General features: G+C 37.0%; 1 protein-coding gene across 1 annotated transcript; it reads right to left on the bottom strand.

The window, feature by feature from the left end:
• Positions 1 to 9,918: 9,918 nt before the first annotated feature.
• Positions 9,919 to 13,106, bottom strand: LOC104109702 (patellin-3-like). Its single transcript, XM_009619049.4, has 4 exons — positions 11,603 to 13,106; positions 11,021 to 11,145; positions 10,743 to 10,884; positions 9,919 to 10,513 (listed from the first exon to the last, which is right to left on the bottom strand). The coding sequence occupies exons 1-4, from the start codon at positions 12,971 to 12,973 to the stop codon at positions 10,262 to 10,264; spliced, it is 1,890 nt and encodes a 629-aa protein (XP_009617344.1). The 5' UTR covers positions 12,974 to 13,106; the 3' UTR covers positions 9,919 to 10,261.
• Positions 13,107 to 65,710: the final 52,604 nt, after the last annotated feature.

Genomic DNA, 65,710 nt, shown 5'->3' on the forward strand with positions numbered 1-65,710 from the left:
ACAAATTAATCTGAAGTTACAAATTTCGGCGCGAGCCTATCACAGTGTAAGCTTCAAAAAAGCCGAGTCTAAAGTTAGCATGTCGAGTATAAACTTCAGACAATCAAGTCTGAAATTTTTCCGCCGTAATACGAACCTCAAACAAATCAGTATGAAATTTGCACTGCAGCAGACAAATTTCGCACAAATTAGTCTGAAGTATTTGTCTGAAATAATGCATACAGATACGAATAGAATATATGTTAAATTTCTTTTACAAAAGTCGGTTCATGTTAAACAACATAGGCCAAATAGGGTATGGTACGAAATTTTTACCAAATAGTCCATCCAATAATGTCTCCCCATTTTATAGCTCTCTACACCATTTAGTTCTCATGTGTTTGGTTCCCAGAAGTCATTTTATTTAAAATATTTGTCATGAAAAAATTATTTATGGTATTTTCTTGGAAATATTTTTCATCAGAAGAGGGAAAACGACTTTGTTCACTTATGGACGAATGACATTTTTCTTATAACTATCTTCAATTTTAACTTCATATTATTTTCTCCCACTAACACTTAGACATCAATAATAATATACTAATTATTATTAATATTAATTGTAATAATAATAATAGTAATATTTAAGACTTAGAAATTTCATCAAGATACTTATCGATTTACTATTACTATAATTATTATTGTTAATATTTAAATTATATTCTTTCAAAAAAGTATTTTCACTCACCAAAAAAAACACCGAAAAGCAATTTTCATAAAAATTACTTCTGTCGTGACACACACACACACACACTTAGTTACATAAAATAATCCTGTAGAATGTAGATGATGCTACAACATATATACATGCGTTGTTTGTATATAGGTAACAGACTAACAGTGATAGAACAAATAGTTCTTATTTTGTAATCTATATGAAACACGACATCTGCACAATCATGCACACCGCAGAGTAGAGATACATAAAATTATATTAAAAAAACTGTACCCATTAAGTCAAAGTTGTTGAAAGATAATAGTAAAGGAAATAGTTGATCTATACGTGTAGGTGCTGTTTCCTTTTTTTAAAATGAAGAGAATAACAAAAAGAAATAGAAAAAGTTACAATTATGTGCTTACTGCAAACGGATCTCAAGATGCTATCATTGATACGTAAAAGCCTTATATTCTTCAAATTTTAAATTTAATGCCTATCCAGAGGGGTAAATACTTATTCGCATGTGGCGTTTATATTAAAATAAAAAAAATCTAATATGGTTAAATAATTTAATAAATTAAAAATATGTATTGATTAATAATAATTAAGTGATAGAACTTTATGTGCAAACAAACGTCATACTTCTATTAATTTGGCGTAAACACTCGTGAGAGTAACTTTTGACCCACCTTGAGGTACATGAATATCCTTTAGATGTCGATATCTAAACTTTATACTCGGCCATTTGAAGTTGATTTAAAACGACTAAACTTATAAAACTTTAGGAACTTCAATTATGCCTTAAATTAGTGATTTTGAACTTATCCCGTTGTTGGAGAGCCAGGACCAATAGTATTTTTAAACCATATCTAAATCTAAAGATATTAAACCGATAGAATTTTTATATAAATAGTCACTTTTCATCCTCGTGTGATGGAAAAATGCTCATAATTTAGAGTTTCAAATTCTATAGGTAAAACTTTAGGTTACATGTGAAATTTGAAACGGCAGGACGTGGCTATTTTCAAAAACCAGCACCAAAAAGTGGCTGAGGGGGCCATTTCTACAAAAGCAATATTTTTGTAGAGCAACTTTCATAAAGCACCACAATTTAGAACCAAATTACCATATATATAACTATAGTTTATCTAATTATGGTTCGTATCTATATATCAATTTCGCTGCATGCAGACAGGGGCGGAACTAGAGTGTTCCGAGTGGGTTCGGCCGAACCCAGTAGCTTTGGTTCGAACCCTGTATTTGTCTTAAAAAATTCATTGAATATATATATAGATTATTAACTTAGAACCCAATAGCTTAAAACGACTAGAATTCCGAGCTCATAAACTTGAAATCCTGTCTTCACCTCTACATACAGATCTCGTTGTATCAATCCGTTATCGGGTTGTATCAACGAATACAGTCTTGATGGAAAAGATGTATCAAAACTGTATTTGTTTGCGCATAGTGGCTGAATCAATGAATAAAGTTTAGTTGAAAAAGTTATATCAACTGCATTTGTTCACATATAATGGTTGTAACCATGAATACAGATTTGATGAAAAAAGTTGTATCAACTGTATTCTCTCTCATACAACGAAATACAATGTAGATACATACAAAGAAGAAGAAAAAGACGACTCAAATATGTGAAGCCGTAAAAATAGTAACTTTCAATCTCGAATTGTAACGAAATAGCAACATTAATCCTTGATGAGTGAAACTTGTCTTGAATCAATTCAATCTCGAATTCCATCATTAATGAAAACTTGAACCTTCAAAGTTGAAACTTGAATTTGAGAAATTAAAATAATTTCGGATTGGGTATAATTCTAAAAGTTTGAGAATATATTTAGGAGCTTATATCTCAAATTTATGATGATTTGGTATAGATTTGATGTAGTTTTGGATTAAATTTCAGAATGTGAACTCCATCATTCATGAAGTTTTGAAGCTTCAAAGTTGAAACTTGAGTTTGGGAAATTAAAATAATTTTGGAATGGGTGTGGTTCCAAAAACTTGAAAACATCGTGGGGAGATTATATCTCAAATTTCGGATGATTTGGTGCAGATTTAATGTAGTTTTGGATAAAATTTCAGCATGAAATTAGAGTGTATGCAAAGTGTATGCCTTTTTTTTTTGTTCTTAACGGGTATTTGCTATAAAACCCAAAGTATAGCTATGTATTACAATTATTTTAAAGTGTATTTATTTAATGTAAATATAATATATAAGTTAGTTACACCATATAAATTTATCTATCTATATTTTTTATGTGGTTGTTTTAATTAAATGACAAAATAAAAAGAGTTTTACTTCAATAAGTATCATCGGAATATTGTGTTATTAGGCTAGTATAACCGATATTGCTTAATACAACTAGGAAACTAGGAAAATCCCCTAAAACTTAACAAATAGGGGGGAATTATACATATAAATACAACTCACACCCATATATTGCAACTAAGTAGCCTATAATTAACTTTGCAAAGCAGTAGCCTAAAAATAATAGGCTAAGATTCAACATTCAACTCTAAATAGTTTCTCGAAATTACTATTTATTTTTTAAAAAAAAAATGCTCAAGCTTTTAATCTAATTTTTGAATCTGTAATTGTGACTCAAATATTAGTTCAACAAACCAAATATATTTGGGTGGTGAAAAATTAAATTTTTAAGATAATTCACCATTGTTGAACACGCTTAAATAAGTGGGTATAAATTTCGAATATGGTTTTATTAGAAATTTGGAGTGGATGTTGTTTAGACTTGTTAGAAATATTATAAGGAGGTTGTATACAAAATTTGAAATCATTTAATAAAGATTTAAACTAGTCCACCATTGTTGAACAAGCTTAAATAAGATTATTTAAATTTCGAATTTGGTTTTGTGAGAAATTCTAAGTGGGTGTCTTTTAGACTTATTAGAAATAGTATAAGGAGGTTGTATACAAAATTTGAAGTCATTTAATGGAGATTTGGAATGGTTTTGAACAAAAATTATAACTGAAAATCGTGGAAGAAGTTCGCCTACATACGTTTGTATAAAGGTGTATAAATATGTATAATAGTGTATAAGAAGTATTTATACAAACATATACACTATTATATAATATTATACATCATTATACAAAAACTGAATTCGTCTTTTTCCTTGCGTCTTTTCTGAAGTTTAACTCAAATCTTGCTCAAATCTACTCCAAATCACTTCAAATTTTAATTTTAAACTCCTCTTGATATTTTTAATTAATTAGAACAACACCCAATACAAACAACTAACAAACTCAAAAAATCATATTTTCCAAAGCTTTGAATGACCTTCAATGGTGGACTTCTATTCTTCAATTTTTTATTCTTCAATTTTCTTATATCCACACACATACATTGCAACTAGGTGATACAGTTATAACTTTGTAAATCTGTAGCCTAAAAGATAATAAGCCAAGGTTTTAAAAAAATTAATTTTTTTTACACAATCAACTACTATTTTCACACAAAGATAATAGAAAATGCAAAGCAGAAGCTCCAAACAACTAAATCGGGTAGCTTCCAATAATTTCTTTTCAAATCATGTACCCATTGGGCTAAGCCGGTTAAAGATTTGAAATATAGGCCAATTTGCTTTGTGTGGTCCAGCGAAGTGATTCTAAGTGTAATTGTTCAATAGCTCATTACCGAAGATTTATATATTGCATTATGCCAAGGGATTTGCATATATACCCAGCTTTGGGTTCATCATTCAAAGTATATCAGTATTGCTCAAAAAATTATAATTTTATTTGTTTTAGGATGAACTTCATATTTAACGGGGATGTAGTTGAAAAAATTCGCGTATGAAGTTGCAAACTTAAGATGCACTTAAGACTGTTTTAGTTTGAAGTGCAGTTAAGACTTTTTTAGTCTGAAGTGCAAAAATTATATTTAAGATACACTTAAGACTTAGTAGGTGTGAAGTGCAGCTAATTTTTGCATACACTTTAAAGCTTTTTAGTCTGAAGTGTAAATTGCTCCGAAACACATACTTGTTATTCGAATTTCAACAATCCAAATGAGCTCAAATTTAAAATATAACTTTCAAATATCATAAAGAGCAAACACCAATCATCAATTTGTTAAAACAATAACAAATCTAACAAATATTTTTTCAACTAAAAGGAAGAAGAAAAAGAAACCATAAATGATAACAAAGAGAGAAGCGTCACAACAACTCACTACTGAAAAAAAAACATAAATCACCTTAAAACTTGCTCACAAATATCATATAAATCTTTCGTCGTCTTTATTTTCACAGTAACTAAGAAGAAGAAGAAGAAGAAGAAGTAGAAGAAGAAACTTTTAAATTTATTTGTACTTTGGGTACTAATTAATTTTTTTTTTAAAAATGATTACAAGTTAATTGGGGGCGACCAAATAGAACTCCCCATAAAAATTTGGGATTGTTATACAAATAGCCGGTCAGATTCAATGTTTACTTTTTCTAGCTAGTATACATAGATTATATATTGATTATACATAGTAAGACATATAAAATATATGAGTTATACATATATTATATATTCGTCGACTATTTTTAGTTGAACATGATGATTATTTGAATTAATTACCATTATGCGAGGTGCCACCATGACATTAAAGTTGACCATGTTCCCATCCCTCATGGGCCTTATTAATAACATGACCCGACGTCTTATCAACATCATTTCATTTAGAAGTTGGCCTGCCCGTCATCAATATAAGGTGTTTCATGGCAATGTCATCCTCTTCTTCTTTTGTTATTAAGTTATTTTAACTTTATCCTTTAAATAATTATCAACGTGTATGTAATCACGTCAAATAAAAAAAATAGTAGCTCTTACTCTCTCTCTCTCTCTCTCTCTCTCTCTCTCTCTCATATATATATATAATCTGAAACTCACCCGAGGCCCCCGAGACCTCAACCAAATATACCAACAAGTCCTAAAATATCATACAGTCTTAGTCGAGACCTCAAATCACATCAAATAAAAAAATACAAATTGCACATCGATTCAAGTCTAATGAAATTTAAAACTTCAAACTTCTACATTCGACGCCGAAACCTATCAAATCAAGTCTGGTTGACCGGGTGAAGTTCAAAATAGTCAGATTTTGAAAAATAGCCACTGTTTCAAAAGTAATCGAAATTTAGACACTTTTCATATAAAGTTAAATCTGAATTAAAACACTGTTCAAATCCGGAAAATATTCCAGCATAATATATTGGAGTTTAATTTTTTACATGTGAACTTCCAGCATAATATACTGGTCCAGCGTAATATGCTGGAAGTTCATACACATGTGCTCAAATCTTCAGTATATTATGCTGGAACATTTCGTGTTGCGGCAAAATAGTAGCTATTTTTTAATTATCAGTCCGAAAACTGACTAGCTTGTGCTATTTTTACATATATACGTATTTATGACATTTCATTTCACGTCGCATAATGCAAGTATTGTTACTTCATAATCGAAAATATAAAATTGAAATCAGTCTCGAGGCGATGCAACCTTTGATGCCCTGATGCGACCAAAGTGGGCTCTTTAACTATCAACCAAATATGCCTCAATAACGTATATAGAATATTCATGTAATGATAAAAAATATCTATCCGTTAATAGAAAAGAACTATTAAGATTGATGAGATACTACAGAATAATGTTATAGTTTACTAATATTTTACAAAAAATTATAAAAATATTTGCGATAATTGATACTGGATTTATCTACAATGCACCTATAATGAGACTACTTTTAAGGTATGGTACGAATGAGAAATGTAGAGAAATAAAATATTTGAAATGGTTCCTTTTTACAAATGAACTTTGACCATTATTGGAAAGGAAGAGGAAGATTATTATGCTTATATAGAGAAGCAATTCTTATAGCTCTTAAAGAGTTAAAGAAGAAAGCAAGCCTCTTGCTAGCTATCATTACTAGGCTCGGCTTCAACTTTGAATTTGAATTTGGTCAGTTGATTTGATTAGTTAATATATTTTTGGACCAACTTTTTTTATCCTTTCCGTTATTTTTCGCGGAAAATTTTAATAAAACATTTGCGTTTTTTTCCCGATGGTAACTTTTGAATTTGAAATTAGAGACCAAATAATACTGAACATAATTTTGAACATTTTTGCCGCCGAATAAACATTTTCCACGAACAAGCATCTCAACTCCAACTTGTTGGCTATAAGCTGAGAGGTTTGGCCTCATTTGTCACTACCCAAAATCTGCAAAACTATCCCTCTTTTTTTTCTTTTCTTTTTTTTTTAAAATCATTTTCAAAAGGAAAAATAAATGTCCATTGTGTCATGATTTGCTTTGCCATTTGAGTTCGTCGGAGTTTTATAATTTGCAGTGTCGCTATTATAGAATAATTTTTTATTCTATCGTGGGCGGAGTTAATCCAAATACTTTGTGCAACAATGAGAAAGTTAAATTCGATAAGGACAAAAAAAATAACTGTTGTTTTGAATATGACTCATATTTCTGGGCTATACTTTCAGAAGAAAAATACTCAATGCAAAATCTTTGGTACCATTTCGTGCCATTAGAATGTAAAGAAAGTTTTTTTTTTTTTGGGTAAGTATGAAAATTGTGCGAAATAGTCAAAAACTCTGTCAAGTAAACTAGTTCTCCAAATGAAGTCATTTAGAAAGTATAGACAATTTGAAGGAGAATAGTTATTTCTAATTTAAACTTACATTTTCCTTTTAAACAAATGCATGCATGAAACCGATCTTCATTTTCTTAACTCCTTGTAACTTTCTCAATCAGCACATTTTCCAACTGACTTTCTTGATTTCCAATTTTCCAAACAAAGATTAAAGTTTTTCAAACATAGCGGCTTTTGTTAAGTGGTTACGTTGTTCTTTTTAAATTCCTCCCCCCCCCCCCCCTTTTAAAGAAAGGTACAAGCGTATAGGCAGAATTAGAATTTAGAGAAAAAAGATTTTAACACCCACCACGAATCTTTGGGTTAGAGAAAAAAACTTGCACTATAATATTTCCAAATAAGTATAAGTTATACGTTTATTAGATAAACAAATATTTACATAATAAAGTTGCTTATTAGTAGGTAATTACAAATAATTTCTTGAAAAATATTAATTAGCAATTGGTAAAATGGTAACTAATTACATAGTATCGCATTATTAAAATTCATGGACAGTATAGAAACCTTTTTGGAACAACGATAAAGTTATCTTCGTTTGATCGGTAGGTCAAGGGTTCAAGTTGTAGAAGTAGTCACTAATGCTTGCATTAGGATAGACTGTCTACATCACATCCTTTGGGGTGAAGGCCTTTCCTGGATCTTGCGTGAATACGAGATATTTTACGTACCATACTGCTTTTTTTGGATAATATAGAAAAAGAGCTTAATATTAATAACGTACACAACTTAAATCCTTTTGTAATAACATTATTGGTGGGTTCTCTTTCACGTTCCTTTGAAAATTAGGGGCCATGACATCTAAAACCTGCTCATTGATAATGAGAGAAGAACTAATCATATAAAACTCTGTATTTATTCTCTTTCTAGTGTAAAGTTGGTGAGCAGAATGATTAGGAACCTAACTTTGATATTAATCTTCTGCAGATTCCACCATAAAATAAAGCAAATTAATTACATACAGCTAAGAATCTTAAAGTTTACTATGTTAAACTAAAGACAGAAAACCTCATACAGATATGGGCTTTCCCCTTTTCTTCTAACAAAGTGATTCGACAGTATTTCTCCAGCTTTTCATATTCTAAAGCATTTGTATTTTCACTTTTTTAAAAAGAAGATGTTTTTACGATCTCATTCTGAAGTGATTCTGATATTATCTTTTTTATTTTTTATTGTTTTCTTAAATTTCTATATCCCATCAAATCATGTTCGAGAGTGATACAAAGAATTATATAAGCTTGATAAAGTAGTTGTCTCATTAAAGTTGCAGCTTAATAGGTTTAATTCAACTATGTACTGGATTCAAATTTCACCCTAGATCTTATTCTTTTGGGCAAAGATCACTTTAAACCGCGACTGAAATTATTTATATTCGGTAGTCGTAAAAGTTTATAAAATTTATATATTTATGTATATAACATACATAAATGTTATATACACACAAAAAAATATTAAAATATAATATATATATATATATATATATATATATATATATATATATATATATATATATATATATATATATATTGACTATTATTTTGAAAGCGATTTAGAGTGTCATTTTCCGCATTCTTTTCTTGCTTCCCTTTCCTCATAAGCCCGCACCTCGAATTAACTTACTGATCTGGGCATTGTCTGGTAAATGCATACCAGATTTATTTCCAACTTAATAGATGATTGGTTATGGTGAAATTGGTTAATTATTATTTGCATCCGATGTTTACATCAAATTAATCAAATAATTGTGTAGGAAAAACGCATATCTTACCTTCATTGATTCAGTGTAAATCCACGTGAAGTTTTAACCTCGCAGATTTCACACGCTAAGGCTAAAGACGAGGATATAAAGGAGAAATGAAAAGAAAAAAAGAGAGGATACGGACGCAGAGGCAAGCCATCAATTATTTTTTACCCCAAGCCAAGAGCTTCCAAATTTTTTGAAAGGGACTTTGAAGCAACGATTTATCTCCATGTGACCTATACGTCACTGGTTCGAGCCGTGAAATTAGCCACTAATGCTTATATCAGGGTAGGCTGCCTATATCACACTCCTTTGAGGTGCGGCCCGTCCCCCGACCCTGCGTGAACGCGAGATATTCCGTCCACCGGACTGCCCTTTTCTTAGCTTCCAAGTTCTAACTTGTAACATCAGAATACATTTATAAAAATTTATGAAAACATCAATCATCAAGCGTTCTTACTGGGTGAATAGATGAAGAGATGAATATTGGATTTATTTTTGAGGAAAAGAACGAAACTAATTTAAAATATTAATTAGTAAAAAACAACTTCAAATGCAAGTGAAAATAACAATAGAAACTCGAACAGTTTAATGTTAAGAGGAGTTTCCAAGTTTGTATGATATTTCGAATACAATACTAGCATGCAAAATATCACACATTGGGATCATCTTAACATTATAGAGACTCAGAAAAAAGAACAAAATTCTTATGAGCAAAATGACAAAGGAATGTGGGCATTAATTAACACTAACATGCACAAAGAGAGAAAGAAAAGGACAACGACATAAGAATTACACAAATTTTACAGGAATGTATAAACAGCTAGTAACCAAAGTTTTTGTTTGTCCACATTCCAACAAACAAATATTACAACCAACAGTCTGTATAAATTTCCACATTGTTTTCCTCACCATCCATTTGCAAACCCCCCTAGTTGTTTCCTCCACATATATATAGCAGAAAACAATCCAAACCAAATCGTTCCATAAAAAAATTCCCAACAAATATTAAATAAATATCCCACACTCAAAATTAAATTTTAATATCAACATGAGAAAATGAATTTAAAATAAAAAACTATGAAAGAACAAAAGAACCCTCTTCATTTTCCAATGCAGTTTTTATATGTTTGTCTCAATCAGAGGGCTTGGTCTTGGACCTGTAGAGAAGCTTCTTCCTCTTAGATGTTTGGTTATCAAATGTAAGCACAACTTTGCCTGCTTCTACTGCTGTATAGGTGTTAGTAATCACTGTTTCATCTGCTGCTGCAACCTTTCTTGATTTCTCCACAATGATTGTGTATCCACCTTCAGCACTGGGCACAAATTCTGCTCCATAGGACACATCCCACCCTATTACTCTAGCTTCCCACACCAAACTAGTCTTCTGCAATTTCCAAAATTATTGTCAACCATAAATACACAGAATTGAAACAACATAAGTTACAAATAGTTGCAACTGGCATTCAGTCCCCATGTCCCAAAATATTGACTTGACAATCAACAAGTAATGTGTACGCAAAACTTGTGAAGGTATAGAGACTGTAATCTAATTGTACTTTACATAGTGACTAAGATATGGGATTGAGGGCATTTGTGAGGAACAGGTGGCTTACCTCAGTAACTGGGAATTCAATAGTGTGTTTGGAAGTAGGCTTAATGGTATCCTCAGTTGCAGCCTCAGCAGTGGTGAATTCCTGTTCACCCTCCCTACTAAGTCCACCATATTGAGCTGGCACTTGCTCAGGGACAATGTATCTGAAATTTTTCATCAAAACATCCAACACCCAAATCAATATTTGCAGAATTCAGTCAATAATGGCAGAAGATCGTCACTCAATAGGAGGAATATATATATATATATAGAAATAAAATCAGAAGTTAGTGTACTGACTTGAAGAGAGTCTCAGCAGATCTTGAAGGGCCAGCAAAGACAAACTTGCTCTTGGTCCTTGTAGTGAAAAGTGCATTAATCATCCTGTAGTAAGCTGGATACCACCATGGCACATTGATGAACACCTTCATCACCCATCAACACCAAATATCCAGTTAAATACCCAACCATTAAGAACTCTAAAAGGGAAAAAAAAAAAAAAAACTAAAGATTGTCCTTTTTTCCCCTTTTGGGGTTAGACAGGGGTGTCTACTAACCACCAACTACCAAATATTATCAGATATGTCATCAAAAACCATACTTTTGTCAGTATTTATACTAACAATCTACTAAACTAGAACCAAAAACCTCACCATAGTAATCACAAAATACACATTAAAACAAGGCATCTAGCGTTCACGCTGGGTCCAAGAAAGGGCCGCACCCCAAAAAGGGTTTTATGTAGATAGTATATTATTAGTGACTGCTTTCACGGCTCGAACCCGTGAACTAACTATACGTGAACTAGCTCCAAAGCAGCCCTTCGTAAAAGACACATTAAAACAAGTAAAAAACATGAACTTTGGAGAAAAGGAGCATTACCTGCTTGGCTACAAATTCAGGGTAATTGTCCTGGAGTAATTGAAGGGCACGGTTGGTAGCCTGTCGAAGCTCTTTCTTGAAAAAGTAAAGTCCAGGTGAATTCTTGAGATCAATAACCTGAACAAAAGTGCATATGCCATCAGGGCTGAAGTCAAGGTTCCTAATAGATTTTTCCATGAACTGAATTCTCCATCTAAGGAACTTGTTCATCTTCTCCTTATCAGCAAAAGTATTCTGGTATAATTCATTATCCTGAAATGCCCCAAATGCATTGTAACACACTGGATGTCCTTCCTTGTCAACACCATGATTGTACACAACTTTCTCTAGTCCTAATCTCGAGAGATCCTCTTCCAAAAGTTCATCAATTTTGAACTCCTTGCGCCATGCCACGACACTCTTTAACATGGCGAAAGCTTCCTTCACCTTGAAATCTCTGGCTCTGAGGAACTTGAGGAGGATGACATCACTCCTCTCGTCAGCCAATAAGGGAATTCCCCATATGGATACTTCTTCTGGTGGGATTTCTTCTTTTGGTTCTTCGGTTGGTTTCTCCTCCTCTGGGGCTGCCGGAACTGCTGGTTCCTCCGCCGGTGCTTGTGGTGCTGCGACGGCTGTGACTTCAACTATTGTCTCCTTGATTTCCTCCACGGTTTTAGCAGAGTCGTCTTCCACCACTGCTGCAACCTTTTCGGTCACTTTCTCCGATGGCTCTGCAGCCGCCGGTGCTGCTGGTTGTGGAATTTCTTTCTCCTCCTCTTTCTTCTCTTCCACCGCTGCCGGAGCTGGTGGTGGAGTTTCTTTCTTCTCTTCCACCACGGCCGTTGGAGCTGGTGGTGGAGTTTCTTTTTTCTCCTCTTCCTTCACTGGCTCCGCTATCGCTGGGGCCTCAGCCGGTACATCAGCGGCGGCGGTAGTTTCAGCAGCAGCAACAGCATGTTCTTCCTTTTCCTCCTCTGGGACAGCGGCAGCGGTAGGTTCAGCTGTTTCAGCATCTAGTTTTTTCTCCTCCTCCTTGGCCGGTGGGGGTGGCGGCGGAGCAGTGAATTCATGTTTGTTCAGAGCCTCTTGAACCAACTGTTTCAACTCGGCTAAAGCCTTTTGTTCAGGATTTGGGAGCTCTTCCACTTTGTTACTCTCTTCCTTAAACGAAGCAGATTCAGCAACAGCATCTTTTTCCTTATCAGTTTCAGCTTCAGTACTTTCCTCCGGCGCCGGAGCAGTAGATTTCTCCGGCGTCTCAGGGACAGGTACCGGTTCAGGTTGAGGGGTAGAGACTTCCTTTTCCGGCACGGGGACATCAGACACGACAACCTCTTGGGTTGTGTCCGGCGTAGTCTCAGATGCTGGTTTCTTGGTTTCTTCGGCCATTTTCTTGATTTTCCGGTGAGCACAAAAACGCAAAAATTCAAAAGGAGATTGAGAAGTGAAAATTCAGAAGGGCTAAAGAAGGGATTTTGAGAAGTGGGTATGAAGTTGTGGAGGAAGTGATGTTGTGGAAATGGTGATGGTGAGTGTATATGTATATGTTGTATGGAGGTGGTGGGGGTAGGGTGTTCCCAACGGGGGGTGGGGGTTAAAGAACAGACTGTCTATGACTTGGTTTGCCAGCTCGTTACCACTCTAATCATGGGGTCCACGACAACCTCAAACCGCTAATTAAGCTATAATAATTTATTTTTAAAATAATTTAGTTTTCATTTTTGAAAAATATTTGTAATGAAATGTAATCATTGTTGGCTAGAATCTTCTTGGTATTATTATCATAGTTGGCCTCCATGAACTTTCAAACTCCCTTTATGAATCCATCTAATTTTCCTTTTTAGTTATTTCATTTAATTTCTTGCCTCTGGCTCTTTTCATTGAAATTTATACTATAGTATGTTTTATTTACTTTCCCAATTTGATAACAATTTGTAGATTCATAGGGCGGCTGCCGGCTTGTCTTATAATGAAATTGAAGAGATCCCTAGAAAATGGTTGATGTATATTTGTAATACCAGTGAGAGTATCGACGGGATATGCCCCGGCCCAATAACTATTCCGTATTGTTGTTAACGTTATTTAGTGGTTTATATTGGCCTGATTGATTCGCTTTTTATTAAAATCAAATCAAACTGACTATATCGATTTGGATTGGTTCAGTTTTATTGAATTTTTTAAATTTTTTTGTTACATAAATATATTTTTAATATTACTTTGTTAAAATTATAGATAAATTTTTTATAAGTGAATATATGTTTAGTAAAAACTGAAAAATAATTAACAGAGATATGATCTATTAAAATATTCTTATGGGAGAATTATTTTTGATAATACATGATAGTTATTTTCTTAGTCGTCTAATAATAATTATTCGATGATGTACTCTTTCAAGGTTAACCGAGTTTAATAAGTAAACATAAAAATTAATATGATACCTAAATAATGATATGTTCTATTTAATTTTAAATTATCGAAATACCATTTCAAATTTGAAAAAGATATAAGAAATCTAGACATACGAATATGGAAGAACAAATAGATGATTGACGTATTTTAATAATGCTTGATAAGAAAGTGATACAACCCATTATTTAAAGTAAATAAAAATGAATGCACTTCGTTGTTTTATTAAATATTACATCAGATGAGAGGATCTCAAATATTTTTAGATATTTTTTTTAAAAAAAATCTATATAAAGTCTTAAAAGTATAAATAAAAATTATATATTTATATGTCAGTTTAGTTCAGATTTGTTTTTACTCAATACCAAAGCAGATCAAACTAAACCTAATTGGGCTTTTTAAACGGGTCGCTTTGACTTTTCAGTTTGGTGGGGGTTTTCGATTCGGTTTGAATAACCCTAACGTTTTTCTTAAATGTCACTCACTTCTGCATTTAAATTTGCCATGTTATTATTGTATATGGTAGTAGATGCCTTTAGGAGCTACTTATAACAATCGGGTTTTTTTAAATTTAAAATTAAATATGTGTATTTTTGGTTTTTCCTAAATGTTGAAGTGCAGTTTTAGTTTCATTATTAAAAGATACTCTTATGTAAGAGTTAATCTTCAGACGATCAGTAGTTATTTATAAATCACTTAAAATCATTAATAAGATAATTTACATAATGTATTTTGTTACTCTATTTATTGTATTTTTTAATAAAATCAATGACATTTGCTTATCTGTGTGCTGTATTTATGTCTTTCCATAATCTAGTGGCTGTGAAATTTGTTTCGCTTTTCAATCTTGTCATTCTGATTCTGCTCAGTGTAGATATTGAGCTAAGAAATTTTTTCTTTATGTGACAACTTAGTTTTATAATTTTTGGACCTCACCTTATTGGAAACTATTATTGTAGGGGTGGTAAACGGGCGGGTCAGGTAAGATATGAAAGGGTCGAAAATGGGTAATGCAGATAAAATATTTACCCTAATATGAATAGAAAATTGGTTAACTAACGGATAATATGGATATCCATATTATCTTTGGCTTCTTGAATATGATCACTCTGAAGAGAATTTTTAGTTTTTCAAACTTGAATAACCCCCAATTTTAGTCTTTATTGGTTATCTATTGGATAAAAGATATAGTTTGAGTCTTAAAAATCAGGAACATAAAACTTTTTGTACAATAAATAAAACTTCTTTATAAAACATTTCATGTGATCTCCATTATGAGGTTTATTTGTGATTTGAAATATAACAAGTGTGCCTCTAACTATGTAAATTTATATTAATTTGAAGTGACAGTAACAAAAATGACATGGAAAATGATAATTCGTCTATGTTAATGATTAATAATCAGACTCACCCGTTAAATTTCTACTTTGCATAAAGGTCAGTGTATGCCTTGTTTGATTTATCTGGTAAGATATTTCTCTTGCACAAGAAAAGCGAAACATGAAAAGTAGGCAAAATTTTCCACTTTTTTGTACACTATTGAAAGTAAATAGGAAGTTACACCTGTAAGTACCAAGTAATAAAAACTTGCTTTGTAAAAGACGTGACACTGTTTTTTGCTCCTATAGTTTAATCATTTGTTAAAGCACATTTCATTATTGTACTGGTTTATGTTCATTTGCCCCCATGTATTTTAATATTTTATTTTTTTTGCTTTAGATGAAATATTACAAAGATATAGTAAATATTTCAAGTATGATACAATTTATTTACAGTAGATACTAAAAAAAATCTTCTAATAATCTTAAGTTCTTTCATTGAAAAATATACAAAATTAAAATAGAGATAAATATTGATTTTAAACATATAAATTCACAATTCTTTGCATGATCAAGTTTCTAATTCTAGTAGGATTACAGTACTGGGTTGTTGTTGATCAAGTTTCTAATGATAAGTCTTAGAGTAAAAATAGTTAATAAAAATCTCAAAAAAGCAATGCAAGTAATTAAGATAAAGACGATTTATAAAGCTAATCACATAAGAACTTTCAAATTGCATAAAATGACGAATTGTTTTTAATTTTCTTTGTGTAAGATCTTAAAATAAAAATTTCATGTAATCATGTTAAGTATTTGCATGTAATTTTCAACCTTTAATTTACATCTACTGTACTTAAATTAAATCAAACAGTATCTCCAGTCAAATGATTTACTACGTGAATAAGAATACACCCAGTAAACATTTAAGTAACATTAGCCATATGGTAATTAAATGGGCCCGTGATTTTCAAAGAGTTGTACAATAGCTATCAGAAAATTCGTATTCTTTCTTTGGCAAAATGATAAATAAAGAGTCAGTTGGGACCCACGTCTTAGAAAAGCTTTTGGATAAAGCGGTGTTGTGTGCTGAGATAAGCAAGGGGCAATTTGGTCAAGTCACTCAAATATTTATATCGTAAGATGCCTTTTTATCCAATTAGATTGCTCCATTTCACGTGAAACTACCAGAATGCCCTTGAGGTGCCAAGCAGGCATGTTGACCTCCTTAGCTTATTCCCTATTATTTAAAAATAATAAATGAAATGAATAATTTACCATGATACTCATATTAATTGATGCATATTTTTAATAATTTGAAATGAGTAATTAATGTTATGGATATAACAGGAAAAAAGAAATTGTCTTCTCTTGATATGCTAAAAATGACAATTATAAATGAAAATCTATTTTTAGAATACTGGACAAGTAAAAGTGCACGGAGGGAGTAGTTTATTAGTTATTATTATATTAGAATTTAAATTATATATATCGTTAAGAAAATTATAGTATTAGTGTAATTTAATGCTTATAACAAGCTATACGTTATTTCATAAATTAACTGATTTAAGACTAACAATTACATAATATTGAAGACAATTTAATATAATAACAAGGAAAGATTCTAAATGATTTTTTTTTTCCTTTTTGCCCGTTTTGATTCCTTTTGTAATTTCTTTGGAGAATTTGCCTAGCCACACTTTTCGAAGTACAAATAATCTAATTTGCTAAAGAGTAAATTGCTAATTTCAGAAGAGAATATATTTTTGAAAAAGTGCACAATAAACAATTATTCTCAACTTCTTTTTCCCTACTCTCTTAATACATAATTATAAGAAAGAGTATATCCACGATAAGGTAATAATTATTTATATATACCTCCTAATTAAGGGTGCTCTTATACTTTCATTACCATCTTATTTATTTTTGTTATATATGAAGGAAATGATTATCACTAGTTAGATGCCATAAACAGTTTTTTGCATTTTATAGATATATTTCCAGTTGCAAGTAAGTTTACAAAGTTTCAGGTAGTATGTAGGAAATTCTCTCACGAACCATTAGTGGATTAAACGATAGGATACTTTTTATTCCTTATAATTACATCCTATGCCAAACCACAATTTCTTTAATATGGTGTTATCCAAAGTTTCTAACATGTCTTTGTCACCTTTGACCTTTGTCATAATTTCATTTAAGATGAATATTACAAAGAAAATTCATTCCCATCCTTAGCCAAAATATCAAGCGATAAGATTAGGTAAAAGTGTATGTAGTACAAGTCTACTTCATTAAACAAAATAAACCATCATCAAACTTCAAAACCATGGGCAACATTCAAAAAAAAAAAAAAGACCGAAAATTAAACCACAGTAGTCGAAGCTTCATGAGAAGTCATCGAAAAAAATACTCATATCTGATTTTTATATTAAATCAATAATAATAATAATATTATATGTGTCTTCTATAAATACTTATATAATTTGATCGTAAAGTTAATGCAGTGTAATTTATTTGTCACGGATTCGAACTGTAGAAGTAGCTACTAATGCTTATATTACGGTAAACTGTCTTTTGGAGAGCGATCCTTTCCCAGATCATGCATAAACGCAAAACGTTTTGTGTACCGGATATAATTTAATCGTAGTTAATTAATACTAATATTTTTATCTCAATTTATCGCATACCAAAAGCATAATGAGATTTGGTGCAAAACGTATAATTTTTATTTTTTTAAGGGTCATCCCAAAATGAAAGAAGAAATACAACTCCTTTGGCAATTGGCATTTTATCATCATCATGAGCTCACGCTCAATTTCAAATCCCAAGATTTTATTCCTCAAACTAATTCCAGCAGTAGACACGGTGACAGGCCTGTCATGATAGCATTAAAAATTTAATTCCAGTACGCCGTTTAGGTTCCGGACACGTGTAATTCGATGGCCTTCCTTGTCATCAGCCCCAGGTAACCAGTCTGTCAGAGAATCCTGAAACTTTTGTTTTGAAAATTCCCAACCAGGTCTTTGTCATCATTTTAAGCCTTCCTCAATTAAAGTAGTACTTAAAATCTGATTGATTACTCTTTGATCCCAAAAAACGGCTAACCCCTTTATGTAATTTTTAATTCTTTTATATTTACTTTTTTATAGAATGACAATATCCGAAAGCAAAATAAAAGCACTTTAATTTCAAATTTTCACAAATAGTTTCGATTTCAGCTTTAGCTAGCGCTTGACTCTAGATTTTTAAATTTATTTTAAAAAAATTAATTTAGGTGAAGTATGTTTTGAAAAATTATGAAGATAAAAATTTATTTGGACATAATTTTTCAAAACATACTTCACTTTTTAAAAAAAAATAAAAAACATGAAATGTGACTTATAACCATAAGTTTTAAAAACTATAAAAAACACCCAATAACTCTGAAGAAAATTCATACAAAACAAGCAAACAAATCTAAAGAAAATTCATACAAAACGAGCAAAACAAATCTGAAAAACAATTATGCAAACATTAGCATATTTTAGCAAATTACCTTCAAATTTTGTTTTTGCGGTGGATTGCCACAGATTGAAACAACAACTTTGGCGAAGATTTTCTTTTGTTTATAGAGAAGGGCAAAGCCGCGTGAGTTTAATGAGAAAAAAATGGGTAGATATGGATTAGTCGGGTCATAATAATAGAAAGTGGGACAAGAGTGTGTTACTCTAGTGGTAAGCTCCATCCACTTCTAACCAAGAGGTTGTGAGTTCGAGTCACCCCAAGAGCAAGGTGAGGAGTTTTTGGAGGGAAGGAGCCGAGTGTCTATCGGAAACAACCTCTCTACCCCAGAGTAGAGGTAAGGTCTGCGTACACAATACCCTCCCCAGACTCCACTAGTGGGATTATACTAGGTTGTTGTTATTTTTTTTATAATAATAGAAAGTGGGTTTTTTTTTTTTATAAAATACGAAAGTTTAGGGTAATTTTGAAATTTTTTTAAAAACCAAATAGAAATATTTTGCGCCAAAAACAGCTCTTGTGTTGGTTTTGGGATTTAAATTTTAGGATTTGAAAATTTGCCAAAATATGAATAAAATCTATAAACAAACTGGTATTTGCCAAAAAAATTGGAACATATTTGACAAAATCAATGGCCAAGCAGGGGCTAGAAGAAGTAGCCCGGTTATTTAACAAAGGGCACCTTCGGGAATTCTTGAGCGATAGGGCGAAGAACCATTTTAAAAACAGGGATTTCGTCAAGCAAAACGAACAAGAAGAACCACAACACGTCATTCACATGATCATCGGTAGCGCCGATACCCCTCAGGGACCAGTGCTTAAACGCACTAAAACATCGATTGTGAGAGAAAAGCGATCTCGAACTCAAGATTACACACCCATAGGAACTTTGTCTTTCAATGATGAAGACGCAGAAGGAGACATACAACCTCATAACGATGCACTGGTAATATCTGTACTCATGATTAAAACTAAAGTTAAGCGTGTGTTGATTGATCCAGGTAGCTCGGCCAACATCATCAGATTAAAGGTCGTAGAACAGCTCAGCCTGCAGGACCAGATCGTACCCGCAATCCTGGTTCTAAACGGATTCAATATGGCATGTGAAACCACCAAAGGCGAGATAATTCTACCAATAAACGTGGTCGGAACCATCTAGGAAATAAATTTTCACGTGATCGAAGGCGATATGAGATACAACGCCCTTTTCGGAAGGCTATGGATCCACAACATGAGAGCTGTACCTTCGACCATACACCAGGTCCTCAAATTCCCAACATCGAGAGGACTCAAAACAGTGTACGGAGAACAACCAGCCGCGAAAGAAATGTTCGCTGTTAAGGAAGCAAAACCAATATCCTCGCCTTCACCGGTAACAGGATCGGGCTCGGAAGGGAAACGAGATACCAAATAGCAATCACAGACATCGGCTTCGACCGAACCAGATAACCGGAAGATCGAAGAAAATGATGATCAGAGGACTCCAACATCGATCCTTCATGATTCCCGATGACTCCGACGCCACCAAATCAACAATTGAGGACTTGGAGCAAGTCATACTAATCGAGCACTGGCCCGAATGAAAGGTATACCTGGGAACGGGGTTGAGACCTGAACTCAGGAAGGAACTTATTCAATTTCTTATCGATAACATTGATTGCTTTGCCTGGTCCCATTTAGATATTACAGGAATCCCACCGGACATAACGACGCATCGGCTAAGCTTGGACCCTAAGTTCAGACCGGTGAAGCAAAAGAGAAGACCCCAGTCCGAGGTAAAACACGCATTCATAAAAGACGAGGTAACCAAACTTCTCAAGATAGGGTCCATTCGGGAGGTTAAATATCCCGAATGGTTAGCCAATATAGTGGTAGTGCCCAAAAAAGGGAACAAACTTAGAATGTGTGTGGATTATAAGGATCTGAATAAAGTATGCCCCAAAGATTCTTTTTCGCTCCCCAACATCGATCGCATGATCGATGCCACGGCCGGTCAGGAGATCCTCACTTTTCTCGACGCCTATTCCGGGTATAATCAAATCCAGATGAACCCGGAGGACCAGGAAAAGACTTCATTTGTCACCAGATATGGAACATATTGTTATAATGTGATGCCCTTCGGGCTAAAAAATGCAGGGGCTACTTACCAATGCTTAGTAAATAAAATATTCGAGGAACAAATTGGTAAATCGGTGGAAGTTTATATTGATGACATGCTAGTTAAGTCCCTGTGCGCAGAGGACCATCTGACCCATTTGCAGGAAACGTTCGAGATTTTGAGAAAATACAACATGAAGCTCAACCCCAAAAAATATGCTTTCGGGGTCGGTTCGGGCAAGTTCCTCGGCTTTATGGTGTCAAATCGGGGAATCGAGATTAACCCCGATAAAATCAAGGCCATCGAAGACATCCCATCGTGGACAGCGTGAAAGCTGTACAAAGGCTAACGGGCCGGATTGCGGCCTTAGGATGATTCATTTCGAGATCATCAGACCGAAGTCACAAATTTTTCTCCCTACTCAAAAAGAAGAACGATTTCGCTTGGACCCCGGAATGCCAACATGCATTAAAGGAACTAAAACAATATTTGTCGAGCCCACCACTACTTCACACTCCAAAAACAGACGAAAAACTTTGCTTATACTTGGCAGTATCAGAAATAGCAGTAAGCGATGTCCTAGTTCGGGAAGAGCAAGGTACGCAGTTTCCCATTTATTATATAAGTCGAACCTTAGGAGAAGCAGAAACTAGATATCCACACCTAAAAAAATTGACACTTGCACTGATAAGCGCCTCTAGAAAATTACGACCGTACTTTCAATGTCATCCCATATGCGTATTAACGATTTACCCACTTCATAATATTTTGCACAAGCCCGAACTATCAGGCCGACTGGCCAAATGGGCCATCGAACTCAGTGGGTACGACATCGAATATCAACCCCGTACGACCATCAAGTCTCAAATTTTAGCAGATTTCGTGGCCGATTTCTTGTCGACCCTAATACCCGAAGTCGAAAAAGAACTCCTTTTGAAATCGGGTACGTCATCGAGGGTATGGACCCTTTTTACGGACGGGGCTTCGAACGTGAAAGGGTCCGGGCTAGGCATAGTTTTAAAGCCACTCACGGGTAACACTATTATGCAATCTATTAAAACTACCAGGTTGACTAACAACGAGGCCGAGTATGAGGCCATGATTGCAGGTCTCAAGCTAGCTAAAAACTTGAGAGCAGAAGTTATTGAAGCCAAATGTGAGTCTTTGTTGGTGGTAAGTCAAGTAAACAAAACCTTCGAAGTTCGAGAAGATAGAATGCAAAGATATTTGGACAAACTACATGTCACTTTGCACCATTTCAAAGAATGGACTTTACAGCATATTCTACGAGAGCAAAACAGTGAGGCTGATGCACTTGAGAATTTGGGATCATCGGTTTTGGAAGGTGACTTGAGCTCGGGGACTGTTGTTCAACTCTCGAGATCCGTGATCGAAGAAGGTCACGCCGAGATAAATTCTACGAGCTTAACCTGGGATTGAAGAAATAAGTATATTGAATACTTAAAGAACGGCAAGCTCCCATCGGACCCTAAAGATTCAAGGGCCCTACGGACTAAAGTTGCTCGATTCACATTAGCTTCAGATGGAACGCTATACCGAAGGACATTTGATGGACCATTGGCGGTATGCTTGGGTCCAGGAGATACCGATTACATCTTACGTGAGGTGCACGAGGGCACTTATAGGAATCACTCCGGTGCTGATCCTTTAGTCCGAAAAATAATCAGGGCAGGGTATTATTGGGTCAATATGGGCAAAGATGCGAAGGAATTTGTTCGAAAATGTGACAAATGTCAAAGGTTTGCACCAATGATCCATCAACCCGGAGAACAACTTCACTCAGTCCTATCCCCATGGCCATTCATGAAATGGGGAATGGATATCGTCGGCCATCTGCCATCGACCCCAGGTAAAGCTAAATTCATTTTATTTATGACTGACTATTTCTCTAAATGGGTTGAAGTACATCCGTTCGAGAAAGTAAGAGAGAAAGAAGTTATAGACTTTATTTGGGATCATATCGTGTGTCGATTCGGAATACCCGCCGAAATAGTATGTGACGATGGGAAACAATTTGTGGGCATCAAAGTGACGAAATTCTCCGAAGACCACAAAACAAGAAGGATATTATCAACACCGTATCACCCCAGTGGGAACGGACAGGACGAATCCACGAACAAAACTATCATTCAAAACCTAAAGAAGAGGCTGAACGACGCTAAAGGAAAGTGGAGAGAAATCCTACCCGAAGTCCTTTAGGCATATCAAACGACGTCAAAATCTAGTACGAGGGCAACACCGTTCTCCTTAGTATATGGGTCCGAAGCATTGATACCAGTCGAAGTCGGCGAACCGAGTAACAGATTTCGATACACGACAGAAGAATCAAATAAAGAGGCTATGAACACTAGCCTCGAATTATCGGACGAAAAACAAGAAGCTGCTCTCGTCCAATTGGCTGCCCAAAAGCAACGAATCAAAAGATATTATAATCGAAGAACCAAGCTCCGCCATTTCAAGCCCGGGGACTTAGTGCTGAGGAAAGTTACCCTCAGTACCTGAAATCCGAACGAAGGAAAACTAGGACTGATTTGGGAAGGACCATATTAGATTCTCGAGAACGTTGGAAAGGGTTCATACAAGCTCGGCATTATAAACGGCAAACAATTATCAAGCAATTGGAATGTGTCACTTCTAAAACGATACTACTGCTAAGGTACGACCCTCCCATATTCATTTACATTTCAAAACTGACCCCTGCAGAAGTCCGATCATGAGCTAAGGTGGATCCTTCAATACGAAGCCCTATGATCCGAAAGCACGCGTTGCACTCTTTTTTCCTTTGACCGGTTTTATCCCAAATGAGTTTTTTGGCAAGGTTTTTAATGAGGCAAACAATAATCATGCTACGCTTACAACAATATCTGAGGCTTCTTTACAATCGACCTCGAATACTGGGGAGGGGGGGCATTAGCCCTCAAATATATCAGTTCTGATGCAAGAAAGTTATTTCGCAACAATGGGTTTCCAATAGGAAAAGTTGTAAGAGCCAAATGGTCAAAACGAACCATGCTCATGTAGTTGGCCCGAACCCAGACGCGAAACATAAACACATATATAATGACCTGCAAAGAAAGTTTGCCAACATCTTATGTCCAAGAAAAATTCCTCTATTTGGAGATTATGCAAACAGAATTAAGATAAACTCGACCACTAAGCCTACGGGCTACTTTTATTTCAAGTTCGAGCAAACAACTCGCTCGACCATTACGCCTACGGGCTACATTACTTCAAGTTCGAATCATTCACTCGACTACTAAGCCTACAAGCTACTTTTATTTAGAGTTTGAGCAAGCACTCACTCGACCATTACACCTACGGGCTACATTACTTCGTGTTCAAATCATTCACTCGACTACTAAGCCTACAGGCTACTTTTATTTTGAGTTCGAGCAAGCACTCACTCGACCATTATGCCTACGGGCTACATTACTTCGAGTTCGAATCATTCACTCGACTACTAAGCCTACAGGCTATTTCGAGTCCGAGCAAGTACTCACTCGACCATTACGCCTACGGGCTACATTACTTTGAGTTCGAATCATTCACTCAACTACTAAGCCTACGGGCTACTTTTATTTCGAGTTCGAGCAAGCACTCACTCGACCATTACGCCTACGGGCTACATTACTTCGAGTTCGAATCATTCACTCGACTACTAAGCCTACAGGCTACTTTTATTTCGAGTTCGAGCAAGCACTCACTCGACCATTATGCCTACGGGCTACATTACTTCGAGTTCGAATCATTCACTCGACTACTAAGCCTACGGGCTACTTTTATTTCGAGTTTGAGCAAGCACTCACTCGACCATTACGCCTACGGGCTATATTTCTTCGAGCTTGAATCATTGACTCAACTAATAAGCCTAAGGGCTACATCACTTCAAGTTTGAGTAAGCACTCGCTCGATTATAGAGGCTACGAAAGTCCAAATTTGATTAAGCTATTTAAATCATTCATAAGGCATGAATAAAGTCTTCACAAAACAGAAGCAAGTCGGCAAAATTATCTACATGGTTGATTACAATGTAAAAACTAAGGACTAAACTTCTTGGTTATCCTCAAGAGCGGTCTCTTCTTTATCGGGCTCCCCCCCGTTCTCGGATCCGCTCTTACTCCCATCATCATCATCGTCATCATCATCGTCATCGGAAACCAGAGCTTCAGCATCGGCTTCGAGCTCTTTGGCCCTTTTTATCTCTTCAGCGAGATCGAAACCACGAGCATGGATCTCCTCGAGAATTTTCCTTCGGGATCAGAACTTAGCAAGTTCGGCGACCCAATGTGCTCGAGTATCGGCGGACTCGGCTGCCTCTCTTACTTGGACCTGGGCAGCTTCAACATCGGCCCGATAGACAGCCACGAGTGCATCTGCATCGGCCTTTGCATTTTCAGCATCAGATTCGGCCTTGGCAAGTACAGAGGCCAACCGAGCCTCAAGCTCCTCTATTCTTCTTACTTGAACCAGGCTTTTTTCCTTCATTCTCTGAAGTTGGGTTTCGGCCGATGATAACTGAGCTCGAGCAGTTTCTTTCTCTGCAGCAAAGCGGTCCATACCTTCTTTTCACTGCAAAGACTCCGCTTTTATCACATCAACCTCCTCACGAAGCTTCACGATCATCTCGATTTTTTGCTGCAGCTGTGAGACCGAAAAGTTAGCCATCGTTCCGGTATCAAGCCCATAGGCTTTCAAAAGTATCATTACCTGCTCAGACAAATCGGTCTGATCTCGATTAGCCTTGGCCAACTCAGCTCGAATGTCTTTTATTTCCTCTTTTCTCTGCCCTAGGAGAAGTCTAAGAGAGTTCCTCTCATCAGTTTCCCGTTGTAGGTCGGCCTCATATCGATGCAGCTCGTTTTGGGACTGAGAAAGGGATCCTCTCCATCGCGAGGCCTGTCTAGATAGAGGGCCCCCAGAGCTTGGGCTCCCCGAATCACCCCTGCAGAAAAATCGGGAAAGGTAGGCGAATCCTCGATTGCTGCTGCCCCAAATGAATCACCTGGAGCATTCTCTTCGGTTTGAAGGGATTCGAAGGCCCATTCAGTCATATTCCCTGCCCGTTGGCTCCGATGAGATGCGTCTTCGATCTCCGATAATTCGGGGACTCTACCCAAATCTTTCTCCGGTATATCCTTAGTTCGAGGCGGAGCCTCATGAAGCATCATCGATCTAGCTGCCAATGGGCATCGGTGTTTCTCTTCGTTCGGGCCGCCAGCGCGGACCCATCATTTTCTTCTTATTTTTCATCTTCATCCCTTAGACGCAGAACTGATTTCACCGTCAAAGGAATGGCATTCTTGTTCGGCCTACGAGCCGTCCTCTTCTTCGGTTTTGGATCTTCGAGAACGGAGGCTCTTTTCCTTTTATTTTCCTTCACCGGCTTTGGGACAGAGGCGAAAATTTCTTCCTCGTTGGACAAGGGCCTCAAAACCGTATTTTTACCCAAACCTGCATATGGAAAATCTTAATATTTTGAAAACCACCTCGTTCGAATTATCAAAGAGTACGAGAAAGGGGGTTACCATAATTTTTGGCCTCCCACCGACCCTTTGAAAAATCACGCCATGAGCGCTCGGCGTATGTGGAGGTCGAAACAAGAGCTCGTACCCAGTTCTTGAGATCGAAAACTGCTCCGGGCATCCAGGGAACCGCTACATCACAAAAGGAGGAGTGTCTATGATAGAAGAAATGAAAGAACAAAGTAGAAGTAACAGCAGGATCATACTTACATTTCATATTCCACTCCTCGGGAAAGGGCATCTTTTCAGTCGGAATCAGGCCCGAAGTCCTCACTCGAACGAACCTGCCCATCCAACCCCGATCCCTATCCTCGTCAATGCTCGAGAACATAGCCTTGGTAGCCCGATGCTAAAGTTTTAAACCCTCCTCGAAAAAGTCAAGGACGATATAATCAGATAAGATGGTCGAGGGTGAACGACATCCCCTCAATTTTGCTCAGAAAGTATCGGATCAGGATAACGATCCTCCAAAAAGAAGGATGGACCTGGCCCAGGGTTATCTAGTATTGACGACAGAAGTCAATAATAACGGAATCGAGGGGACCTAACGTGAAAAAGGGTAAGTATACACATTCAAAAACCCTTTCACGTAAGAAGTGATATCTTCGTCAGGAGTAGGAATTATTATTTCTTTTTCACCCAATTGCAATCCTTCTTTAGCTGTTTGAGGTTCTTCTTGGTTATCGAACACATGTACCTCGATACTAGCTCACACCGGCCAGGGACCGATGAGCCTTTATCGACCTTAAAATCATAAGTAAGAACACACACCCCGAGAACGCACTCCTCAGGCCTTGGTTCTGCCGGTGTCTCATAGGCGGCACACTGTGAAGATGAAGCCTTCTCTTTCTGAGGAATGGTTTGTGATATTTTCTCCATTTTTGAATTCAAAGGTGAGGAATAAAAGAAAGTGACAAAGATTTGGTAGAATTGAAGAGAGGCTTTGGGAAATCACAGACTTGCGGGTAAATTAGAAAATACGAAAAGAGACTTGGGAAATATTGGAAGATTGAAAATGTAAAAGTGATAAAAGGTAAGAGGAAGAGTTATTTATAGGCTTAAGCGATGACGGTTCAGTATCAGCGGTGGCCGACCACCGTCTAACATGCATTAAATGCCTTGAAAGACTAAACTGACGGGACAGCTAGCATATGCATCACGATCGAGCCCGATGGGGACGTCAGGTTGTAATCCTATCGAGCCATGAAAAAATCATATTGTTTCTTACCACATTCTTCCTGAAAAATGAGGGGACTATCTGTATAAGGTCGAAATAGATTTTGGCCTTTGCACATCCGATCGATTCGAACGATGATCGATCGAAGTGAGATTCCAAAGGTAGAACAAACAAGCCTCGAACCCGAGGGGCTGATCCATGTCGAGTTCGACATCGTTATCGAGCTCGAATCCAAATCGAACTATGATGCAGAGTAAATCTATCGTGCTTATGATCCAGAGACCAACCAACATTGACCCCGAATCAATTCGAGAGCTCGAGTCAGAATCGAGCTTGAGCCAAGATCGAGAACTCGAGTCAGAATTGAGCTCAAACCAAAATCGAGGGCTCTAGGCAAGATCGAGCTCGCAGACAAAAGCCGTTGCAATCCCACTAGAGAGAATCTTGGCAGAAATTATGGAAAAACTGATTTATCATGGGTCTCCCACTGAGTATTTTTCTATTATGCTTAGAGTAAAGTCCCTCTACTATAAAGGGCATGGTTATCATTTCGGTAAAGGCAAGTTTTTCTAGGCTTACATTGTAATAAAGACACTATGTTCTCCCATAGTAAAGAATCGTTCTTTCAGGCCTCTTAAATTGATTTTAATTGTTGAGTCCTAAGATTCATTTTCTTTACAACCTTATCTATTTCGCATTCTTTGCAATCCATATTTATATTTCTATTTATCCTTACGATTTGTATTAAGTTTCGCCACATATCCTTGGAACTACGTATAAATTCAACTCTATCTATTTTTCGGGTAAACACTTTCGTATATAACGTATATCAAATTGATATAGATAACTTTGTTCTCATAAGAAATAGTTTAGCTATTAAGTGAAGACACTAAATAAATTATTTTGTTAAACCAACTGTGATGTTAACCAACTTATCAAGATAAACTGTCTTGAGTAGAAAATTTAAAAATTATGCTTGAAATTAAATTATTGAGTAAGTTATCTTGCAAATACTAGGTTGCGGGTTAATAATAATTGCACATATAACCATCTCATAGATGCATCTTATGTGGTATACATAGTAGGTAAATGAGTCCATATTCACCTTTGAATTTTCAGCATTCATCGGATTCAATCCCAATTTTAGTTGATCTATTAATTAATAAGAACAAGCAACATAAGAGAATTCGTAAAGAACTTTCTGGTTCTTTAATATTTATCCATGTGAATTCTCCTTTATTTTTGCACATCATACTTAAATTAACATGGCTAAACTAATTATACCAACTGAATAAATTATCAATATTGATAAACTTCAGGTTTAACCATGACATGTGCAATTATCAATAAAATCCAAGTTTATTATGTTATGAATTTTTATATCAATAAACTTCTACTTTATTATGACATTCTTTTATTTGCGTAGTACAAACTGGAGAATAAAGCGGGTAGCTTTATATATATATATATATATATATATATAAGATATACTACGATACAATACCTTATTGATAATCAATTTTATTTCTCTAAAATTGTATAATTGGCTCTTCTAGAGCTCTCAATTAATTTTGTACTATCACATATTCATCAACATCCATATGGTGAATATCTCTTTCAGGATGAATGTTATACCATTATAGTCATGGTCAAAAATCATTATAGGCAAGATATATTGCTTTCATTACTTTTGCCCTGTAATAATCACATTGCCATAAGAATTTGGCATAATCGCAATAGGTATGTGATCAATGATCATTTATACCATAATAATTAAATTTATTTCTTACTTCATCTCAAACCTCCTTCTAGAGGTGACATGGTATATTTAATACCATTAGCACGTTCATATTCTCCCAAGAATAAATATCTATTCATAAATCACATGTTGTCACATTCACATCATGAATGGACTATAATCATCTATATGTGCTTTACAACATCTCATGTCAAATTGATGACAAACATTACTTTCACAAAGTGAATGGTTATTTTGAGAATCCTTATTGTTCTCATTACCACAATGATGACGATTATAATTTCGTCTATTGCCATATCCACATCCATTGATACCTTCACAATAATAATTTTATCTTCTTTCAGACTTATCACATATTGCTACCACATTCTCTTAAGGGAGTGAGAATGAAGCAAATTCAATGGGACGTGTTTTCACTTTTTGTGCTCACAATCATACATGAATTTGATCATGACAAGACATAGAATTTTTACCACTTCGAGTGATTATAATTTCTTACAAACTCTATTAGAGTTATAATCAAACTTTATTATTTTTGTTTGTATTTAAAATCCAATTATAAAATTTCAAGAGTTTAGTGGATAAAAATAAGGTAAAATAGTTACCTTCAATCGAGAATTCATTCATGAAGGAAATTTATGGAACAATTGACAATCATTATGCTCAATATTATATACAAGTTGAGCACCACCATGCACGTATCCCAAAGTTTAGTGACCAAAGCAAATGCCTCTACTCAATTACTTAAAGTCTCGTACTGATAACGTGTTATAAAACAATAAGAAAAGAAGAAATGTATTGCTGAAAAAGTAGAGAGAAAATTCTTATTGATTTGGGATGAATTACAATGGAATAGAACCCCTCTATTTATAGGAAAAAGTGACTTAGCCACCAACTAACTAACCAAAAAATCTCTCTAAAATATAGATATTCATTTTAAATACAAATATATTTATAACAAGAGTAATATTTTGAAAATAAGCTTCCAAATAAATTTTTTTATTTTTATATAAGGGACGTCAATGTCAGCTGTCATTGATTTGGTTGGACCCACAAAGCTCCGTCTTGGGTGCGGTAAAGCAATTCAAAGCCGTTGGCTGGTTTTTCTTTGCTGTCCTTTTCTCCTCCTTCTCAAATTTCCCCCTCCTTTTCTTTATGAACTATTTTTGTTCTAATTACCTCCTTCAACTTGGTAGTTTGGTCAGCCTGAAGGTGTAAATGCACTCGCCATCCGCAAATGTTTTTTTGCTCAAGTGGCATTTTACAATAATAAAATTTAAATTTTATCTTCTTATATTCATTAAAAATTTTAAATCATTTTTGGGCCAATTTGTTTTTAAAATTTGTTTGAAATTACATTATTAAGGCTTTTATTTTTTATTTTTCTAAATATAGTGGAGTTTCACTCAAAAAGTTTTTACATATTTGGCTCGAAACAAATCATAGTTACAACAAATTGTCATTGCGTATAAAGATAAAATATAAAAATGCACAATTGAAATATTATCTTAGCTACAAAATTATTTGACTAAAATAATAAAGTCCTACCAAAATATTTTTATGAATTTTGCTGGGAAAAAAGTACACAATTGGGATAAACATTCATTGTTGCATCTAAATAAAAATTAAAGAAAGTACATAATTTGAGCTCCATTATTTTAGCAAAAAAAATTATTTGGTTAAAAGTAATGGAGCTCAAGCCAAGGCATTTTTTTAAGAGGAATTTAGACAGAATGCAACTTTTTTAAAACTTATTTAAAAATATTACAACTACTTTGAGAAAATTCCATAAAATGCAATTTCTTACAACTTTTTAACTTTTTAATTTCTTAAACTCCTAAAATTACTCCCCTAAACGTGAGATAATGGTACAAACAAATTTTTAAGTACTCAATTGCAGAATGACTAATTTTTTAGACTCCTATAATATCTCAACTATCCATCCATTAGTCATTAATACAATCAAAGTATAACCACTTTTACAACAAACATTTATTTCAGTTTTAAATTTTACATGATTTTCATTTTCTCTCTCTATTAGAACACCTATGCACCATCCAAAAATCTCCGAGGCTTTCCCCAAGTTTGCTTCTTCTTCGTCTCTTCCTCAAGTTTTCTTTATAACGTATCATTGTAATATTACATATACTATACGATATGTTATTATATACTTTATTATCTCTCTCTCTATATATAGACAATTTTGTGTTTTGTGTATATTATATCGTGTATAGTATATTTGCTAATAAAATTTCATTTTCTTATATTGTGTATATATGCCGTGTATAGTATATTTGGTAATAATATTTTTTTTTCTTTTATATTGTGTATATTATATATATGTGTGTGTATATATATTATACCGTGTATAGTATATTTGCTAATAAAATTTCTTTTTCTTATATTTTGTGTGTGTATGTGTGTATATATATATATATATATATATATATATGTGTGTATATATATATAAAATTTTTATTTTAGTCTAATATATTATTTTATATATATATATATATATATATATATATAAATATAATTTATCATTGTATATCTTTTTTGGGGTTTCCTTTGGATAAGGATCCCTTCAAAGTTTGCTAAAAAATTGGGTCCTCTTTATTTGATTGACTAATTTTGCACAGATAGAGAGAGATAAGATCTTTTTTGATATATCTAGTAACTAGTTACTTGTACCGAAATAATGTAAAATATTATAATAATTTCTGTTATAAGTTATTATAGTGGTAATCAACAATTAAAACTGGAGCATTTTATATGGGCTAATTATATGGGATACGTTTCAGAATGTGATTCCCCCTTAATATGGAATCTACCATATTTTTAGAGCATATTTTATATATATTTGTTGTAGAACATGTTATTCTTTTATTAGTTGTAGATTATGGAATATTTTACAAATCCATAAATAATTATGAAAATTTCCCCTTATTTTACGGGTGGTGCAAAAATAAAACATACAACTTGAATAACTATCTTGCATCTAAAGAGAAAATTAAATGAAATACATACTTGGTATATCATTATTTTGGCGAAATTTTTTTTCGGATAAAAATAATTGGTAAAATTACACATTTGATGTGTGGTATATTAAGAAGAAGCAAGAAAAGAAGGCTCAGTTAGAACAAACAAATAATTGTATGTGACTATGTGGGAACTAACAGACTCAGAGGCGGAGCTAAGATTTGAGCCTTATGAGTTCGGGATTATAATCATTTTACGTTACTGAATTCTAAATTAATAATTTGTACCTATTTATCGAATTTTTTAAATACAAATACAGGGTTTACACAAAAGTTATTGGGTTCGGCCGAACCCGCAACTAATACTGCGGCTCCGCCCCTATTAACTGTTGAAAAATACCCTACTTTAAAGTTGATCTTTTGATTTCTCACCACTCTCACGCGTTTGCCATGTCACAGTTGATCAAAGGGGTGAATGATGATATGTTAGAAACTCATATTTCTGGATATATTTTGCCATCTATTTGTTACAATTTAATCGTATTTGAGTTTAATTGCAAGTATTTTATACTCATCATGTGATTTCTGCTGTGTAGGTTGTGATTTCGATCTAAAGCGTATTTTTGGAGCTAAAATAGTTATAATGGAACTTTAAAGTCTGAATAAAAGTCCATAAATTAAGCTGAGATTGAATCCGGAGATTGAAAACCAAGTACACATAGGAAAAATGGAAGGGAAAAAAATAACAAAGGGATGAAATAGTGCTTGGCACATCGTTCAAGCCAACATGACTAATGAGGTGCTGCTAATGAAAAAATGTATCAGGCAAGAGACAAAAGCTAATATTGGAAGACAAACAAATTTTTGATATATATCAAATTGTTACGATAATAATTATATTGTGGATGTTCATTTATTACTCTGCTATAGATAATCTTCCTGAAAAGATTATCCATTTAGTATTTTATTGAAGTTTATCTACAAGCAGATAATGCAGGCAAGTTGCAAGCAGCTCAATGAAATGATTTGCAGCAACTTTTTATTAAACAGGCATGTTGCAAGCAGCTCATGCAGACAGCTTACAAGCAGCTAAAGAAAAGCCTTGCAGCTACTTCCTGAAAAGCCTCGCAGCTGCTTCATTTCTTCTATAAATAGAGAAGTTTTCAGTTCATTATGTACACAAGTTTGAATAATATATCAGTTTCTCTCTATACTTGTCTTTACTTTACAGTCTTTATTTTATAACATGTAAATTTCAGAGTTCGGTTAAAATTTTTAATAGGAGCCGTTTTGTTTAAAGTTTTTAATTTGTATCAATAATTTCTTTCCTTTTCTGAATTTTGTTACACTTCATAAATAGAATTAGTAGGTGAATTTGTGTAGAATTGTAATTTCGGAAATGTTTATAATATTTAAAATTTGCATGCTCCTTGTAATTACGTACTCTAATTTTGTTACCAGATCATTGATTACGATATCTTCCCTTTGCTTTTCTTGAAAGGGTACTGTGAAGAGACCCGTCAATATAAATCTTTTTTGTTATCCACCTAGTTCTAAAAATGGAGCTGTCGATGACATTTATTTTTAATGAAAGATCGATGTAATTTTCAGTCACTTAACTTATTCTAGAGTTATGACCATAAAATAGCTTTTTCAGGCATTGGAAAATCGCAAGTGCACAAGTATTTAAAGAGTTGCTACTTTTTTAGATTTAGATTATTCAATTCAAACTATCTATATTTATTAATCAGTTTTTTGTGCTTAAAAAGCTATATTTGATTGGTTAGTTTCTTTTGCCCAAAGTATATATAGAAAATGTAATTATCACTTCTTATCCCTACTAGGATTACTGCACCTTCACAGAACATCTAACAAGTGTGCACATCAAAGCTTTTATTTATTAATTCCAACTTTATACTACAATCACACTCTTAAATTAAAGCACAAATCTTATCATTGCCAAATGTCCAAAATCAATTATTGCAGTTGAAAAGGTCGAAAATGAAGCTACCAAGCTTAATAACAACGGTCACCGGTGAATTCTAATTTCTTTCCATCTAAATTTTGTGAACAAAATTACCTACTAATATTTATACTGATAAAAGGTCTATGAATTAATTGTGATGTGCCTAAATTAATTTGGATACAATCCGTAACGATATGTCAATCCAAGCAGTCTAGTTCTTCTCAGCCAGTATATCGTTTTTCCATATGAGTGACATTTTTTGAGCTTATTAGTGTAAAAATCCCCATATATATATATATATATATATACAGTGACGGAGCCAGAATTTACACAAAGGGGTGTCAAAATCTAAAGAAGTAGCCAAGAAAAATGATTCTACTAGTGACAGCAAAACAATATTATATTATTACAATCGTACTCGACGAAATTTCATTTCTTGAAATGTTTTTACAATATCATCATTAGAAATAGTACTAAATGCATCTTTTTCTACGTAAGACACCAAGCAACCACTTAAAAGTTCATCATTCATTCGATTACGCATGTCGTCCTTGATAAACTTCATTGCCGAAAAAGTAATATTTTCTATAAAATATCACAATTCACAGTTATAACAACTGTCAAGTTTGTCAAGATTTCCAGACTTTTGGTACATGAATTTTCACTTAAAGATAAAGAAACACTTAAAAGTCCAAGATGCTCACACGAATTAAAAGCAGCCTTATGAATGTAAATGAGAAATTCAAAGGAACTACACAAACTGACCAAAAAGTCAATGATAAATGTAAATTTGAAATTCAAAGTAATTACACAAACTGACCATAAAGTCGATCCAATCCACCTTAATAGAGTACCAACAATTTGCAAAGAGTAAAGGAACTTACCGTGGCTTCCATGACAGGCGAATATCGAACATCGATTTGCAAAGAGGACCAACGACAGCGAGTCGGCGACAACAATGGACACACACAACGCACTTAGCAATTTTGAGAATGGGAGCACTAACTTTTGAAATTAGGGATTTCTTTAATCCCAATTTCGTTTGTTAGTTTAAAAAAGAGTACTTACAGCTAATAAAGTGATGTCGTTTGAAGTTTGTTTAAAATTTTTAAAAAAAACTAAACTGTAAAATAGAAATTATGTTGCAATCGGGAATGGAACTTGCGACCTTCAACAACTTTTGACATCCCTTGACCGTTGCACTGAGAGTTTGTCTTGGGTCAAGGGTTGTCAACTAATTGTATATATTCTATTTAAAAAAAAATAAACCTATCTATCCAGTGTAATTTCCCGGGGTGTCAGTTGACACCCCTCGGACAAGGATAGCTCCGCCCCTGTATATATACACACACACTTAGTGTGATCAACCCGCTACCCACTTTTTTTTACTAAAAGAAACATGAGTCGACAGTATCATTAGATATGTTAATAGTGTCGATTTATATGTTTGTACGTCAATTGCATACAAGTTTAGTTGACTTAGAGATAGATATATGATTCAATTCAAACCTGTAAGTATAAACTATGATGATATTCTCTATATTATTTTGGGACAATATATAAAATATGTATAGTTGGAGTCAAATGCTATGGATACACTCATCGTTGTTGAAAATTACATATGAATAAATGAGAAGACTTTGTAGACCAGGCAGCCACATATGATAAAGAAAACTACGAGGGTAATTTTTGTGGGCAAAGTCTAACAGAGATATAATTAAGCAAAGTCGAATAGTTGGAAATTTCTAATATTTTATATAACAAATGAGATATCCTATTAGAAGTGTGATCGCAATGTGATTTTTTTTTTTTAAGTACTGAAAATTAATTGGGTCATATAGCAAATTCAAACAAGAATCAGTATGGTTGGATGGTTCAAAAAGTTTTATTACGATTATACAATTGTACGATATAATTTGTTTTGAAGTAACCGAATAAACGAAGCTATTGACATTTCAATGTATAGAAGAGAGCGGAATATGCCGAGAAAAATTGGTATATTTGCATTGTAAGGCTTCAGCACCTATAATAAAAGTTTATTAACAAATACAGATGAAATATGGCATCCACCTAATTTCACTAGATATCAGTAGTTAAATGAAACATATGTCTTCTTTACTTAAATTATTTGGATTACTATTGGTGTATTTGGTAAGAAGGAAATTATGTTCTAACATTTTATGTTTGGTTCGTTTAAACATTTTGAAAATATTTTTCACATGAATTAGAGAAAAATGATTTCCTTACCAAAAGGAGAAAAAATACTCTCCATTTTGTTTTCCCAACATTTCTCATCTTATTCTCCATCCCCATCCCCCACCAATACCCTAACATCACAGCTCCGGCCCCTGGACCTCAACCCGCCGCCCTCCTCGGCCCATCCTTATTTCATCTCATACAGTATTTGACAAAATTGTATATTTTAAAAAAATATTTTTTACTATCTAACCAAATACCGAAAAATAAATAAGAAAATCAGTTATTTTTCAAAAAAATAAAAAATATTTTCTTTGGTACCAAACACCCTATGAATTAAAGAAAAAATTCTCCTATGATCTAGAATTCTTCTTTATTGTTTTCAGTAGATCATGTTATAGAAGTTCTGTATACATTCACCAAATAGTCCAAATTAAATTGCTTTTGAATCTCGCCAGTTCGTATGATGCTTAAACAAAAATATGTCAGCGAATGTCATCTACTATGAAGACATTGTTTTGCAATTGGGTTTGGGGACCATTTTGACAGTTTAACACATGTTGCATACATGAAATTTTTTAACATCTGGGACTTTGTATTTTGTTTTTGGTTGGGGTGGGGGGAGGGGGGGTTGTTCTGCTGTTATTTCTATATTCATCTGTCAATTTTTGTTAGGTCTTTTCCAATTGCAGAGGGACACCTTTCTGTGCTACATGACTTAGAACAAGGAGTAACAATTGACACATGAAATCGACAACAAACTGAATAAAAAGGAAAGAACATTTATTCATTAGGATTATGACCATGTCTCTTTCCCCTTCCCATCTAAATTTGTTTTTATTTTTGCGTTCCCTAGAGATGAAGGCAAGGCCTTAGATATTTGAATTGGGATATTGTTTTGGCGACCTTAATCATGTTAAGGATAGGCAGAACTCAGACGTAGGGTGTGTTTGGTATAATGGAAAATGTTTTCCGTAGAAGAAAATATTTTTTTGAAAAACAAGTAGTAATTTTATTTATTTTTTGGTGTTTGGTACGCAAATTAAGAAAAATAACTTCTCAAGAGTATTCATAAATAATTTAGATACAATAAACATGAAGCCATAAACTTTCGAACCAACAACCTTTCTAATCCACAGATTTCATAAACTTTCGAATCGCTAAACTTTCGAAACCGTAAAATTTCGAACCCGTAAACTTTATAATTTCTAAACCCGTAAACTTTCAAACACATAAACTTCCGCACTCATAACTTTGGAACTTGTAAAATTTCGAACCTGTAAACCGAAAGATGAAAAAACTAAAATTAAAAAGAGAAGTTATTTTTCAAAAAAATATTTTTCATCAGAAAGTTATTTTCCGATATTTGGTTACCACAAAATATTTTTCTTGAAAAATGTTACTCATAAGCTTCAGCAGAAAGTACACTCTCCGATTTACTAGATATCTTATAATTAATCTTTAATATATATTGTTTCGGCGAATAATTTCTTTAGCTTTGAAAGAAAAAATAGTTTTACTAGTTTTGAAACTACATTTAATTCTTCTATGGATAACTTAATTAAATGAACTCATGACTGCACATGCTGCTTCATATATTTTATTTGTGTCATCAATAAAATAAGTGAAAATTATTATATTTAGAAGAAATTAGAAGAGTTTTTAACTCAGTTGCGTAGCCAAGTACCCCTTGCAAGTTTCTGCTTTCATCTTTAACAAAAACATCCTCTGTCATTGGAAGATTCAATGACGTCATTAAACTTAATAATATTAAAAAGAAGTTAACATTGAAATGATATAGAGAAGATTAACATGGTTTTTGTTACGCCCCACTCATAAAATTAAAGATTGGTAAGTTTTGGCTTCTAGCGCCGGCCAATTGGCCGGCGACGCGTATGAAGACAGAAGGGGGATTACGCATTTCATTAGGCTAACGCCAACTGTTCCACCGAGTGCTACAGTGACTGGGGCGGGGCGACCCGTTTTGCATGTAGAGGCAGCGGAATTTTCTAGACTCGATATAGTATAAAAAGGCAATGTAGCTCTTTTCGCTTTCATTCTAGGAAGTATCACCCACTTTAGTTCACCCAAAATGCTCTCAAACCCTCTTTAGAATTCCCAAAAACGGTCTACAACTAAATTAGAGACGAACTTCGTAGGATCTAGCGTGAAAAAGTGATTATGGAGATTCATTGGAGGAAGAGTTAACCACCATAAAAGTGTAGCTAGTTCTCCAACAAGGTATGTAGAATAACTTTCTTTTTTGACATGCTTTGGTGTAAGTGTCTCTCTTTAAAAGGATTTTTGTGATGTAAGTTTGGTTTGTTCTAAGTCCTTCTCAGAATCGTTGTTTCTGTTATCATACATTCTTACCGGTAATATTTCTATCAAATTCGAAGTGTTTCCAGATAGTGTCCCGAAGTCGGAAAATATATGCTTTATCTTGAGTTTAATCCTAGCATCTCTTGAAATTGGCTTTGCATTGCATTTATATATATGGATATGTTTTACTTTACTGAGTCGTGCTATAGAGGCCGGGTATGGAACCTATTGTGCAACCACTGATCAGTTGGGTATGGTGAGACATGATATGAGATATTACCGAGCCCTTATGTGGCCAGGTACGATGATGTGTGATGTGAGACTACCGAGTCCTCTCGAGGTCGGTTACGCCGAGTTCTGCTGAGACTGAGTACAACCAAGACCTCTTAAGACCGGGTACGATCGAGTCCTCTATGAGGCCGGGTATGGAGTGATGTGTGATGTGAGGCTACTAAGTCCTCTTGGGTCGACTACGCCGAGTCCTGTTGAGACCGGGTACCGTCCAGACCTCTTGAGGTTGGGTATGACCAAGTCCTCTATGAGGTCGTGTATGAAGTGATATGTGATGATATGCCCCAAAGAGTGGCTGAACAATGATATATATATATATATATATATATATATATATTATAATTAATGCATAGCCCCAATGAGTGGCTTGATTTTACAAAAGCTTGCATACGTTCATGATCCATGATTATAGCAGTGTACGCCCCCGGTGGCTCGTCCACGGTATTCAGGTTAAAAACATGTGCATTTCTATCTCTTATACATATGCCTTTGGGTAACATACGTTATCCATTTTACATACTTAGTACATCTTTCATACTGACACCCTTTTCTTTGGGTGTTGTATTCATACCCACAAGTACATATAGACCTGGTGACATCCCTCCCTAGTAGGGTGTTTGTTTCAGCGGTTGGTCATTGCAATCCACTTATTCGGAGTAGCTGTTTAGAAGTCATTAGGTACCGAAGCATATGTTCAAGTAATTTTGAGTATGGTGGGGCCCTGTCCTGACCAAGTTGTACGTATATGCATATGTTTTCAGCACACTTAGAGGGTTGCAAACTAGTGTTCGGATGTATGTAAGGGTGGTTGGTTATGACCATGTTGGTAACAATTGTGAAGTTATATAAATGTTAGTATTTTCTCCTCAGTCAGATGTATACATTTTATGTAACGATTCGACCGGTCGTTTTGCTTTTTAAGTCTTCATTCCCCTAAATAAGACTTCTCGTATGTTTTTTTACTGTTTATGACTTGCGGGGATGGTTAGTTCGGGATTTGGAAGGGTTCGGGTTTAAATCAGAATGCTTAGTTCCTTAGTTGGATTTTAAAAGACTAAGTTTGACTTTGGTCAATATTTTGAGTAAATGACCTCGGAATCGAGATTTGACGGCTCCAATAGGTTCGCATGATGATTTTGGACTTGGGCGTATGTTCGGATCGGGTTTTGGATAACCCGGGAGCATTTCAGCACTTAAGGTTGAAAGTTTGCTTATTGAAGGTTTAAACGTTCCTTAAATTTGGTTTGGAGTAGGTTTTGGTGTCATCTGAATAGTTTAAGCATGTTTCGGCGTGTTCGGAGTAAGTTGTAAGAACTTAAAGTTCATAAGTTGATTCAATTTGATTTGGGGTGTGATTCTTAGTTTTGATGTTGTTTTATACGTTCCGAGGGTACGAGCGAGTCCATTTTATGATTTCGAGCTTGTTGGTATGCTTGGACGAGGCCTCGGGGGCCTTGGGTGCAATCCGGACGATGTTCGTATCGATTTAGAGCGCAAGAGGGCTGCTGGTACACCAGATCTGGTGTGCCCGCATCTGCGAGCTTTTGGCTGCAGATGCGAGCTCGCAGAAGCGAGCCCAAGGCCGCCGAAGCGCAAGGAAAAGAAGCTGACTCGTGGTCGCAGATGCTAGGAAAGGGCCGCATATGCGAAGCCGCAAGTGCGAGATTTCTATCACAGAAGCGGCCTGGGACATGGGCCTGTAGACCGCAGAAGTGGTGACATTTCCGCAGAAGCGGACACGCTTCTACGAGGAAGCGACCACAGGTGCGCTTGAAGGCTGGCCAGGCCTAACCGCCAATGTGACCTGGCCTCCGTAGAAGAGGTTCCGCAGATGCACCTGACCGTCCGCAGAAGTGAAATTGCTGGAGGCAGAGTGGTCCATTTAAAACGGGACTTAGGCTATTTGAGTTCATTTATTACACACTTGGCGATTTTGGAGCTTTAAAGAGGGGAATTTTGTCACGACCCGAAATTCCCACCTTCGGGACCGTGATGGCGCCTAACATTTCACTTGCTAGGCAAGTCAATGTTAGAATAATATTATCCATTTTAAAACAAAATTTAAATTTATTAACAATAATAGAAACAAATGCGGAAGTAAAGTTTGAAATGTAGTGAATAATCCATAAAAATAACGGTGTCTAAATACCATCCCAGAATTGATGTCACAAGTGCACGAGCTTCTAGAATAATACAAATAAAGGTTTGAATAAAATTCAAGCTGTTTGAGATATAATACACAACTGAAATGATATAGAAGGGGACTTCAGAACTGCGAACGCTGTGCAGTTATACCTCAAGTCTCCTCTGAGTAGTTGAAATCCGAGCAAGTCTATGGTACGCCGCTGAGACCAACTCTGAAAGTGCTGGGCCTAACCTTTGTACAACCGACCCCATGTACTAGTAAGTGCTGGGCCTAACCTCGACGAAGTAGTGACGAGGCTAAGGCATCACTTACGTTAACCTGTACACAATATTAGTAAAAACAACAATAATAGAAATAAATGAGATAACTCATTTTTAATAGTTGAAGCCAACTCAGCAGTCATAACCAATTATTATTTCAACAAATTTTCGTTGCAGCGTGCAACCCTTTTTTCACAATATATTCAATTTCAACCCTCCAATATATTTATTTTGATCAAGTATACATATAGACTTTTAAATAAGTCTGTTGCGGCGTGCAATCCGATCCCCCAATATAGACTTTTAAATAAGTCTGCTGTGGCGTGCAATCCGATCCCCCAATATATATATATTTACTTTCATTTCTGTTGTGGCGTGCAACCCGTTCCCCCAATATAACTTTAAACAACTCATAAATGTAATAAAAATTAATCCAATAATTACCACGTCCAATGAGAAACTATTAAGCATCAAGGCACACAATAATTATAATTTATTTATGAACAAACATTGGCAATTAGCAATTAATTATGAAAATCGTAGTGAAAAATAGGCAGTTTAATATTCAGTATGCTAAATGTCAAATAACAATTAAGACACATAAATCAAATAGCATGTAACAATTATTACAGGTATTCAAAAATTAATATTTGACTAAGAATAGGAGAGAAATAATTATTATAACAATTAATTCGTGTCTTAGAATAATTTATGATTTATAAATAATTATGCAAACAATTAATTTTGACGATGTATAGACACTCTTCACCTCGCCTATACGTCGTTCATATGCATTTCACATAACAATTAATTTAAGGGTTCTATTCTCTCAAGTCAAGGTTAACCACGATACTTACCTCGCTTTGCAAATATCAATCAATTATTCGACCACCGCTTTTCGTTTTGAATTTGTCTCCAAAAGAGTCAAATCTATTCACAAACAATTCGATATACTCAATACGAATCATAGGAATTAATTTCATATGAATTTACTAATTTTCCCGGATAAAATCTGAAATTCACTTTAAAAATTGACAGAGGGGCCCACGTTTCAAATCTCGGATAAATTTAAGAAATCCGAACACCCATTCCGAGATGAGTCCATCCATAAAAAAATTATCAAATTCCGATGTCAAATGGACCTTCAAATCTTAAATTTTCGTTTTTGGAAGATTTTATAAAAATCTGATGTTTCTCCCAAAATTTTACGGATTCATGATATAAATGAGTATGGAATCATGAAATATAATAAATATAGGATAAGGAACACTTACCCCAATATTTTCCCGTAAATATTGCCCAAGAATCGCCTTACCCGAGCTAAAAAATGAAAAATGGTGGAAAATGGGACGAACCTTAAGTTCTATTTTCCTAGGTTTTTACCCTATGCGATCGCGGACAATGCTTTGCGATCACGAAGCACATTTTTAGGCTGCCCAGTTTTTGCTCTACGCGAACGCGGAAGAGCTTATACGACCGCGAAGAACCATTTCCCAGCCTTACGCGATCGCGGACGGCTGAATGCGGTCGCATAGCACAAATCACGTGTTAAATCTTCTGCCTCACTCCTTCTTCGCGAACGCGGCTTTGCCCACGCGTTCGCGATGCCTTACCTTCTTAAACTATGCAATCACGTACAATACTATGCGATCGTATAGTACAAATTTCCATCAGTGCTCAACAAGCCTTCGCGATCGCGGATGAAGCTACGCGATCGCGATTAAGGAAACAAGAAATGGAAATATCAGATTTTTTCCAAAGTTTCAAAACACCCATAGCCTATATGAAACTCACCCGAGCCCTCGAGGCTCCAAACCAAACATGCACACAAGTCGTAAAACATCATACGAACTTGCTAGCACGATCAAATCGCCAAAATAACACCTAGAACTACGAATCGGACACGAAATCATAGGGAATTTTCAAGAAAACTTTAAAACTTATATTTTCACAACCGGGCATCCGAATCACGTCAAATCAACTCCGTTTCTCACCAAATTCGGCAGACAAGTCATAAATATTATCGTGGCCTATAACGGGCTCCGGAACTAAAATACGGACCCGGTATCAATAAATTCAACATCAGTAAATTCTTAAAAATCATTAAGCTTTCAAACTTTTAATTTTTCATCAAATTCCATATCTCGGGCTAGGGACCTTGGAATTCGATTTCGGGCATGTGCCCAAGTCTCAAATCATGATATGGACCTACCGGAACTGTCAAAACACTGATCCGAGTCCGTTTGCTTAAATTGTTGACCAAAGTCAACTTAGTTGAGTTTTAAAGCTCTATTTCACATTTTAATCCATTTTTTACACAAAAACTTTTCGGAAAATTATACGAACTGTGCACGCAAGTCGAGGAATAATAAATAGTACTTTTTCGAGGTCTTAGAACACAAAGTTAATTATTAAATTTAAAGATAATATTTTGGGCCATCACATTCTCCACCTCTAAAACAAATGTTCGTCCTCGAACGAAGTTAGAAAAAGTACCTGAGCTGGTGAATAAGTGTGGATATTTACTTTGCATGTCCCACTCGGACTCCCAGGTAGATGCCTCTACCGGCTGACCTCGCCATTGCACTCGAACTGAAGAATAAATCTTAGACCTCAACTGCCGGACTTATCGGGCTAGAATACCACCGGCTCCTCCTCGTAAGTCAAATCTTTGTCCAATTGGACTGAGCTGAAACCTAACACATGGGACGGATCGCCATGATATTTTCGGAGCATAGACACATGGAACACTGGATGAACCACTGATAAACTAGGTGGTAATACAAGTCTGTAGGCTACTTCACTCACTATTTCAAGAATTTCAAAGGGTTCAATATACCTAGGGCTCAACTTGCCCTTCTTTTCGAACCTCATTACACCTTTCATAGGTGAAACTTGGAGTAATATTCTTTCTCCAACCATGAATGCAATATCTCAAACTTTACGGTCGGCATAACGCTTTTACCTAGACTGAGCTGTAGGAAGTCAATCCTGAATAACTTTGACCTTATCCAAAGCATCCTGTATCAAATCGGTACCCAACAACCGAGTCTCTCCCGGTTCAAACTAACCAACTGGCGATCGACATCGCCTTCCGTATAATGCCTCATATGGAGCCATCTGAATGCTTGACTGGTAGCTATTATTATAAGCAAACTCAGCAAGTGTCAAGAATTGATCCCATGAACCTCCAAAGTCTATAACACAAGCGCGAAGCATATCTTCTAATATCTGAATGGTGCGCTCTGACTATCCGTCTGTCTATGGATGAAATACTGTACTCAACTCAAATCGCGTGACTAACTCACGCTGTACAACCCTCCAGAAGTGTGAGGAAAACTGTGTACCTCGATATGAAATAATAGACACGGGCACACCGTGAAGGCGGAGAATCTCACGAATGTAAATTTCAGCTAACCTCTCTAAAGAATAGGTAACTGCCACTGGAATGAAATGTGCTGACTTGGTCAACTTGTCCACAATGACCCAAACTGCGTCAAATTTTCTCTGAGTCCATGGGAGTCCAACAACAAAATCCATAGTGATACGCTCCGATTTTCACTCAGGAATTTCTAACTTCTGAAGCAAACCATCGGGTCTCTGATGCTGGTACTTAACTTGCTGACAATTCAGACACCGAGCTACATATGCAACTATATCCTTCTTCATTCTCCTCCACCAATAATGTTGCCACAAATCTTGATACATTTTGGCGGTACCTAGATGAATAGATTACCTGGAACTGTGTGCCTCTTCATGGATTAATTCACGAAGCCCGTCAATATTAGGCACACAAATACGACCATGCATTCGTAGAACTCCATCTTCCCCCACAGCAACCTGCTTGGCATCATCGTGCTGCACAGTGTCCTTAAGGACAAGTAAATAAGGATCATCGTACTGCCTCTCCCTGATGCGCTCATATAAAGAAGACCGAGCGACTGTGCAAGTTAGAACCCGACTTGGTTCTGAAACATCTAACCTCATGAACTCATTAGCCAAAGTCTGAACATCTGCAGCTAATGGCCTCTCACCAACCGGAATATACGCAAGACTACCCATACTCACAGCCTTTCTACTCAAAGCATCGGCCACCACATTGGCCTTTCCGGGGTGATACAAAATGGTGGTATCATAGTCTTTCAACAACTCCAACCATCTTTTCTGCCTCAAATTAAGATCTTTTTGTTTGAACAGATACTGAAGGCTAGGATGATCAGTAAATACCTTACATGAGACACCGTAGAGGTAATGCCTCCAAATCTTCAGCGCATGAACAATGGCTAGCAATTCTAAGTCATGGATATGATAATTCTTCTCGTGAACTTTCAACTGCCGCGACACATATGAAATAACCTTGCCATCTTGAATTAATATTGTACCAAGCCCAATGTGAGATGCGTCATAATATACCGTATACGATCCTAAACCTGTGGGTAACACCAACACTAGAGCCGTAGTCAAAGGAGACTTAGAGCTTCTAAAAGCTCAACTCTCGTCTGACCATCTGAATGGGACACCTTTCTAGGTCAGTATGGTCAATGGGCTTGCTATAGATGAAAATCCTTCCATGAACCGACGATAATAACCTGCCAAACCCAGGAAACTCCGAATCTCCGTAACTGAGGGTAATTCTTAACAGCCTTAATCTTCTTAGGATCCACCTTTATGCCTTTTGCCGATACAACATGCCCCAAAAAGGCAACTGAGTCTAACCAAAATTCAGATTTTGAAAATTTGGCATATAACTGATTATCCTTCAAAGTCTGAAGCACACTCCGAAGATGCTGCTCATGCTACTCTCGGCTCCTGGAGTAAATCAAGATATCATCAATGAATACAACCACAAAAGAATCCAAATAAGGCTTGAACACCCGATTCATCAAATCCATAAATGTTGCTGGGGCATTTATCAACCCAAATGACATCACTCGGAATTTGTAATTCCTATACCAAGTCCGAAAAGTTGATTTAGGTACATCAGATGCCCTGATCTTCAACTGATGGTAACCAGACCTCAAATCGATCTTCGAAAATTCCTTGGCACCCTGAAGCTGATCAAATAAGTCATTAATTCTTGGCAGCGGATATTTGTTCTTAATAGTAGCTTTGTTCAACTGCCAAATAGTACTGGTGCACCCCAGGGCGAGACACTGGATCTAATGAATCCCTGATCAAGCAGGTCTTGTAACTTCTCCTTCAATTCTTTCAACTCCGGCAGGGCCATACGGTAGGGTGGAATAGAAATGAGCTGAGTGCCCGGAGCTAAATCAGTACAGAAGTCAATATCCCTATCGGGTGGCATCCCCGGCAAATCTACAGGAAATACTTCTGTAAATTCACGAACAACTGGTACTAAGTCCATAGAAGGAACATCCGCACTGGGATCGCTAATATAAGCCAAATAGGCTAGATACCCTTTCTCTACCATACGCCGAGCTTTCATATAAGAAATAACCATGCTGGCAGAATGACCAGGAGTTCCTTTCCACTATAACCGAGGTAACCCCGGCATGGCTAGGGCCACTATCTTAGCATGGCAATCTAATATAGCATGATAAGGGGACAACAAATCCATACCTAAGAAGACATCAAAATCTACCATATCGAAAAGTAGAAGATCCACACTAGTCTCAAGACTACAAATAGTAACCACACACGAACGATAGACATGATCTACTACAACAGAGTCTCCCACCGGTGTAGATACACACATAAAAGCACTCAGAGAATCGCAAGGCACACCCAAATATGAAGCAAAATAGGAGGACACATAGGAATAAGTAGATCCTGGATCAAATAGAACTGAAGCATCTCTATGCGAAACTGGAATAATACCTGTGATCACAACATCATATGACTCAGCCTCCGGCCTAGCTGGAAAAGCATAAAATCGGGGTTGCTCCCCACCACTCTGAACTGCATCCCTGGGACGGTCTCTAACTGGCTGGCCTCCACCTCTAACGGTCTGATCTCCATCTCTAATGGCCTGACCTCCACCTCTAATGGCCTGACCTCTACTTCTAGCTGCCTGACCCCTACCTCTAGCTGGCTGAGCAGGCGGTAAAGCAACTGGTGCCGGTATGATGGCACGAGAATCCTGCCGAGATCTGTTACTCGACAACCTAAGGCAATACCTCCTGATGTGACCAATGTTCCCACACTCATAACACCCATCCTGATGCTATGGCTGCTGAAGCTGACCCGAATGGGCCGGATAACCGCTGTAGTGACTCTGGAGTGGTGGTGCACTGATAGGAGCTGAATGTTCACTAAATCCTGGCTGCCCAGAGTAAGGCATAATAGAACCGTAACTCCCTGAAGCGCCGTGAGATGCCTGAAGCGCTGAATGAAACGGTCTGGGAGGATGACCCCTACCAAAATTACCCCTACCTCCAGACGAGGCACCACTGAAACGACCGAACTGACGAGGCCTCTTATCAGACCTCTGCCCTCTCTCCTATGAAAGAACCATCTCGATCCTCCTCGCGACATTAGCAGCTGCCTGAAAAGAAATCTCACTTCCGGTCTCCTTGGCCATCTAAAGCCTGATAGGGTGAGTGAGTCCCTTAATAAACCTCCTCACTCTCTCTCCCTCAGTAGGTAGTAAAAGGAGAGCATGACAGGTCAAATCCATAAAACGGGACTCATACTGAGTAACAGTCATACTGCCTTGCTGTAGACGCTCAAATTGCTTGCGATAATCCTCTCTCAGTGTGATAGGAAGGAACTTCTCCAGAAATAGCTAAGAGAACTGCTCCCAGGTAAGTGCAGGCGATCCAATTGGTCTGGCCAATGTATAATCTCTCCACCACCTCTTAGCGGAACCCGTCATCTGAAATATAGCAAAATCAACCCCATTAGTCTCAACTATACCCTTGTTCCGCAGCACGTCATGGAAGCGGTTAAGAGAATCCTGTGGGTCCTCAGGAGGTGTACTACTGAAGTGAACTGGAAAGAGCTTAGTAAACTTATCCAGTCTCAATAAGGCTTCAAAAGACATAGCAGACCTATCACCGGTCTGTGTCGCAACAACTGGCTGAACTACCCCTACTAGCAGGGTTGCTGGAGCCTGATTCTGGGGACCCATCTGCTCCGGAGCGGGAGTAGTGGGAGTTTGTTCTCCTTTCCCAGCCTGTGAGATAGCTGGTGCCACTGGAAATGTACCATTCTGGGCCACGCCCTCCGTAAGGCTCACCAAACGGACTAGAGCGTCCTGAAGTACTGGAGTAGCTATGAACCCTTCCGGGACCTGAACTGGTCCAACCGGTACAGTCTGAACTGGAACCTCCTCCTAAATATCCACCTGAGGTTCTACAACAGGTGTTGCTGCTCGAGCTCTAGACTGAGCTCTACCTCTGCCTTAAGCACGACCTTGGCCTCGACCTCTACCCCTGGCCATAGTTTCCACCGGGGGCTCTCATCCCTGCCCATCGGTAGATGTATTACGTGTTCTCACCATCTGCGAGAGAATAAGAGTAGAATGGTTCAATCATCGATGATAGAATAAAATCGCATGACAGAATAAATAAAAAAGTGATATTATTCTTAAACTTTATAGCCTCTGAAAGATAAGTACAGACGTCTCCGTACCGATCCTTCAGACTCTACTAAGCTTGCTCATGACTTGTGAGACCTATGTAACCTAGTGCTCTGATATCAATTTTCACGACCCAAAATTCTCACATTCGGGACCGTGATGGTGCCTAATAGTTCACTTGCTAGGCAAGCCAACGTTAGAATAATATTATCCATTTTATAACAAATTTTAAATTTATTAACAATAATAGAAACAAATGTGGAAGTAAAGTCTGAAATGCAGTGAATAATCCATAAATATAACGATGTTTAAATACCATCCCAGAATTGGTGTCACAAGTGCACGAGCTTCTAGAATAATACAAATAAAGGTCTGAATAAAATTCAAGCTGTTTGAAATATAATACAGAGCTGAAATGATATAGAAGGGGTCTTCAGAACTGTGAACGCTGTGCAGTTATAGCTCAAGTCTCCTATGAGTAGCTGAAATCCAAGCAAGTCTATGGTACGCCGCTGGGACCAACTCCGAAATCTGCACAAGAAGTGCAGAGTGTAGTATCAGTACAACCGACCCCATGTACTGGTAAGTGCTGAGCCTAACCTCGACAAAGTAGTGACGAGGCTAAGACAAGTCACTTACTTTAACCTGTACGCAATATTAGTAAAAACAACAATAATAAAAATAAATCAGGTAACTCATTTTTAATAGTTGAAGCCAACTCAATAGTCATAACCAATTATTATTTCAACCAATTTTCGTTGCAGCGTGCAGCCCCTTTTTCACAATATATTCATTTTTAACCCTCCAATATATTTATTTTAATCAAGTATATATATAGACTTTTAAATAAGTCTATTGCGGCGTGCAATCCGATCCCCCAATATAGACTTTTAAATAAGTCTGTTGCGACGTGCAATCCGATCCCCCAATATATACTTTTTAAATAAGTCTGTGGCGGCGTGCAATCCGATCCCCAATATATATATATTTACTTTTATTTCCGTTGCGGCGTTCAACCCATTCCCCCAATATAACTTTAAACAACTCATAAATGTAATAAATATTACCCCAATAATTACCACGTCCAATGAGAAACTATTAAGTATCAAAGTACACAATAATTATAATTTATTTATGAACAAACAATGGCAATTAGCAATTAATTATGAAAATCGTGAAGAAAAATAGGCAGTTTAATATTTAGTATGCTAAATGTCAAATAACAATTAAGACACATAAATCAATTAGCATGTAATAATTATTGCAGGTATTCAAGAATTAATATTTGACAAAAAATATGAGAGAAATAATTATTATAACAATTAATTCGTGTCTTAGAATAATTTTTGATTTTTAAATAATTATGCCAACAATTAATTTTGACGACGTATAGACACTCGTCACCTCGCCTATACGTCGTTCACATGCATTTCACATAACAATTAATTTAAGGGTTCTATTCCCTCAAGTCAAGGTTAACCACGATACTTGCCTCGCTTTACAAATATCAATCAATTATTCGACCACAATTTTTCCTTTTGAATTTATCTCCAAAAGCGTCAAATCTATTTACAAACAATTCGATATACTCAATACGAATCATAGGAATTAATTTCTGTTTGCGACGAATCCAATTAATTTCTCCCGAGTTCAACAATGAAAAATGGTAGAAAATGGGATGAATCCCATTTTCTAGAACCTAAGTTCTGTTTGCCGAGTTTTTTACCCTATGCGATCGTGGACAATGTTTTGCGATTGCGAAGCACATTTTTAGGTTATGCGAACGCGAAGAACCATTTCCCAGCCTTACGCGATCGCGGACGGCTGATTGCGGTCGCATAGCACAAATCGCGTGCCATAACTTCTGCCTCACTCCTTCTTCGCGAACGCGGCTTTGCCCACTCGTTCGCGATGCCTTAGCTTCTTAAACTGTGCGATCACGTACAATACTATGCGATCGCATAGTACAAATTCCATCAGTGCTCAACAATCCTTCGCGATCGCGGATGAAGCCACGCAATCGCAATTAAGGAAACTAGAACTGGAAATATCAGATTTTTTCTAAAGTTTCAAAACACCCGTAGCCTATCCGAAACTCACCCGAGCCCTCGGGGCTCCAAACCAAACATGGATACAAGTCCTAAAACATCATACGAACTTGCTCGCGTGATTAAATCGCCAAAATAACACCTAGAACTACGAATCGGATACCAAATCAAAGGAAATTTTCAAGAAAACTTCAAAACTTATATTTTCACAACCGGATGTCCGAATCACGTCCAATCAACTCCGTTTCTCACCAAATTTGGCAGACAAGTCATAACTATTATAGTGGACCTATACCGGGCTCCAGAACTAATATACAGACCCGATATCAATAAATCCAATATCAATAAATTCTTAAAAATCATTAAGCTTTCAAACTTTTAATTTTTCATCAAAATTCCATATCTCGGGCTAGGGACCTCGGAATTGATTCCAGGCATAAGCCCAAGTCTCAATTCATGATACGGAACTATCAAAACACTGATCCGGGTCCGTTTGCTCAAAATGTTGACCAAAGTCAACTCAGTTGAGTTTTAAAGCTGTATTTCACATTTTAATCTACTTTTCACACAAAATCTTTCCGAAAAATTATACGGACTGTGCACGCAACTCAAGAAATAATAAAATAGTTCTTTTCGAGGTCTTAAAATATATAATTAATTATTAAATTTAAAGATGATATTTTGGGTCATCACAGATTTTCAATGTGAGTTTAATACATAGATTATGAGTAGATTTTAACATGAAAAATTATGAAAATCATTGGTTTAGATGAAAAGCCTAGGTTTTGATAAAAATGGGGTTTAACCATGGGAATGGTTATGGAATTGAGTGAAAATTATATATTTGAGTTCGTGGGTTTATGGGTAGCAACTTTCTTTGAAAAGTTCCGGATTCTGGGCTCGGGGGCCGGGGACGAATTTTAGAAATCTTTCAATTGGGGTTGGGTAATTACTCTAATAGTTAGCATATAAACTTTTGGACATATATTGATCGATTTATACAACATTTGACTAGTTTCAGATTGTTCGGCACCGAGTTGAGACTTTGGAGTGAATTTGAGGCCGGAAAGTGAGCTTTGAGACGAGGTAATTTTCTTGTCTAACCTTGTAAGAGGGTATTTACCCCATAAGTGATTTAATTTAATGTTTGCCTCTGATTGTGGGGTCTACGTACGTACGAGGTGATGAAAGTTCGTGCGTAGCTACTATTTATGCTATGTCCGGATAGTTTAGGACCCAAATCATGAACTATTTGAAATGTCGCACCCTATTTGTTAATTAAAGCGCCTAAATTATATTAGAACTTGTAGAGGAATTGTGAAAGACCGTTAATGAAATTTGTATTACATTGTGTGTTAGCCTTTAATAACATTTAAGTCAAATGCTTATAAGTATCCTCTCTTTTTGTGGAGCGGGACGAACGCTTATATAGTAGATAGATGCATCTACGGTTTGTGCCGCTCGACCCTCGGCAATGTACACATTATTCTGGATCGGTCCGTACGACCTCAGCATAATCATGCGTGTAAATACTCAGAGTTTAATTAGATAATTGATATCATTAAATGGCTTTAGAGGTTAAAAGTATACATCATGGAATTAATTTGGGACTTACCATGTGTGAAAGAATTGTTTACTTCGTGCTTGTTATTTAGTTATTATTTTGATTACATAACCCATGTTTATTTAAAATTTCTGTACTTTTATTGGTAGCCCATAGTAAGTGTCGATGTCGACCCCTCGTTATTAAATCTTCGAGGTTAGACTTTATATTTATCGGTTACATGTTATTTATGTACTCACGCTACACTTTTGCACTAACCATGCATGATCTCAGGAAGGTGCATCTGGTGGTCATACCGGAGCACACCCCTGTTACCCAGAGGCCTTGTGGTGAACTGCATCCTAAGTCGTTCTGCAGCACCTAGAGCCTTTTCTTTTGTACTTATTTTTCTGTCTATGTTATTTCAAATAATAGTTAAAGTTTTGTATATTCTACTAGTGCTCATACACTTGTGACACCAGATCTTGGCATATATTTTAGCAGACTTTATGGTTTTGGAGTATTTACATATTTATGCTTGCATTCAGATGCTTTCATTTTATTCATTTAACTCTCTCTCTATTTTTCAATTTCTAAATAAATGGAATTTAATTACTTGTAAGCCTGTTAAAGGAAGTAATCACGTAGTAAATTCATCATAGGCTTGCCTAGGGGCGAAGTTAGGCGCCATCACGGCCTATAGGAGAATTGGGTCGTGACAACATGGTATTAGAGCACTAGGTTCACGTAGGTCTCACAAGTTATGAGCAGGCCTAATAGAGTCTTGCGGATTAGTGCAGAGACGTCCGTACTTATCTTCGAGAGACTATAGGGTGTTAGGAAACTACTCTTTCTTTATCTCCTATCGTGAAGTTGATGTGGTACTAATTATCTTTTTCTTATTCTCTTTTATGGTGAGAACGTGCGCAATGGATATTCTAGACCATGGAGGAGCTGCTTCCCCTATTGCTAGAGGCCGAGGCCGAGGGAGGGCTCCAACCCGTGGTAGGGGACGAGGACATCCCAGAGTTTTTCCAGCTATGCCACCAGTGGATCCAGTGAAAGATCCTATTATTGAGAAGCAGGGAGAGGTGCCTGTAGCAGATCTAGTGCCGGTAGATTTCATGTCCACTCCGGGATTCCAAGAGGTCATGGGCCGTATACTGCGGTTCATGGATTCTATGACTCAGGCTGGTTTATTTCCAGCAGACCCAGCCACATCTCAGGTGGAAGGGGGAGCACAGACCCCTATTGCTCAGGCTCCAGGGCATGCAGCTGCCGTGTATCACACCCCGGGCGTACTACCCGTGGGTGGAGCTCAGCCAATGGCAGCAGCTATACCTGAAACCAAGACCAGCTGCGGCTGGCGATCCGCAGAAGCTATTGGAAAGGTGGACCAGGATTCATCCTCCTGCCTTTGGAGGTGAGCGACATGAGGACCCCGGGACTTTATTGATCGGTGCAGGGATATACTGCACAACATGACGATATTGGAGTCCTATGGGATGGATTTCAGTCATGGTGGCAGCAGGAGGGCGGGGTCTGTAGATGGTGGCACTCCTATCTTCTTGGCAAACCAGTAGGTTCCCCTCCCATGACTTGGGATCAGTTCACATGCCTCTTCTTGGACAAATATATTCCACCCTCTCAGAAGGAAGAGTTGCAATTTTAGTTTGAGCATCTCCAGCAGGGGCAGATGCTAGTGACCGACTATGAGGCGATATTCTCTGAGTTGTCTTGCCATGTACTTATGATACTTCCTACCGATGCAGAGAAAGAGCGGAGGTTTGTTGCCGGGTTGCACTTTGGTATCCAGGCCACCATGGCTCGAGAGGTGGAGATGGGGACTTCTTACGAGCTGATTGCGGAGATAGCTCGGAGGATCGAGGGTGTCCGTCAGTGGAGCCGAGAGCATGCAGCGAGGGATAAATAATTTCATTATTCTAGAGAGTTCAGTGGTGCCCCGACTCGGGGCAAGGGTCAGTTCGTGAGGGGCCATCCTAGAAGGCCCACTTATCCACCACTGTCGCCTCCTCAGGGTGCTCCAGTGCGACCTTATTTTAGTGCCATGCCAGAGAGTTCTTACCACCCACCAGCTATCCAGGGTTCCTCCAGTGGGTATTCAGGCCATCAGGGTTAGACTTCAGGTCAGCAATCCACCGTACCGAGAGGTTATTTCGAGTGCGGGGATCTCAGTCATATGCGGAGGTTCTGCCCCAGGCTTCAGGGCAAGGCAGTACAGTAGGGTCAGCAGCCTATCATTCCAGCACCAGCTACCCCACCAGCCATCCGACCACCCTGAGGCGGAGAGCAGGTGGGTAGGGGTCTCCCTAGAGGTGGAGGCTAGTCGGGTGGAGGCCAGTTAGGCGGCGCTTCAGCTAGGTTCTATTTTTTTCCGGCCAGACCATATGAAGTGGCCTCAGATACCGTGATCACATGTATTATTTCTGTCTGCGGTAGGGATGCTTCGGTACTATTTGAACCATGGTTTATATATTCATATGTTTCATCTTTGTTTACTCATTTCCTGGGTGTTTCTCGTGAGTCCTTGGGTACTCCTGTTTATGTGCCCAGTCCAATGGGCGATTTTGTAGTTGTGGATCAGATCTATCAATCCTGCATTATTATATTCTGTGATTATGAGACTAGAGCGGATCTTTTGTTGCTTGACATGACCTACTTTGAGGTCATCATGGGCATGGACTGGTTATCTCCATATCATGCCATCCTTGATTGCCATGCCAAGACTATTACCTTGGCGATGCTAGAGTTGCCTAGATTGGAGTGGAAGGGTTCGTCTGTCAGTGCATCTAGTCGGGTTATTTCTTCTCTAAAGGCTCGACACATAGTCGAGAAGGGTTGTTTGTCTTATTCAGCCTATGTTCGGGATACTACCATAGAGACTTCGGTGATTGATTCAGTGCCCGTAGTCCGAGAGTTCTCCTATGTGTTTCCTTCTAATCTTCCAAGCATGCCACCAGGTCGTGATATCGATTTCTGTATTGATTTGGCTCCAGGTACCAGCCCATATCTATCCTACCGTACCTCATGGCTCCGAAAAAGTTGAAGGAGCAGCTTGAAGAGTTACTAGCAAAAGGGTTCGTCAGGCCGAGTGTATCGCCTTGGGGTGCACTAGTGTTATTCATGAAGAAGAAATATGGGACTATGCGGATGTGCATTGATTACCACCAGTTGAACAAGGTTACTATCAAGAACAAGTACCCGTTGCCGCGTATTGATGATTTATTTGATCAGTTGCATGGTGCCAGGGTGTTCTCTAAGATCGACTTGAGATCGGGGTACCATCAGTTGAAGATTCGGGATTCGAATGTTCCGAAGACTACTTTTCGGACTAGATATGACCATTATGAGTTTCTAGTGATGTCCTTTGGTTTGACTAACGCCCCGATGGCGTTTATGAATTTGATGAACCGGGTGTTCAGGCCTTATATTGATTCGTTTGTCATTGTCTTCATTGATGACATTTTGATATACTCACGTAACACGGAGGAGCACGAGTAACAGTTGAGAGTGGTTCTTCAGACCTTGCGGGAATAGAAGTTATATGCTAAATTCTCCAAGTGTGAGTTCTGGTTGGATTCTGTGGCATTCTTGGGGCATGTTTTATCAGGCGAGGGTATTAAGGTAGACCCCAAGAAGATCGAGGTAGTTCAGAGTTGGCCTCGCCCTACCACAACGAATGATATCAGGTGCTTCCTAGGGTTAACAGGTTATTATCATCGATTTGTGGAGGGCTTCTCATCTATTGCAACACCTTTGACTAGATTAACCCAGAAGGGTGCTCCGTTCCGATGGTCCAATGATTGAGAGGCGAGCTTTCAGAAGCTCAAGACCACATTGACTTCAGCACTAGTGTTAGTGTTGCCTTCTGGTTCAGGGATCTATACTGTGTATTGCGACGCTTCACATATTGGTTTGTGTTATGTATTAATGCAGGAGGGGCGAGTTATTGCATATGCTTCACGTTAGTTGAATCCCCATGAGAAAAATTACCCTATACATGATTTGGAGTTGGTCGATTGTTCATGCTCTTAAGATCTGGAGGCATTATCTTTAAGGGGTGTCCTGTGAGGTTGACACTGGTCATCACAGCTTGCATCACTTGTACAAGCAGTTGGATCTCAATTTGAGGCAGCGCAGGTGGCTTGAGTTACTAAAGGACTATGATATCACCATCCTTTATTACCCGAGCAAGGCTAATGTAGCTGCGGATGCCTTGAGCAGAAAAGCGGAGAGTATGGGTAGTTTGACATCCATTTCAGCAGAGGTGAGGCCACTAGATTTGGACATTCAGTCCTTGGCTAACAGACTTGTGAGGTTTGATATTTCAGAGCCCGGTCGAATTCTTGCATTCGTCATTTCTCAGTCTTCACTATTCGAGAAGATCAAGGCTCGCCAATTTGATGATCCGCACTTGTCGGTTCTCAGGGAGACGGTACTACAGGGTGGTGCCAAGGAGGTAACTATTGGTAAGGATAGTGTTCTGCGACTTCAGGGTCGCCTATGTGTTCCTAATATTGATGGCTTGTGAGAGAAGATCCTAGAGGAGGCACACCGTTCTCGGTATTCTATTTATCCGGGTGCTACGAAGATGTATCGTGACCTGAGGCAACATTATTGGTGGCGGCGAATGAAGAAGGACATAGTTGAGTAGGTTGCGAGGTGTGTAAATTGCCAGCAGGTTAAGTATGCGCATCAGAGGCCAGGTGGTCTACTCCAGCAGATGACTATACCTAAGTGAAAATGGGAGCGCATTACTATAGACTTCGTAGTTGGGTTGCCGTGGAACTTGTGGAAGTTTGATGCAGTTTGGGTCATTGTCGACAAGTTGACCAAGTCGGCACACTTCATTCCGGTTGTGACCACGTATCTTTTAGAGAGGTTGGCCCAGATTTATAATCAGGAGATTGTTCGATTGCATAGTGTTCCTATCTCCATTTTATCAAATAGAGGCCCTCAGTTTACTTCGCATTTCTGGAGAGCAGTACAGAGTGAGCTAGGGACCCGGGTAGAGAACAACACAACTTTTCATCCGCAGACCGACGAGCAGTTGGAGCGGACAGTTGAGATTTTGGAGGATATGCTCTAAGCATGTGTGATTGACTTCAGAGGGTATTGGGATCGATCCTTGCCCTTGGCTAGGTTTGCATACAACAACAATTATCAGTCTAGCATCGAGATGGATCCATTCGAGGCTTTATATAGTCGGCGATGTCGTTCTCCCATCGGATGGTTTGAGCCCGGCGAGGCTAAGTTATATGGTACTGATTTGGTGAGGGATGCCTTAGAAAAGTAAAGTTGATTCGGGAGCATATTTGCACAACGCAGTCTAGGGAGAAGAGTTACGCGGATCAGAAGGCACGTGATTTATCGTTTATGGTGGGCGAGAAGGATCTCTTGAAAGTCTCGCCGATGAAGGGGATCATGAGGTTCGGAAAGAAGGGCATGTTAAGCCCAAGGTTTATAGGCCCATTTGACGTGTTGAGACGAGTTAGAGAGGTTGCTTATGAGCTTGCTTTGCCTCCCAAACTATCGGGAGTTCAATCAGTTTTCCATGTGTCTATGCTCCGGAGGTATCATGCTGACAGGACGCATGTGTTGGACTACAACACGGTGCAGTTAGATGAGAGCCAGAGTTATGAGGAGGATCCAGTTTCCATTGTTGATAGGCAAGTTCGTCAGTTGAGGTCCAAGAATATTTATGCGGTAAAGGTTCAGTGGAGGGGCCAACCAGTTGAGGAGGCGACTTGGGAGGTCGAAGAGGACATGCAGAGCATATATCCACACTTATTAAGCACTTCAGGTATGATTCTAGACCCATTCGAGGATGAACATTTGTTTAAGAGGTGGAGAATGTAATGACCTGACCGGTCGTTTTGCTTCCTAGGCCCCAGTTCCCCTAAATAAGACTCCCCGTATGTGCTTTTACTGTTTTATGACTTGCGGGGATGGTTAATTCGGGATTTGGAAGGGTTCGGGTTGAAATCGGAATGCTTAGTTCCTTAGATGGCTTTTAAAAAGCTAAGTTAGACTTTGGTCAACATTTTGAGTAAACGACCCTAAAATTGGGATTTTATAGCTCCAATAGGTACGTATGATTATTTTGGACTTGGGCGTATGTTCGGATCAAGTTTTGGGTGACTCGAGAGCATTTCGACGCTTAAGGTTGAAAGTTTGCTTATTGAAGGTTTAAAAAATTTCTTAAATTTGGTTTGGACTAGGTTTTGGTGTTATCGAGTTCCGTTTGTGATTCCGAGATAGAAAATAGTTCCGTATGGTGATTTAAGACTTGCACGTAAAATTTGGTATCATTCAGAGTAGTTTAAGCATGTTTGGGCGCGTTCAGAGTAAGTTGGAAGAACTTGAAGTTCATAAGTTGATTTAGTTTGGTTTGGGGTGTGATTATTAGTTTTGATGTTGTTTTATGTGTTCCGAGGGTGTGAGCGAGCCCATTTTATGACTTAGAGCTTGTGGTATGTATGGAGGATGCCTCGGGGGCCTCGGGTGCAATCCAGACGATGCTCAGATCGATTTAGAGCCCAAGAGGGATGCTGGTGCACTAATTCTGGTGTGCCCGCATCTGCGAGCTTTCGGCCGTAGATGCGAGCTCGCAGAAGCGAGCCCAGGGCCACAGAAGCTCAAGGGAGAGGGGCTGACTCGTGGTCGCAGATGCGAGGAAAGGGCCGCATCTGCGAAGCCGCAAGTGCGAGATTTCTATCGCAAAAGCGGCGTGGGCCATGGGCTTGTAGACCGAAGAAGTGGTGACATTTCCGTAGAAGTGAACATGCTTCTGTGAGGAAGCAACCATAGGTGCGCTTGAAGGCTGGCCAGGCCTGACCACAGATGCGACATGGCCTCCGTAGAAGAGGTTCCGCAGATGCGCCTGACCGTCAGTAGAATCGAAATCGCTGGAGGCAGAGTGGTCCTTTTAAAACGGGGCTTAGGCTATTTTGAGTTCATTTATTACACACTTGGGCGATTTTGGAGCTTTAATGAGGGAAATTTCCACCTAGCTAATTGAGGTAACTAATTTATATGCAATGTGAGTTTAATACATAGATTATGGATAGAAATTTACATAAAAAGTTGTGAAAATTATGGGTTTAGATGAAAAACCTAGGTTTGATAAAAATAGGGTTTAACCACAGGAATGGTTATGGAATTGAGTAAAAATTGTATATTTGAGTTCGTGAGTTTATGGGTAGCAATTTTCTTCGAACATTTCCGGAATCCAGGCACGGGGGCCCGGGGACAAATTTTAGGAATCTTTCAATTGGGGTTGGATAATCACTCTAATAGTTAGAATATAAACTTTTGAACATATATTGATTGATTTATACAATATTTGACTAGTTTCGGGTTGTTCAGCACCGAGTTGACGCGTTTGGAGTGAATTTAAGGCCAGAAAGTGAGCTTTGAGACGAGGTAGGTCTCTTGGCTAACCTTGTAAGAGGGAATTTACCCCATAGGTGATTGAAATTAATGTTTGCCTCTAATTGTGAGGGCTACGTACGAACGAGGTGATGAGAGTCTGTGCATAACTACTATTTATGCTATGTCCGAGTAGTTTAGGATCCAAATCATGAACTATTTGAAATATCGCACATTATTTGTTAATTAAAGCGCCTAAATTATATTAGAACTTGTAGAGGAATTGTGAAAGACCTTTAATGGAATTTGTACTACATTGTGTGTTAAACTTTAATAACGTTTAAGCCAAATGCTTATAAATATCCTCTCTTCTTGTGGAGCGGGCTGAACGCCTCGGCAGTAGATAGATTTATCTACGGTTCTTGTCGCTTGACCCTCGGCAGTGTACACATTATTCTGGATCGGGCCGTACGACCTCGGCATAATCGTGCGCGTAAATACTCAGAGTTTAATTATATGTTTGATATCATTTAATGGCTTGAGAGGTTAAAAGTATACATGATGGAATTAATTTGGGACTCACCATGTGTGAAAGAATTATTTACTTCCTGCTTGTTATTTAGTTATTATTTTGATTACATATCCCATGTTTATTTAAAACTTCTATACTTTTATTGGTAGCCCATAGTAAGTGTCGATGTCGACCCCTCGTCACTACTTCTTCGAGGTTAGACTTTATACTTACTGGGTACATGTTATTTATGTACTCACGCTACACTTCTGCACTAACCATGCAGGATCTGAGGCAAGTGCATCTGGTGGTCATACCGACGCATACCTCTGTTACCCGGAGGCCTTGTGGTGAGCTGCATCCTGAGTCGTTCTACAACACCTAGAGCCTTTTCTTTTGTACTTATTTTTCTGTCTATGTTATTTCAAACAATAGTTAGAGTTTTGTATATTCTACTAGTGCTCATACACTTGTGACACCAGATCTTGGCACACACTTTTTAGTAGACTTTATAGTTTCGGAGTATTAACATATTTATGCTTGCATTCAGATACTTTCATTTTATTCATTTAACTCTCTTTCTATTTCTCAATTTCTAAATAAATAGAATTTAATTACCTGTAAGCCTATTAAAGGAAGTAATCACGTAGTAAATTCATCGTAGGTTTGCCTAGCGGTGACGTTAGGCGTCATCACGACCTATAGGAGAATTGGGCCGTGACATTTTAAATTCTAGTATTTATTACTTGGAGGCCTCGATGTCTCAGGTTTCATGATAAAAAATATATAAGTATGGACGTCGTTTTCCACGGGCCTTCGAGCGTCATGTGCCGGTCACACCTCTCAAGGTTGGGGTATGACAGTTTCTCTTCGATGATGACATACACAAATCAAGAAATGGTCCAAATTTTTGTCTAAAGAGTGTAATATTGTTTTTTAAATCTTAATCACACCCTAAAGATTGGGTGTGCTTGTATTCCGTCACAAAGAAACAAAGGAGGGGGACTAGACCCGACCTCCGTTACATCCAATACTGAAGATGTCAATCTTTCAAAAACAATTTGACTGAGAAGCTAAAGATGCATGCTTCCAGCCTAATCTATTTTGCAATTAACTAATATGAAAATTAGCCTTATCATAAAGCTGAGCATATGTCACTTATCCAAATGAAAGGGGGCCTTTGCATCTCTGGCGAGGTTTTGAAAGGCAAAAATCATAGCTAAAAGCCTGAATCTCCCTTAACAGATGCATTTTTAGTCAGGGCGTCAACTACCTGATTAGTTTCCCTAAAACAGTGAGTAGTGTTGGCACTAGCTCGACTTAAAATATGCATTGTGTCTTTAACAATGTCTCTCATTTTGGCATTGTTCAGGTTATGTTTAGAGAGCATATCCTTGATAGTCATAGATTCAAGTTCCAGATGAAATTGGTATATCCATTCTGCCAACTCCATTCAGCTCCAAACTTAGCCGCAAGTGCTTCAGCTTCATTGTTGCTTTTGCAATTTACCGGAAAGGAGAAAGCCATAATTAGATCACCCCCTTCATTCCTGATAATGCCTCAAATTCCATCTTTTTCTGTTTCATTAATATAGCTCCCATCAGTATTGATTTTAACTATACCATAAGGAGGCTTTTCCCAGATAACTTTCTTCCATATAGAAACTGGGATCAGTCTTGAGCCGGACAATGCCAGCTGACGCTTTGGAAAAGCTAATCCAATATTAGAGATAACGTTCCTATGAATATGATAAAGTAGTTAACAATTAGAGACATAGTTCTTCTTATTGCCAATACTTGTGAGACTATTTTCATCTGCAGAGAATACATTTTATTAAAAGTAGATCATTTTTGTTGCAACAATCAAATTCATATATGTATATCTAGTACAAGAAATATCACTATAATTTACTATCCATCATTCCTTTGAATAAAAGTAGAGGAGCCAGGGAGAAACGAGAAAGTTGTCTCCGTATGACCTATATATTACGGGTTTGGGACGTGAAATCAACCACTAATTCTTGCATCAGGGTAGACTGCCTACTATTAAAATCTGTGTTCGAAATTAATTTATGCAAAACAAAACGGAAAACAGAAACAAAAATAGAAAGAGTATAATTAAAAGTTCCGAGCCCAACAAAAAATTGTGTTTCCTTAAGGAATTTAATCCTCTCACTGTTGCCTAAGGTTATTGGATTAATTCCTCCCAGAATAGAATGAAACAACTATTCTGTAATACCGACAATGAAAATTACAGAACTTCATCGAGCTCAACAAATGGCAGTAAACCACACTGATGCTTACAGTTTGCTTTTGGAAAACCATGCAAAAATTCAGAAGAGCGAGGGGAGAGTTTGCAGATTTTGTGGTGAATAATAAGGCTACTCCTCTGTATTTATAGCCAACGATTTGGGTTTCAACATATGCCAAGATACCTGTTCGTTTAAAATAGTTTCTGTTCGCCAGAATTAAAATTTTGCTAGGCGCGAATTTGACCGTTGGGAACCGCGAATATCAGAAAAAAATAAATAACGAAAAACAGGAAATAAATTTTTTTCAACAAATTATCAATCAATCATATCAATTGACCAAATCCGAAGCCGAAGCTAAGCCGAGCTAGCGACGACGCGAGACACCACTTTTTCTCAACTCTTTTAAGAGCTAGAAGATGTGTTTATCTATATAAGCACAATAATTTCCTTACCATTTTCCGATGAGGGACAAAGTGCCTTAGTAACAGGAAGCCAAATCGTTTCCCTCTATTTCTCATTCACACTTCTTTATTGAATTAAATAAAAATCCAACAATCCCCTACATGAATGGAAAATGGCTATATGAAAATATGTATGCATGAAAAATTGCGTGATTTACAAACAAAGATTAAACGCATCTTGAACTTTCTGTAGTGAACTTATGTCGGATATACTCGGTCAATCGGTAGATTTAATATCTTTGAACCTTCGAACTTTGGTGTATACCTAGACAGCATAAGTCACACAATCAACCCTTTTATTGTCTATGGTTCTCATTGTTGTGTTCGTTTCAGCCATGAACACTGCCTGATTTATAAGTACGTAGAGAACTAGCCTTACATAATTCTCCTTGAAGCGGTTTATACTTCGCACTTACATAAGTGATTCTTAAACGTGTTATCCCGTAGATACACTATTTTATATACTCCGTATCAAATTTAGAAACCATTACAAAGTCTTAATGCTTTATCCTTCGTATTGAACATTGTCTTCATCACGAGAATGGATGAAAGTTTTATTTGACAATGTTGAACTTTTATTTGACAATGATGAACTGCCATTAGTGTTTGATTGACCTCCTTAAACCTAGATCTTGAGATCTCCAGTTTTTTAGGTAGCGTTACCGCCAAAATAACTTGTCCTCGGCCATAGTCCCATTCTCTTTGATGATTTATCAACCGCCTCTCTAGTTAGGCATTTTTAAGCGGATCTGACACATTATCTTTTGACTTTACGTAGTCAATTATGATAATTCCACTAGAGAGTAGTTGTCTAACAGTATTATGTCTTCGTCGTATGTGACAAGACTTCCCGTCCTACATAACGCTCCCAGCCCTTCCTATTACCTCTTGACTATCGCAATATATGCATATCTGAGCCACTGGTTTGGCAAAATAAAATATTTTTCAAGAAATTCCGGAGCCATTCAACTTTTTCTCCATCCTTATATAAATCTATAAACTCAAACTCCATTGTAGAGCGAGCGATGCATATCTATTTGGATGATTTCCAAGACACTACTCCTCCACTAATGGTAAAAATGCATCCACTTGTGGATTTTATTTATGATGATATTGTGATCCAATTTTCAATACTATATCCTTAAATTACCGCATGATAATTATTGTAGTGCATAGCATAATCATGGGTATGTTTTAGATACCCCAAAAGTCGGTCATTGCCATCCAATGAGTTTGGTCGGGATTACTGATGTAATGACTCAGTTTACTTACTGCACAAGCTATATCTGGTCATGTCCAGTTCTTGATGTACATTAAACTTCCTAACACACGAGCATAATCCAGTTGAGATATGCTCTGACCTAGATTCTTTGTATGAGAAATAGTTACATCAATCAGGGTCTTTGAAACTTTGAAATCTAAGTATTTGAATTTTTGAAGTACCATTTTAACATAATAAGATTGAGACAATGCTAGACCTTGAGTACTCATATGGATTTTAATTCCTAGAATTAAATCAGCAACTCCTATGTCTTTCATATCAAACTTACTAGCAAGCATACGCTTCGTAGCATGTATATCTACAATGTCTTCGCTCATTATTAACATATCATCAACATATAAACATACAATGACTATGTGATTTGGAGCGTTCTTAATGTAAACATATTTATCACACTCATTGATCTTAAATCCATTTGCCAACATTGTTTGGTCAAATTTTGCATGCCATTGTTTGGGTGCTTGTTTCAATCTGTAAAGTGACTTAACAAGTCGGCACACCTTCTTTTCTTTTTAGGGAACTACGAACCCTTTAGGTTATTCCATATAAATTTCTCCCTCTAAATCTCCATTTAAGAAGACTCTCTTCACATCCATCTGATGGATTTCAAGACCATACACAATGGCTAACGCTATTAACACCCGAATAGATGTAATTCTTGTTACCGGCGAGTATGTATCAAAGTAATCAAGACCTTCTCGTTGTCCAAATCCTTTGACAACTAATCTTGCCTTATATTTGTCAATAGTACCAATTAGTTTTCATTTTCCTTTTGAAATTCCACTTAGAACCCAAAGGTTTATTTTCTGGAGGAAGATCAACCAATTCCCAAGTATGATTATTTAATATGGATTTTATCCCACTGTTCACAGACTCTTTCCAATATTGTGCTTCCGAGGAAGACATTGCTTCTTTAAACGTTTGAGGCTCATTTTCCAACAAGAATGTTAGAAAATTTGATCCAAAGGAAGTAGTTATCCTTTGATTTACTACGTCTTAGATTTTTCTCACTAAACGTACTTTTCTTTGCTTCTTCTCGAAGTAGCTTAGATTTTTTACTAGAAGACTCATATTCATTTTTATACGAATAGATATTCTCAAAGAATTCAGAATTATCTGATTTGATTACCGTATTAATA

Source organism: Nicotiana tomentosiformis, chromosome 3 (genome assembly GCF_000390325.3).
Source record: "Nicotiana tomentosiformis chromosome 3, ASM39032v3, whole genome shotgun sequence".
Classification (NCBI taxonomy): domain Eukaryota; kingdom Viridiplantae; phylum Streptophyta; class Magnoliopsida; order Solanales; family Solanaceae; genus Nicotiana; species Nicotiana tomentosiformis.

What these genes read in the sequence shown, in the direction of transcription:
- LOC104109702 (XM_009619049.4), bottom strand. Translation starts at nt 12,973, where the DNA reads ATGGCCGAAGAAACCAAGAAACCAGCATCTGAGACTACGCCGGACACA. An exon ending in CTGAATTTGTAGCCAAGCAG is followed by an intron (nt 11,146 to 11,602) that starts GTAATGCTCCTT and finishes TGGGTGATGAAG; the next exon opens with GTGTTCATCAATGTGCCATG. An exon ending in TCTGCTGAGACTCTCTTCAA is followed by an intron (nt 10,885 to 11,020) that starts GTCAGTACACTA and finishes GAAAAATTTCAG; the next exon opens with ATACATTGTCCCTGAGCAAG.